Source organism: Dromiciops gliroides, chromosome 4, assembly GCF_019393635.1.
Source record: "Dromiciops gliroides isolate mDroGli1 chromosome 4, mDroGli1.pri, whole genome shotgun sequence".
Classification (NCBI taxonomy): domain Eukaryota; kingdom Metazoa; phylum Chordata; class Mammalia; order Microbiotheria; family Microbiotheriidae; genus Dromiciops; species Dromiciops gliroides.
Window position 1 is genome coordinate 33,613,105 of NC_057864.1, and position 68,684 is coordinate 33,681,788.

Below are 68,684 nucleotides of genomic sequence, written 5' to 3' on the forward strand. Positions count from 1 at the left end.
CCTTTGACTCTAGAGAAAACCTAATGGGGATAGTCTGATCCAGTGAGTGATTTTTTTAAGCATAGGAAGACATGGGATCTTTTGTAGGGGACATTTCAGTAAATAGGGGGAAATTGAAGGCTGGAGAAAGGGTGTGATAGTGGGATAATCTGCACCTCCCAGAGGAACATGGGCAGGCCCAACCCCCAACCCTCAGAGATTCTCCCCATGAGAAATGGTATCCTTCCCAGAGATTGTCTCTACCCTTCAAAAATTATCTTTCTCCCATTAGAGATCATCTTTCCCCTTAGACATACTCTTTCCTTCCTTAGAAATTGCATCCCGCCCCCTCTCAGAAAATCATCTCTTGGTCCTCAGCGATTCTCTCTCTTCCCCCAGCAGATGTTGTCTCCTCCCTTGGACATCATTCATTCTCAAATCTGCCAGCCCTGGGCCAGAGGCCTCTCCAAGGCAGGTCCCCCTTTCTCTCCAGGAGCTTCTTCCTGCCTCAGACCCCATAATCCCTCCCCCACACCGTCTTGTCCCAGAGGACAAGTGCCCAGAGTCCCTATTCAGTTTTGTCTTTCCTCAAGGTCTTCCTCAGGACTGACCTCCCCATGACCTTCTCAGAGTCTATCTTAGGTAGCCCCCAGCTTCCCTGCCCGGACCCCTTCCCTGTGCCCAGCTGTGCCAACCTACCCATCCTGCCTTTGACATCATTGACAGGCTCTGGCCAGCCCTGGGCTGGAACCTACTCCTCAGGGACCTTGCCTACCCCCAGCCCATGAGCCAGGCCCTGTTGTGCCAGCTGGCTCATCCTGCCTGCGACCATAGCCACTAAGCTACTCTGTCAGCCCAGGGCCCTTATGCCCAGCTGTAGCATCCTGCCTGTCTTGCCTTTGACCAATTTGTCCTGCCTCTGAAGCCCAAAGCAGGAGGAAGGGCCCATTCCCTCTCTTCTCCTGCGTGCCCAGCTGGCCCACGTGCTCAGCCTGGCGATGTGCTAGGCAGACAGTCTGAAGGCAGACCGATAGACTGGGGGGGGGGGGATGTGCAAGCTGGACACAGGACCCTTTGTTGCCGGTCCCAGCGGGCTGCTTGGTATGACACTGAGCTGCTTACCACTCACGCCCCTGAGAGCTGTGGAGGATGGCGGCCTCGGGGGACCCAGAGGAATCTGTCAGGCCTGACTGGGGTGTCCCGGGCTGGATTGGGGCAAAGCAGACTAGGCTGAGGGACTGGCCCCGATTCGTGCATGGCCTAGCCTCCTCCTGCCCCTCATTTCGCTTCTTTCCTCCTGGGAGCCGGCAGACAGCAGGCACGGGGGTCAGGGTAGGCCTGGCAAGGAGGGCTGGCACTGACTCCACACTGACTGCACCTCCTCTCCTCTTTCCACAGAATGGTGCTGTCCCCAGTGAGGTGGCCAAGCGAGACAAGAACCTCAAACGGGGCAACTGGGCAACCAGATTGAGTTTGTGCTGACCAGTGTGGGCTATGCTGTGGGGGCTGGGCAACGTCTGGAGATTCCCTTATCTGTGCTACCGCAACGGGGAGGTACCCAGTGGGCACTGCTTCCTTGGGCCCAGGCCTTTCCGCATCTCCTCCCTGGGCTAGGGACCACCCAGTCAGAGTGCAAGCTCCTTCCCCACGGCCTGGCACAGATGCCCCTCTGCCTGGGGCACAGACCGCCCCCAGCTCCTGGCACAGACCCTCTCTGGGAGGGGGGAAGTGGAGAGGAGTGCATCCATCTCCTTCTGGGCACACAGACTGTGTCTGGCTCTCAAGGTTGCTCCAATATCCCCACCCCCGATACACCCCCACCTGCTTGGGTCCTCATTCCGTGAGGGCAGAGGGGGCTGTGGCCTGCTCGGGGAAGCTGGGTGGAGGCAGGGAGGCCATGGCCTCTTCCCTGGGACTCTGGGATGAGGGCGGTCAGGGGCCATGGCCTCCCTCCCTGAGCCTGGCCTCTCTCCCCACCACCTTCCAGGTGCTTTCATGTTCCCCTACTTCATCATGCTGGTGTTCTGCGGCATCCCGCTCTTCTTCATGGAGCTGTCCTTTGGTCAGTTTGCCAGTCAGGGCTGCCTGGAGTCTGGAGGATAAGCCCTATGTTCAAAGGTGAGGAGTGGGGGCGGTGCTTGTGTGCCTGCCTTTCTGTCCCTGGGGCTGCCACCTCCCCGTCTGGGCCACGCCTTCCTTGGCTTGCCCTGACACGGGCCCCCCTTTCCCCTTCCTCCTGCCTCCGCCATGAAGCCTCTCATCTGCCCCGCCCCGCAGGTGTGGGCTACGGCATGATGGTGGTGTCCACCTACATCGGCATCTACTACAACGTGGTCATCTGCATCGCCTTCTACTACTTCTTCTCCTCCATGGCCCCTGTGCTGCCCTGGGCATTCTGCAACAACCCCTGGAACACACTTGACTGCGCTGGGGTCCTCGACGCCAACTTCACCAATAGCTCGGACCTAGCCCGTGGGCCCTTCAACCTCTCCCAGCTGCTCAACCACACCCTGAAGAGGACCAGCCCCAGCGAGGAGTACTGGCGGTGAGTCCGTCCTGCAGGGATCTGCTGGGAGCCAGCGGCCTCAGTCTCAGGGCAGGCAAAAGGGACAGGGAAGGGGATGGGTAAGTGAGGGCAAAGTGACTGATGTGAGGAGCTGAGCAGACAGAGCCTTTGGGAAGCCATGGGGAAGGCCACTGGAGAGGCCTCGAGGGAGGAGCACTGGACCTGGGCTCTGAGCTAGTGACCAAACCTCCCTGAACCTCAGTTTTCTCATCTTTGAAATGGGGTGATAATCATGCTCCTGGGAAGAGCTCACCAAGCTGACAAAGCTCAGAGTCCCACCCGAGGCTGAAGGGCAAGTAGCTTTGATGATTGCTATGATGGGGGCAGAAAAGTCCAGCCTTCCTTTAGGAGGCTGGCAGTAGCAGAGCCCACATTGAGGCCTAACTGCAGCATGGACACGGGGTGGAGAGAGACTGAGTCAGACCCAACCGGGCAAGGAGGGGAAGGGAGGCATGTTTCAAGTGGCATTCTTTGTAAATGCCTCCTTGTTTTGTGCTCCCAGTGAGTGGGAGAAGCTAAATTGGAGGCTGGGGGGTGCGCAGGTGGTGCTGTGGAGGGTCACCGGCCTTGCTCCAGGCCCTCCCATATGCACTAAGAGGCTCGGGAATTTTGTTCACAGATCTTCCCCATTAATCCTCAGCTGAAAAATCTCCTACGAAGTAGAGCTCAAACCCATTTACCTTCCCTGATACTCTCTGATCCCAGGGAGGGGGCATTTGGCTTTATACTGTTCTTGTGAAAGAATCAGGCATTACAATTCCTTGTATTTGTGTCTCATGCCCTTATCTCTTCACCCAAGCTCCATGTGGGCAGGGATTTAGCGCTATATGAACTGTATCTCCCTCAATGCCTAGCACAGGGTTTAGCACACCAGTGCTTAATGAAGGTTTGATGGAGGGACAGATGGATAGAGGAACGGACAGGTGGATGGATGGATGGATGGATGGATGGATGGATGGATGGATGGATGGATAGGTGGGTAGATGGATAGGTGAATGGATGGATGGATAGATGGAGAGTCAGAAAGACAGATGGATGCATGCATGCGTGAATAAATAGACAGACAGACAGATGGGTGGATAGATGCATAGATGGATGGATGGATGGATGGATGGATGGATGGATGGATGGATGGATGGATGGATGGATGGATGGATGGGTAGGTGGGTGGATGGATAGATAGGTGAATGGATGGATGGATAGATGGAGAGACAGAAAGACAGATGGATGCATGCATGCGTGAATAAATAGATGTACAGACAGACAGATGGGTGGATAGATGCATAGATGGGACAGATGGATGGATGGATGGGTGGATGGATGGATGGATGGATGGATGGATGGATGGATGGATGGATGGATGGATGGATGGATGGATAGATGGATAGACGGATAGATGGATGGATGAATAGATGGATCTTCAGGTCTTGAAAAGGACCCTTTGGCTTCTCTGGGTAACAGCAACAATAACAATGATAGCTAGTATTGATGTAGTTCTTACTATCTGCCTGTACTGTGTTAGGTGCTTTTATAATTATTTTCTCCTTTGCTCCTCATGGCAATTCTGGGAAGTAGATGCTATCATTATTCCTGTTTTACAAATAAGGAAACAGAAGCAAAAAGAAGTTAAGTGACTTGCCCAGGGTCACACTAGTAACTGTCTAAAGCCATATTTTGAACTCAGGTCTTCCTGACTCTAGGTCCAACACTCTGTCTACTGGGCCACGGACCCTAGTCTATACAAAGCCACTTGTTCTGTACCAGGCCCCACACTTCTGAGCTGAGGAGAAAAAGATCACAGACTCACAGAATAAGGCACAGGTCTCAGCCTCAAGGAGGAGGTGGTACCTAGCAGGGAAAAAGACCAAGGTGGCCGGGGCCCTGGGAGGCAATGAGATCCGGAGTTAGGGAAACTGTGGGAGGTATCTTAGGTAGGAGGCAATTAGTCACGGAAGCTACAAGGCCTAGGAAAGAGATGAGGGCATTAATTGGCTCGGTGGAGGCAGAAATGGAGTGGAAGGGCCAGATAGGAGAGATACTTCCAGGGAAGAATTGGAAGGACCTTGGAAGTGATGGGAAGAAGGACAGAGTTGGTCAGAAAGCCCAGTCAGTGCCCCTTGCAATGTGGTGGGGCTCCAGGGCAGCCAGGGAGAGGCGAGAGAGAAGGGAGACCAGCAGAGATGGAATGGTGTGTGCTTCTCACCTCCCCCACATTACCAGCTGCATACGCACAGTACAGGACTTCTTAAAGTCACCAGGAGTACACTTGGGGTGACATGGGAGTTGCTCATCAGGCTTACAGAGCACCTGGAGAGAGTTTGGGGGGCTGTCCTCGTCGAGGCCAGCACTGAAGCCAGAGGAAGTCCGAGGCCTCCTTGAACCACGACCTTCCCAGAGCCTGGGCCTCACTCCCTTCTCTAATCTGGGGATTGAACTGAGGCCAAGCTCTCCCCACCAGAGCAGGCCCAGCTTGGGTGGCTCTGAGCACCGAGCAGAAAGGCCCCAGGCTGCTCCCTCTGAGAAGCACAACTGATGCTCCCTCTCACTCCCCAGCAGTGGCAGCTGGCCAGCTATTTGTGGTGGGTTCCCAACCCATGCAGCAGGATGGAGTGGGCAGAGCCTTCCTGGGTGGGGAGGGCAGGAATAAGTCACATAGTGTCCTCTCTCCCCCCTTCTCCTCCCCTTCCCCCCACCCATCATCAGGCAAGTGAAATACAGGGAACTTGAACATCATGAGAAGTGCCCAAGGTGTCCCAGACAGGTGGGCGGCCTATGCCTTAGAAGGGAGGGTCACAAGAACTGGCATCCTGACATCTTTAAGGTTTGCAAAGGATTTTGCACAGCCATCATCTCCCTTGTGACGCCTCCCACCCCCCTTTTCTCAGAGGACACACAGGTTGAGAAGAAAAGTGACTTGCCCAAGGTCATGCGCCTAGTGAGTGGTAGATCCTACTCCCAGCCCCACAGACTTATGGCAAAAAGGGTGTAGAATCTCAGGGCTGGACTGGGCATGCCCCATTTTCCAGATGAGGGCATGAGGCCTGGTCACCCAGAGCTATGCGTTGTGCTTTGCCTGAGGGGCTGGGGAGGTGGTTGAGAGGAGTCTCCAGTCTGGCTTCAGGAGCTCCCCCGCCTTTGTTGTCTCTGGGCCCCCTTTGTACTACTATGTTGAGGAGAAAGAGCTGCTCCTGGGCAGAGTTCCCCAGGCCCGGCTCTAAGGGTAGGGGTGGTCAGGAGCCCAGGCCAGGCTCCTGTGTCCAGGACCAAACACGCCCTTTCAGTTTTATTGGGGGGAAAGGGGACTTGCTTGCTCTACCTAGGATGAATGTCTGCATAGCAGACAGAGCAGAAGGTGCCAATTCAGACGTCCAAGCCCTGGTTTCAAAAGACGACTCTAAGGAAGCCCAGGGCCCAAGGTCACACTGCTAACAGTGGCAGAGTGGGCAGTGAACTTTGGCTCTTGAGAGAGATGAGACCAAACAGACCTGTGGGGCACCAGCCTGCAGCTTAACTTGTCAGGACAGGGGGACGTGGAAGGGAAATGTCCTGGAGAGAAATCCATCCAGCCAAGCCTGTGGGGCACATGACTCCTTGGGCTACTGACCAGGGCCTAGTGTCCAGCCTGGTCAGGTCCAGCTGCCCATGGCAGAGTGACCTTCTGATGCCCCCTGCTGGGCAAGAAAGGCAAATGACATGAAGAAAGAAGGGAGGGAGGGAAGGAAGGAAGGAAGGAAGGAAGGAAGGAAGGAAGGAAGGAAGGAAGGAAGGAAGGAAGGAAGGAAGGAAGGAAGGAAGGAAGGAAGGATGAATGAATGCCCAGGGAAGCCAGAGAAACTCTAGATTCTTTCTGCCAAAGCCCTCGGTAATGGCTCTGAGGACAACTGTCCTTCCAGTAACCCTGAGCCTTTTCCAAGGAGGCAGCAGGTGGTGCATTGATGGTCTAAGCTCAAATCCCAGCCTCAGACACTTACCAACTCTGTGACCTTGGACCTCAGTTTCCCCTTCTGGAAAGCAGGAATGATAACCAGAGCACCGATCTCCCATGGCTGTTGTGAGACTCTAATGAGATGATATTTGTGAAGGGTTTTACCAACCTTGAGCTTTGAACCTACGTCCTGCCCTTTGATTCTACAGGTTGAGGCCAGTGTGGCTTGACCTCAGCTCCCATTCAGTTTTCTGTCAGTCGAGCCTCTCTCTTTCTGTGTGTATCATCCCATATGTGTTTCTGTGGCTTTTCACTATCATTTAACTTTTGTGTTATTTATCTGCCCTTTTGTGTTATTTATCTGCCCTTAGCTTAGATTCTAAGCTCCTTCAGGGTAGGAATCTTCCCCAGTGCCAAGTTCAGTTCCCTGTGTGCAGGAAGCCACAATGCATGTTTGTTGGATTCAGTGAAAGGGCAACATCCAGGGTGAGAGAGAGGTTTGTTCTTCTGTTCTCAGCCTCAGTTAGTTCATATCTGGGTCAAGATCAATATAAAAAAAGAAACTCCTGGCAATTATAGCCTTCCCAAAATGGTGTTAGGATGCCTTGTGAAGTAGTGAGTTTCTCATCCCTGAAGTGCCGAAGCAGAGACTGAATGCCCACCTATGGTGGAAGGGATTCATGTATCAGATGGTCGATTGGATTCGATGACCAGTCAAGTGCCTGAGACTCTGATTCTGTAGTATGTGTGTACCCTGTGGCCCAGGGCCCTCAAAGCTCTGGATTCTTTCAGACTGGGTTTGGTTTTAGGAGCTGATCCCACCAGGCCATTTTCTTTCTTTTTTTTTTTTTAATTTTTTTTTTGTAGTGAGGCAATTGGGGTTTAAGTGACTTGCCCAGGGTCACACAGCTAGTAAGTGTTAAGTGTCTGAGGCCAGATTTGAACTCAGGTACTCCTGACTCCAGGGCCAGTGCTCTATCCACTGCGCCACCTAGCTGCCCCTGGCCATTTTCTTTCTATGCCCTCAATGTTCTACTTGGAGTTTACTTCGGTAAATCTCCAAATATATCAATTTCTAGGTTTGCACCTTTGTGGGTAAAAGGGGGGGCCCTCATTTCCCTCACAGTTACTCATGGTAACAAAAGCATATGGGTAGAGGACAGCCTTTCTTTCACCTATCAGAAAATGTAGACTTGCAGGTAAAGAAAGGACTCACAGGAGCCCATAATAGATACAGAATACACTCATAGTAGCTCCTCTCAGAAGGAAATGAACTTGGAAATGCCACTGGAGCAATCATTGGCATTTAGCCATTCAATAAAGTATTTTTACAGTGTGCCAGGCATTGTGCTGTGTGGGCAAATATAAATACAAAGAAGGAAATATTTCAGCAAGTGGCCACCCAGACACTTGAGTACTCTGTATGTGTGTGTGTATGTGTGTGTGTGTGTGTGTGTGTGTGCGTGTGTGTGTGTGTGTGTGTGTGTGTGTGTGTGTGTGTGTGTGTGTAAATTGGGATTAAGTGATTTGTCCAGGGTCACACAGCTAGTAAGTGTCAAGTGTCCAAGGGTGGATTTGAACTCAGGTCCTCCTGAATCCAGGTCCGGTGCTTTATCCACTGCGCCACCTAGTATTTTTTTTTTTTAATTTTGGACTGGGCAATGAGAGTTAAATGACTTGCCGAGGGTCACACAGCTAGTAAGTGTCAAATGTCTGAGGCCAGATTTGAACTCAGGTATTCCTGACTCCAGGGCCGGTGTTCTATCCACTGTGCCACCTAGCTGCCCCGAAATAAGCCATTCTTGCAAGAGTTTATAAGCTAGTGAAATTTAGGCATTCTTATGAAATCTACTCTCTCACATAAGGCCCTACACACACTCATGTATGTCCTTATGGTTTGAACTATCCCTGGTGGACAAACATGCTAGGGGGCTATTGGACAAGCAAACTCCCTTCCTATCAGATGTGCCCTCTCTGTGAATTAACTCGCTATAATGATAGATGATTTGCAAGCTTAAATTGGCCCTTTTTGCAACACCCCTCACCCCGCCCCAGTGCCCTCACTTTGGTTCTGTCCTTTAGGGCCCAGCAGAACAAGCCTAAATCCATCCAATCATGATAGCTCTTCAGATACATAGATGAAAGCCATCATGTCCCCCATAAGCCCTCCTTTTCCAGGCTATGAAACATAGTTCCTTCGGCCAGTCCTTAATGAAGGCTTAAATGCTATCTAGACTTGCCAAATTTAGAACTAATGTAAAGCCAGGAGGGATAGCCAGCACAGTCAATGATGAAGTCAAGATTCAAAATTATTTCAACTGAATAAGATTAAGTTGAATGTAGAGTTGTTGCTTTTGATTAAAAAAATAGACTGCATGACTATTGACTAGAGAATTGTGGCATGAGCAAGAGCTTGTGGGACAAAGATCTGAAGTTCCTAGTGGACTGCATGCTCATTGTAAGACCACATCCAACAAAGAATATGGTGTGAGGGTGAGCTTCATGAAGAGGGGTCAACTGTGCTAAGGACTGAGGATGAAATGACATGAAAGATTCTAAGAGATCTCAGAGGTAAGGAGGGGATATATTCTGGGTGTCAGGGACAGCCACTGCAAAGGCACCAAACGGGAGATGGAGTTTGTGTGTTTCCCTCCCTTTTAACCTGCCCCTCCCTATGTCTGGTAGTTTCCCTGTTGAGTCTGATATATTTCTACACTAAACATGTGTGTCTGTGTCTGTGTGTTCAGCCTTCCTTGTCTGTTTCAGATAAGAGCGAGCTTCCTCTGATGCCCACTCCCCTCCCCCTTCCCCTCCATACACTTCTCTGAACCAGTCCTTTATCTAACTAACTCAGTGCCCTTTGAAGGCATTAAGGTTCTAAAGGGACACTTGTTACTTCTCTTGCTCCCGGAATGTCCTCAAATAATAAGAATTTACCCTTCTTAGTTTTCTGGACTTTTGTGTTGATATTCTGAATATCCTACTCAGCTTTTGGTGTTTCATCAGATATTTGAAAGTCTTAATTCCATTTAAGGTCAATTTTTCCCCCTGTAGGATTTAGCACGGCAATTATTCTTGATTGTAAGCCTATATCTTTTGCCTTTTGGAATATTGGTATTCCAAGAACTCCTTTCACTTTTGGTAGAAGCCTCCAGGTCTCATGTAATCCTAATTGTTATTCCTTGGAACTTGAACTGTTTTCTTTCTGGATGTTTGAAGTATTTTTTTTCTTTGACATGGGACCTTTGGAGTCTGGGGCTATGATATCCCCTGGGACTTTTCTGGGGAGAGGGGGGGGTTCTTTGCAGTAAGTGATCAGTAGATTCTTTTTTATCTTGACTTTGTTCTCTAGTTCTAATAGTTCCAGAGAGTTTGCTTACATAATCTTTGAAATATAGGGTTCAGGCTTTGTTTTAATCATGGATTTCCAGGGATTCTAATGATTCTTAAATTCTCTCTTCTTGACTTGGGTTTGTCAGATAAGCTGTTTTTATAGTAGCTATCTTACATTTTCTTCGTAATTTTTAAAGTCTTCTGACTTTTATTCTAATATGTTTGCTGGGTCTTGAAGTCAATGATTTCTATTTGTCCTATTCTACTTTACAAGGGAATCTGTTCCTTGGTCCATTTTTCTTTTTATTGTTGTTTTGTTGTAACTTTTATTTGATTTTATTTTGAGGTCCAAATTATCTCCCTCCCTCTAGCCTTTCCCCCACTCATTGAGGAGGCAAGCAATATGATATTGGATAAGCTTTACCGCGTTCTCTTCTACATTACGTTCTCCTTTCAAGTCTTTCTTCCAGACTTTATCTTTTGCGTCATTTCTTCTAGTTCATGTATTTCTTGTAGAAAATCCATTTTTTCCTGTAATCTCTGCTTACAGTTCTTTTCTTTTTTTTTTTCTTTTTTTTTTTTAGGCAATGGGGGTTAAGTGACTTGCCAGGGTCAAACAGCTAGTAAGTGTCAAGTGTCCGAGGCCGGATTTGAACTCAGGTCCTCTGCTTACAGTTCTTATTGAGTTAAATTTGCAATTTTTGGTATTGGTTGCTGTTTATTTATTCATTTCTCCAGCGTTAGTTTCTGAATTGGGGCTTTTTGCCAGGGCCAGTCTTTGCTTACTGCTGTACTTTTGGGTATAGTGGTAGACCCTGTTTCTTCTTTGCCCTGGGTTCTTTCACCGAGTTCCACCTGTTGGAGTTCAGCATCTCTGGATCTTTGAAGTTCAGAGCACCGCTCTGTCATCAAAGGAAAAAGTGTGAGGGATCTCAGAGCCCCTAAGAATTGGATTGTCCTAATATAGGTGTATGTGTGTTTATGTTGTGTATATATATCTATATATAAAGATATATAGATATATATACAGAGAGAATGAGAGAGAGAGAGAGAGCACACACCACTGGGGTTAAATGGCACTATCCTATCTGCACTGTGCTGGAGTTGATTCCAGTCCTGGTGCTTTCTCATAGGAGCCTTCTGTTCTTACCACCTCAGACATAGAGCCTCATAGGCAGTTCATGTCCTGTCTCTGGTCCATTAATCCTCTCTTGCATTAAAAGCGAGTTACCAGTGATATCACCTCATCTGTCCATGGGAGAAAGTGATCACATGCTTAGAGAAATCTAACAAAAAGGCATGTGAGTTAGGAAATCCATGTGTCTGAGATGACTCATGATTCTGGATGGTAAACCTCAATGTCTTTAGAGAGCAGTCTTCATCATGCATTAATTTCTGGGCAAAAGTCACTTCTCTGCTATCTGCTCCCTGATAGTTTATCCCTTCCTTTGGAGCCCTCATCCTGGGCTCCCTGGGTCTGCTTCGGTCTGCAGCTTGACTTTCAGCTGTCAACACTAATTCTCCCTTGGATCCATAGTCAGCTCTCTTCTCTGCTGCCAGAAGTCTTACCCTTCAATGCTGCTTCCTACCTGGATTGCTTCCTTTCTGTGTTGATATGTCTTAAGAGTCTGTATCGGTCTTCTGCTGCCCGACTCAAAATGGGTGATTCTCCAAGTACTTTGATGAGTGTGGCTCCTACTAGATGGGTCTCTAGCAGCACCTTTTCAGAAAGCTAGGGGGATGGCAGGTGAGAAGAAGAAAAGTCTCTCTCCTCCCCCCAGCTGCCATTCTGAAGAGAGGACACAACTCGAAAAGCCTGCTCTCAACCTCAATTGCTTGAACTCTCAAAACGGTTTCCTTGTCCCCTGTCTAGAGCTTGCAGATTTAACTTTTTTTTTTGGTGAGGTCAATTGGGGTTAAGTGACTTGCCCAGGGCGCCAGCTAGTAAGTGTAAGTGGCTGAGGCGTGGATTTGAACTTCAGGTCCTCCTGAATCTAGGGCGCGGGGCTCTATCCGCTGTGCCACCTAGCTGTCCCTCAGACTTGACTTTCAAAGTTGACCAGAGGCATAGCCAATCTTCACTCCATCAATAGCAGTTGCCCCTTACCATGCAAAGAATTTTCCCCTAGGCACGTAAGATAAGTAAGCAGGGCATGACACACTTCTTCACGTTTTGTTTAACAACCTCAGCATCTGCCTTTTACTTTCTGTAATAGCTGGAGGTTTGTCAGGGGTCCAATTTCAGTCTTTTCCCTACACACGTGTGCATAGGAATAAAGCAGAAAAGATTAGACCAAGTACTTCTCTATCAAGACGTTGGGCCATTCCCCCATTTCCTGGTCAGATCTTTGGTGTGACTGGCAAGGGAGGGAGAAATTCTGATCTACACATATCTAAGGCTTGAGGGAAAGATTGTGGAGAAGTGTTGTGTTTGACTCTTTGTGGCCCCATTTGGGATTTTCTTGGCTCCCTGTCTTGGTTCATGAGTTTAAACAAGAGAAAGCAGGAGATATGATCAGGATTTATTTCCACACCCATTGTAACATTCAAGGATAGCTTCTCCCAATTTCTCCAGATGCCCCGCAGAATAGGATTCCTAGTGGATTTCAGCCTCAGCATCTCTGGATTTTTCCTCTCCTGGGTCCTGGCCACCACCTCTATGAAAGGGTCTAAAATTCACCCAGGTGTGCCTCTTGCTCTTGTGGCAGCAACTGATAAGGTTTGCTGGTTGTGATGTCATCTACACGGTCACTATCTCATCCACAGACTCTTTGGTCTGACTCCCGAGGAGCCTAAGTTCAGAAAGGCAGAGGAAGTAAGAACAGGAAACAAAAAAAGGGGGAGGGTAAAGGATAGATAATGCCCTTTTCCCAGTCTGCATTCATATGAGAATAAAATGAACAACTCATCCCTTTGTTGCCACCCCCACTTAGCCAAGTACAGTCTGGAATGACTTGTTTTTGATGAACAGATCCGAGTTTTTGGTGATCATTGCTTCCTTTTATCTAAAGGCTCACAGATCATCCCTTTAATATGATTTCTAGGATTTTGGTAGGAAGTGGAATTCAGGTCCATTGGGTGATAAGTTTTGAGAAATCCCCATTTTGCCCATAAGACAGTTTCCTTCAGTCCTTTTCTCATTTTGCTCTTTTCAAAGATCCTGAGCAAGAACTCAATAATCACTTCTGATAGTTCCTTTAGCACTTTGAGATGTAGTCTGGTTGGGACCTGGTAAACTAAGCTCATTGAGGAAATCTATAAGCTCTTAATACATTGGGTTTCAACTTCTTGATCTTTTTTATTCTGTCTTTCCTAATCCAAGGATCATTGTTCCCCATTAAGAAAACAGAAGCAAGTAAGAGTTGGGCTGCTAGGTGGCACCATATTGGACAGAGTGCCAGGTCTGGAGTCAGGAAGACTCCTCTTCCTGAGTTCAAATCTGACTTCAGACACTTACTAGCTGTGTGACCCTGGTCACTTAACCCTCTTTGCCTCATTTTCTCATTTGTCAAGGGATCTGGAAAAGATGATGGAAAACTACTCCACTATCTTTGCCAAGAAAATTCCAAATGGGTCATGAAGAGTCAGACCCAACTGGCCAACAACAAAAGTTCCGCCTTGTCTCATCTATTCATAGAATATTGTCATTCTGCCTGCCCTGAGCAGCATCCAGCATAGCAGAGGTCCTGGGGGGATGTTCATTGCACTAACTTGTTTGGGGAGGTGACAAGCTTCTCCTGGTCATTGTTTCCCCCTGTCGCTGCCAGGCTCGCCCTCTGCCCCAGAGAGTGTTGAAGCCCAAGGAGAATTGTGGTCCAGAGCAGCACCTGGGGGGATTCCTTCTGAGTAGTCAGGGGTTTGGGGACACCCTCAGGGACACTTTCTCTTCCTCATCCTAGGCGCTACGTGCTGAAGCTGTCCGATGACATTGGCAACTTTGGGGGAGGTGCGGCTGACCCTTGCTTGGGTGCCTTGGAGTCTCATGGGTGGTTGTCTTCCTCTGCCTCATCCGTGGTGTCAAGTCCTCAGGGAAAGCAAGGTATACTCGCCCCTTCCCCTCCCCTCCTGGGATTTAGACGTCTCCCCTAACCAGGGAATGCCAGAGTGGGTGGGGGTAAGGGTGAGGACGGGTCAGAGCAATGAAATGTGGGGCCGTGATGAGATAGAGCTCGAGGAAACAAGGGGACATGGGAAGGGTTTGGTCTTTGAGAAGATTTCTTTAGTAGGAGATGGGATCTGAGCCAACACCTCCCCTGCTGCCTCCCCAGGTGGTCTACTTTACAGCCACATTCCCTACGTGGGGCTGACCATCCTATTTGTTCGGGGGGTCACCTTGGAAGGCGCCTTCACAGGTATTATGTACTACCTGACACCACAATGGGACAAGATCCTGGAGGCCAAGGTGAGTGTCTCTTTGGAGGTGGGGGTGGGAGGTGGGGGTGGGAGGTGGGGGAAGGAGTTGTCCTCTGCCTTGCCTGCCCCAGCTGACCACTGGCCCTCCTCCTTAACCTTCCCAGGTGTGGGGAGATGCTGCCTCCCAGATCTTCTACTCCCTGGGCTGCGCTTGGGGGGGTCTCATTACCATGGCTTCCTACAACAAGTTCCACAACAACTGCTACAGGTGAAACAAAGACCTTGTTCCCTTCCCCCAATGAGTGTCCTTCCCTCCCTCCCCCCCCCACCACCAAGGCCCCTGGGTGCCGCTCCCAGCTCCACCTCTGGTTCTCGAATCTCACCTGTACTTATCTAGTAAACAATTAAGCCAGAGACAACCCCCACCCCAGATCCCCAGAAGTCAGAGTCCAGACCTGCAAAGGATAAAGGAATGAAAGGGGAGGGAGGCAGGTGGAAAGGCCTGGGAGAACTGAGGGTGGTTCGCCCATAGGCTCAGGGAGGAGCGGGGTAAGACTGCGTCTGGACCCCTAGACTCCAAGGCTGAGCTTGGATCTTCTTGCCCTCCCAGGGGATAGTATCATTATCAGCATCACGAACTGCGCCACCAGCGTCTATGCCGGGCTTTGTCATCTTCTCCATCCTCGGTTTCATGGCAAACCACTTGGGTGTGGGACGTGTCCCGAGTGGCTGACCATGGCCCAGGTTTGGCCGTTGTGGCCTACCAGAAGCCCTCACCCTGCTTCCCATCTCACCCCTCTGGTCTCTGCTGTTCTTCTTCATGATTTCCTGCTGGGACATGGGCACTCAGGTATGAGGGAGTAGAATGTGATGGAAAGGGGCTGGGCACTCAGGTACCAAGGTCAGCTCCCAGACTGCTGGTCGTCAGCTTCTAATGGGCTTCTCAAACTGGATGTCTCATAGACATTTTTTTCACTATCTTTATTTTATTTTATTTTACATATAAGGTATGTTTATTTTTTTCCATTACATGTAAAGATAGTTCTCAACTTTTGTTTATACAAGCTGTCCAATTTCAGATTTTCTCCCTCCCTCCCCTCCCTCCCCCCTCCCCTAGACAGCAGGTAATCTGATATAGGTTATATCTATATATCTATAGTCGATATAGATATCGATATAGATATCGATATAGATATAGATATAGATATAGATATACACATATATATATACACATAATAACATTATCCTATTTCTGCATTAGTCCTGTTATAAGAGAAAAAATCAGAGCAATGATGAAAAACCTCAAAATAGAAAAAAAAAACAACAGCACCCAAAACAAAAGAAATAGTATGGGTCAATCAGCATCCATACTCCACTGCTCTGTTTTTTTTTTCTTGGAGTTGGAGATCCGCTTCTATCACGAGTTCCCTGGAACTCTTCGGTACCATTGCATTGGTGAGAAGAATATAGTCCCATCACAGTAGATCAACTCTCAATGTTGATGATATTGTGTACAATGTTCTTCTGGTTCTGCTCATCTCACTCATCTCAGCTCACATAAGACCCGCCAGTTTTCTGAACTCCTCCTGCTCATCATTTCCTACAGCTCAATAGTATTCCATTGTGTTCATATACCACAACTTGTCCAGCCATTCCCCAATGGATGGGCTACCCCCCTCAACTTCCAATTCCTTGCTACCACGGAAAGAGCAGCTATAAATATTTTTGTACATATGGGTCCCTTTCCCCTTTCCATGATTTCTTTGGGGAAAAAGACCTAAAAGTGGTATTGCTGGGTCAAAGGGTATGCACAGCTTTATCGCCCTTTGGGCATAATTCCAAATTGCTCTCCAGAATGGTTGGATCAGTTCACAGCTCCACCAACAATGAATTAGTGTTCCAATTTTCCCACAGCTTCTCCAACATTTATTATTTTCCTTTTTTGTCATTTTAGCCAATCTGATAGGTGTCAGATGGTACCTCAGAGTTGTTTTAATTTGCATCTCTCTAATCATTAGAGATTTAGAGCATTTTTTCATATGGGAATAGATAGCTTTGGTTTCTTCATCAGAAAACTGCCTGTTCATATCCTTTGACCATTTCTCAATTGGGGAATGACTTGGATTCTTATAAATTTGATTTAGTTCCCTATATATTTTAGAGATGAGGCCTTTATCAGAAGTACTGGCCTCAAAAATTGTTTCCCAGCTTTCTGCCTCCCTTCTAATTTTGGATGCATTGCTTCTGTTTGTACAAAAATGTTTTAATTTAATATAATCAAAATCATCAATTTTGGCATTTGTATAATATACTCTATCTCTTGTTTGGTCAAAAACTGTTTTCCTTTCCAAAGATCTGATAGGTAGACTATTCCGTTCTCTCCTAATTTACCTATGGTATCACCGCTTATGTCTAAATCGTGTATCCATTTTGACCTTATTTTAGGATAAGGGGTCAGATGTTGGTTTAATGCCTAATTTCTGCCATACTATCTTCCAGTTGCCCAGCAGTTTTTGGTCAAATACTGAGTGTCCTATCCAAAGCTGGAGTCTTTTGGGTTTATCAAACACTACATTACTAGTGTCATTTACTACTGCATTTCCTGAGCCTAGCCTATTCCATTGATCTACCAGTCTAATTTTGTAGCCAGTACCAGATAGTTTTGAATACTGCTGCTTTATAGTAAAGCTCCAGGTTTGGTACCACTAACCCACCTTCCTGTGAATTTTGTTTCATTATTTCCCTGGATATTCTTGATTTTTTTGTTTTCCAGATGAATTTTGGTTATTATTTTTTCTAGCTCTATAAGAATAATTTTTAGATAGTCTGATTGGTATGGCACTGAATAAGTAAATTAATTTAGGCGAGCATTGTCATTTTTACTATATTAGCTCTGCCTAGCCATGAGCAATTGATATCTTTCCAATTATTTAGATCTGATTTGATTGGTGTGAAGAGTGTTTGGTAGGTTGTGGTTCATAGAGTTCCTGGGTTTGTCTTGATAAGTGGACTCCCAAGTATTTTATATTATCTACCGTTACTTTAAATGGAATTTCTCTTTCTATCTCTTGCTGCAGGGACTTTGGGTTGGTCCATGTATAGAAATGCTGAATGATTTATGTGGATTTATGTTTATATCCTGCTACTTTGCTAAAGTGTTAATTGTTTCAGTAATTTTTGAACTTGATCTCGAGGGATTCCTTAAGTATACCATCATATCATCTGCAAAGAGTGATAGTTTTTGTTTCCTCCTTGCCTATTCTAATTCCTTTAATTCCTTTCTCTTCTCTGATTGCTAAGCTAACATTTCTAGGACAATATTAAATAATAGGGGTGATAATGGACATCCCTGTTTCACACGCCCTGATCTTATTGGGGAAGGCCTCTATTTATCTCCATTGCATATAATACTTGCTGATGGCTTTAGGTAGATACTGTTTATTATTTTAAGGAAAGCTCCCCGTATTCCTAAAGTCTCCAGTGTTTTTTATTAGGAATGGTGGTTGTTTTGGTCAAAAGGCTTTCTCTGCATCTATGAGATAATCATATGATTTTGGTTGGTGTTTCTTATTGATGTGGTTGAGTATGTTAATAGTTTTCCTAATGTTGAACCAGCCCTGCATTCCTGGTATAAATCCCACCTGGTCATAGTGTATATCCTGGTGATCACTGTGCTGTATCTCCTTGCTAATATCTTATTTAAGATTTTAGCATCAATATTCAGTAGGGAAATTGGTCTATAATTTTCTTTCTCTGTTTTTGCTTTGCTGGTTTTGGTAGCACCACCATATTTGTGTCATAAACGAATTTGGTAGAACTCCTTCTTCACCTATTTTTCCAAATAATTTGTATAATATTGGAATGAATTGTTCTTTAAATGTTTGGTAAAATTCACCCCATAAACCCATCTGCCTTGGGGATTTTGTCTTAGGGAGTTCATTAATGGCGTGTTCAATTTCTTTTTCTAATATCTCATAGACATTTTAAACTCAACAGATCCAACACTGAACTCATTATTTCTCTCGTCTCTCTCGTCTCTCTCGTCTCTCTCGCTCTCTCTCTCTCTCTACGCTCTCTCTCTCTCTCACACACACACACACACACACACACACATTCCCCACTTCCAAACAGCCCTCTTACTCTTAAAGTACCACCATCCTCCCACCTGGGTGTCATCTTCCAACCCTCACTCTCACCCCCCCCCCCATAACCAATCTGGTGCCAAGGCCTGTCATTTCTACCTTTGCAGTATATCTCCAATATGCCCCCTTCTCTCCTCTCACACTAACATGCCCCTGGTGCAGACCCTCATCACCTGACACCTGCACTATTGTAATAGCCGCTGCTGGGTCTTCTGCCCCAAGGCTCTCCCCAATCTAGTGTATTTCTCCCCCCACCCCAGTTGTCAACTTGATTTTCCTAAAATGTAGGTCTGACCATGTCACCCCTTTCCTCAGTAAATTCCAGTGGCTCCCTAGTACTTTCAGGATCAGGTTTAAAATCCTCCAACTTTTAGAGCCCTCCCTAACCTGGCCACTTCCTACCTCTTCAGTCTTCTTGCATCTTGCTCCCCCCACCATCACTCTATAAGCCAGTGAGACTGGTCCTCCAATAAAACCCTCCATCTCCTGACCTGTAGGCATGTTTCCTGGCTGCCCACCATACCTGGAAGTCTCTCCCTCCTCATCTCTGTTCCAGCTTCTTTCATATCTCAGCTAAAATTCCACTTTCTACAAGAAACGTTTCTTATTCCCCTTCATTTTAGTGCCTTCCCTCAGAGGGTTAGCTAGTTGGCACAGAGATGGAGCACTGTACCTAGGGGCAGAAAGATCTGGGTTCAAATCCTGCCTCAGCCACTAGTTGTATGATTCCGGTGCCTTCCCTCAGAGTTCCTCCAGTTTCTCCTCTCCACGTCTTCTTTGTCCGCAGTCATTGGCATGTTGTCTCCCCATTTGACTGTGAGCTCCTTGTGGGCAGGGACTGTCCTTTGCCTTTTTTTTGTATCCTCAGCACTTAGCACAGGTGCCTGGTACATAGTAGGCACTTAATAAATGTTGTTGACTGACCGGTTGGATGTTATGTCCCTTCAGTTCTGCCTTCTGGAGACCTCTAGTGACTGCGGTTGTGGATGAAGTGGGGGACGAATGGATCTTGAAGAAGAAAACCTACTCACTCTGGCTGTGGCCATTGCTGGATTCTTGCTAGGGGTCCCCTGACCAGCCAGGTGGGCACACAGGCAGCAGGGGCTGAAGAGGGTGGTGCCCTCTGGTAGCTCCTATGACTTCTGCCCTGCAGGCATGTGCTCAGGCATCAGGGCCAGGTGGGGTACACATGGAATGCCCCCTGGTGGCTCACGGGCTTCCCATGTCCTGGTGCAGCAAGGCAGCAGAAGGGGAAGGGGTTAGTGATGGATAGTGTCCTCTGGCGGTCACACGGCTTCTGCCCACCAGGCGGGCATCTACTGGCTCCTACTGATGGACAACTATGCTGCCAGCTTCCCTTGTCGTGAGTTCCTGCATCATGTGTGGTGGACCATCATGTACATCTACGGTAAGTTGCCCAGGCTGCCCTGAGGCCACCCCCCCCACCTGCGAACCCTCCCAGAGACTCTCTCCCCCTCTGCGGAGGTGGGCCTGACCTCTGATGATGTCTCTCCCCAGGACACCAGAACTACTTCCAGGACATCCAGATGATGCTGGCTTCCCACCCCCTCTCTTCTTCCAGATGTGCTGGCGCTTTGTCTCCCCGGCCATCATCTTCGTAAGTGGCCCTTGGGGGTCCTACCCTTCGCCCCAACCCTCCCCCAGGCCCCCGCCAAGCCTCTGGAAGGCCTCAACAGCTGGCCAACAAGCAATGGTTAGTGTAGCTCCCAGGGTTAGGGACATGAGGAATTTCCCGGATATAGGGAGGGTCTTGACCTAACCAGAGGGAAAAGGCTGGTCTTCAGTTTGGACAAACGAGTCAGACAAATAAAGGTTACAGAGGCAGCTGCGGGGGTGGGCATCCAGCCTCTACTTGAAGCCCCCAGGGAGGGTTACCCCACCACCTCTCAGGGCAGCCGATCCACTCTAGGACAGCTCTTAGCACTGGGGAAGTTTGTCCGCATTCTGACTCTCTGCACCTTCCCCTCACTGCTCCTGTTTTTTCCCCCTGGGCCAGGCAGACCAAGGCTGACCAAGGCTGACCCCTCCTCCTCATGATAACCTTTCAAATACCTGACCACAGCTCTTGGTCAACCTTGAACCTTCTGTTCTCTGGACTGGATATCCCCAGTCCCGTTCACCTTCTCTCAGATGGCTTGGATGTAAGCCTTTCATCATCCTGGTTGTCCTTCTAAAAATGAGGCAACCCAGGACTGAACACAGTAGCCCAGATGGGTGTTTCACTGGGACACCCAAGATGACAGCAGCTTTCTGGGCTGTCATATCCTGCTGCTGACTCAGTGGGGGGACCTTGACAACTAAAACCCCCAGCTCTTTTTCAGGCTGACTGCTACCTAACCGTCCCACCCTCACCTTGAATTGATGAAAAAGAACCCAAAGGTTTACGTTCATCCCAATACATTTCATTTGGTGTGATTCAGTCCAAACGGTCTTGCCACCAAGGTCTTTGGTGATCAATGATGTGTTAGCTGTCCCTCCCCTCTTTGGGTCTTCTTCAAGGTTATGAGCAACCTCCTCACCAGTGCCTTTATCCTGGTCATTGATGACAACATCAACAGCACAGGACCAAGTAGATCCTTGAAGGTGCTCCCCCATAGAACTTGTGACAAGTTAACATGCAATTATTATAGCCACCTACTCTTCTGAGTTTGTCCATTCAGCTAGTTCTGAATTCTCCTATTCATACTATTACATCCTTCCTTCTATTCCATAAGAACACCAGAGAGAGGGGCAGCTAGGTGGTACAGATGGATAAAGCACCAGCCCTGCAGTCAGGAGGACCTGAGTTCAAATCTGGCCTCAGACACTTGACACTTACTAGCTGTGTGACCCTGGGCAAGTCACTTAACCCCAATTGCCTCACCAATAATAATAATAATAATAATAATAATAAGCTATTGAGGCTTCCCAGGAATCCAAGTCAAGCTCCCTGACCTCTAGTTACAGATTTAATTCTCTCCCCTTCTTTGAAAACTGGGACCGTGTTTTGCCCTTCTCCTGTCCTCTGGCACCCCTCTCATTTTCAAAGCTCTTTCAGATGTTGCTGACAATGGCTCAGCCATCCCCTCTCCGGACTAGAGGAAGGATGTTATTCACCTGGGCCAGGGAGTTGGAATTCATCTAGGGCAGCCACTCCATGTCAGTCATTTTTTGTTCCCCCCCCTTTCTGGTCCAGTGATCATCCTCCTTGGCAGAGAGACAGAGGCAGTGTCAGAGCCTCTAGGCCTGGCCCCCTCATTGTTATTGCAGAAGTCTTCCAGCCTGGGTTCCATGAGAGCCCAAGGAGAAACTCACTCACCATGAGGTCAGCGAGACCAGAGGTCAAAAAGTGAGTCACCAAACTAAAAAGAAAATAATTTCTCAGCGCACTAAGGTAGACTGCTTGGGCTGGGGGGCAGCTTCAGCTTCTTAGGGTACAGACTGGGTGATTATAACCTTTTAGACTTGGTTACAGAGCCAATGAGAGGCATTCCTCAGCAGAAAGGGATTGTGAAAGCAAGACCAGGAGTCACAGGAGCTGAATAAGATCAGGGGGGATATTCCTGTAGGGAAATGAATTTCTCTAGAGTTAGGTCATCTCTAAGATAGCAGAGGCTGCCTCCAAGATAGAATCAGTCTGGCTGATTATCATTGGTGAGCAAGAGGGTGAAGTACAGCCCGAAAGTCTCTCATTGACACCATCCCATCACTCGGTGTTTCTGGCCTTGAAATTTCTTTATGTAGGGAAATGTTTCTGCAAAGCATCAACATTGCTTCTATTTCAGCTACAGTGGATCCTTACCCACATCCAACCATGACCCCCATCCCCCTCATGTGGGGTCCTGGATTTCTTCACACGAGAATCTTCTTTAGGAATATTTCATTGTCTCTCCTGTCCCCTCCTGGCCTGGAGGATGAAGAGTTCTTTGAACAAGACTTCCCTCCTCTTCTGGGAGACAAGCCGAATTTTTTTGTCTTCCTCCCTCAGAAATGAATATTTTTCACACTCAATGAAAGACACTGGAAATTTCTTCCACTGCCCACCCTACTGGAAATGAAATCCCCAGTGCTGGCTTTTTGGATAGTTTGTGGGTGCTTATCACTTCCTTCTTGTCACCTGGGTTAGCTTGTTTTTACAAATCACAGGCTTGTGGTTTATCTTCGGAGCTCCTGGAGAGGAAACTCTCTCTTTCTCTTAAATCCTTAAAGGGGTACATCATGGAGTTTCTTGGTCATGGATGCCCGAAGCAGGAGACGCCCCGCTAGAGCAGACTGGCTCTCAGCTGATGCCTCTTAATACCTCTTTGGTACCCACTTAACACCTTGACAGCTAGCCCTTCCTCCCTTTCCCTTCTCTCACTAAACTGTTACATCGTCTGACCAAATGGTTTTATTTAACCCTTAACTTTAACACTTACTTTGCCTCCCCATTTTCTCAGGGCAACCATTTTCATCTGTTTCTTCCTCTGTCCCTTCCCTTCTTTGACTCCTTCTCTGCCTTCCAGATTCATTCTTAATTCCCCAGTCCTCCACATCAGCTTTAGAATCCCTCCTCCACCTCCATCTGCCTTCTCCTTCTGGTTTTTGTTTGTTTGTTTTAGTGAGGCAATTGGGGTTAAGTGACTTGCCCAGGGTCACACAGCTAGTAAGTGTTATGTGTCTGAGGCTGGATTTGAACTCAGGTACTCCTGACTCCAGGGCCAGTGCTCTATCCACTGTGCCACCTAGCTGCCCCTGCCTTCTCCTTCTGAAGCAGTATATTGTGGTGAACTCTAGATAGTAACAGACCGATGAAATGGTTGTATTTATACAACAGAACTCAAGGGGCTGGGACTCCCTCAATGTCTGCACTTATTTCACTGGGGCACATTGCACCCCATGCACTGAGCTCATCATTCTTGTCCATCCTTTGTCCAGGACGACATCTGTAGCAAATCAGCCCAGTCACCAGGAGTCCTCCTTCCTTGAGGTCTCTTAACATCCCACAGTTCCAGTGCTGGCCTCAGCTGTCACCTCCTCACCATTACCTCCTGACCAGCCCATCCACTTATGCATTTTCTGGGTGGCATCTTTTATACCCTTTCTCGTGGGCAAGTCATTCCTGGAGGTTTCCCTCCAAGGTGCCCACACCTTTGGTTCTTCAGTGATTACAATGGCCTATGGTCCCCTGCCATGTGGCATCACCAGGAAAAAACTGCTATGAAAACAATGACGTTTAGTTCCAGGGAGTGGTGTGGCTTTACTGAAGGGGCTGCCTACTTCCCCAAATACAATTCAGCCCCGTCTCTGTCTCCTGTTAAATTCTGGACCCAGTTCTTGGTCTGTCTTCTGACCACGACGTGTGTACTGATGGGCTGCCCAGACAATAATGTATTCTCCCCTGGGCACTGCGCTGAATACTAGCCCCAGGTATTCCTGGTCGTGCTTGGCTTCCCTGTGGGGATTAGTAGGGGTCTCTTTTGAGGAGTGACCAATCTCATTGAGGAGAGCTATGTCATCTACCTGGGAGCCTCGAGGGGATTGTACAGTCTGGAGAGAGCCTCTCTTCAGCACGGATCTCCAGTAGGTATGGAATCATAGACCCTCGGAGCACCGAGGGCCAGGGAGCCAGTGGTTCAGTCTAAATGAGAATTCCCTTAACATGGGCAGCTAGGTGGCGCAGTGGATAGAGCACCGGCCCTGGAGTCAGGAGGACCTGAGTTCAAATCTGGCCTCAGACACTTGACACTTACTGGCTGTGTGACCCTGGGCAAGTCACTTAACCCCAAATACCTCACAAAAAAAGAGAATTCCCTTAACAGCACACTCAAAAGCAGCCTCTGTGGAGGGGGACCCCCCGCCTTCCTCTTTTAGATACTTCCTTATTAGGGGAACTCCTCATACTAAGTGTAAAGTGAAAGGTTTTGAACCCACCCCAGCCCTGGGTCCTGGTTCTGCCCTTGGAAGCCAAGCAGCACAGAGTTCCTTCTCAGGACAGCCCTTCCAGATCACTGGTGGCCACCCTCTCCCCAAATCTTCTTTCCTTCCCACAAAATGCCCCCATCTCCTTTGGCCATATTAGGCATGAAGTCCCTTTCCCATCTCCTACCTCTGGATATTCTCCAGCAGACCAGTGCCAAGGTGCTCATATAGTGAGCATAATATTCCATAGTCATCTAGCAGGATTGTTACCTTCCTAAGACACTGGGCAGCAGTACAATGGATAGAGGGCTAGCTGGAGTGATGAAGAACTGAGTTCAAATATCACTTTAGGGGCAGCTGGGTGGCGCAGTGGATAAAGCACTGGCCTTGGATTCAGGAGGACCTGAGTTCAAATCTAGTCTCAGACACTTGACACTAGCTGTGTGACCCTGGGCAAGTCACTTAACCCTCATTGCCCTGCAAAAAAAACAAAACAAAACAACAAAAACAAATCCCATTTTAGCCACACTAGCTGAGTGATCCTGAGCAAGTCATTTAATTTCTCTAAGACTCAGTTCCCTCATCTGTAAAATGGGCATGATGATAAAAGCACCTACCTTCCAGGGTTGTTGAGAGGATCGGCTGGGATAACATATGTAATGAAGTGTTTTCCAAACCTGAAAGTGACATGTTAGTTATTATTCTTGGCCTAAAACTGCATTAACTTCTGGGATGCCATGTAAAACAGCTGACTCATATTGAGCTCGCAGTCCACTAAAGCCCCCAGATACCTTTCAGACAAGCCATTGTCTAGGCACAGCACCTTCATTTTGTCCTGGCAAGTTTAAGTGTTTGTAGCTAGGAGTAAAACTTTACATTGATTCCTATTCACTTTCATCTCATGAGATCCAGCCTGCCCAAATCCTTTTGGAACCTGACTTTGTGATCTGGTGTCTTAACTCTCCCTCCCAGATGCAGGCATCAACTTCCAATTGTATGTGCATGCCACCCAGAACTTATTCTAAATCACTGATAAAAATGTGAAACCACATATGGCCCAGCACAGATGCCTGGGGCACTCCACCAGAGACCTCCCTCTGAGCTGATAGCTAAGCATTAGTGACTCCTCTTCTGAGTTCAGCTACTCCAGAAATTACACATCTCTCTGACTGTTCTGTCCCCTAGTCTACATCCCTCTACTTTCCCACAAGAATAACATTAGATACTTTATTAATTTTCTAAGATTTAGGTAAACTGTATTTGTAGTATTGCTTTAATGTGCCAGGGTAGTGACCCTGTCAAAAAAAGGCAGCGGGGTGGGGGGAGAGATGAGCCTACCAGGACCTGTTCTTGATTAAGTCGATCTGGCTCCTTGTAATTAGTTTCCTTTTCTGAATGCTCATTGACTATCCCTTTGATAATACGCTCTAGAATCTAGCCAAGAACCAAAATCGAGTTCGTTGATCTATAGTTTGAAGACTACAGGTTCTTCCCTTTTTAAAAAAATTAGGTCCAGGGGCAGCTAGGTGGCGCAGTGGATTAAGCACTGGCCCTGGATTCAGGAGTACCTGAGTTCAAATCCGGCCTTAGACACTTGACACTTACTAGCTGTGTGACCCTGGGCAAGTCACTTAACCCCCATTGCCCCGCAAAAAAAAAAGAAAAAAAAATTAGGTCCTATGGAACTCTTTCCATTGTGCACAAGCTTACATCAGAGATCTCTATAGTGGCATGGGGATCATAACTTCTAGCTTTTATTCCAATAGTCCAGAACTGTGGAACAGTCATTTCTGTTTGTTGTTCCCAAGGGATCCTGTCTCTCAGGTGGTGCTTCTGTTGTAGCCTCTCTTCTGTGTTATCTCATTTGAGATCCAGTGTGGTGTTATATATTCAGCATTTCTCATGTGGTGTCTCTCATGTGGTTTCTCTAATGTGGAGTCTCTGGTGTGCTGACTTTTTTGTGTGGTGTCTCTGAGATGGTATCTGTGGTGTGTGATCTTTTATGTGGTGTCTACTGAGTGGTGTCTTCTGGGTGTCATCTCCAGTTTGGTGTCTCCTATTATTTTTCATATAGTAATAAATAATGATAATAATAATAATAGTTTACATGTATATAGCACTTTAAGTTTTGCAAGGGGCATTACAAATATTATCTCATTTAATCTTCATAACAACCCTGCGAGGTAAGTGAGATCTTCCTGACTCTAAGACCGGCACTTTAGGCTCTGTGCCACACATGTAAGCACAGTGGTGTCTCTCATGTGACATCTCTAGTTTGTCTCTTGTATGGTATTTCTGGTGTGCTGTCTTGCATCTAGTGTCTCTTTGGTGGCATCTCTGGTATGGTGCCTCATGTGGTATGTGTGCTGTCTATTGTGGTATCTCATGTGCCTCATGGTATCTCTCTGATTTGGCATCTCCTGAGGTATCTATGGTGTGCCATCCCTCATGGGGTGTTTCTGGTGTGCTGTCTCTTGCATGGGTTCTCTCCTGCCTGTCTCTTGAATAGTTGGCACTTGCCATTCTCAGTGGCCTCTTGAAGGAACTATCCCATCAGTGCCATTTGTGGGTGAAGGGGGTGGGGGGGTTTCTGATTGCTCAGCATTGTTCTTCTTTCAGAGATCCTGAAAATCAGTTTTTCGATACTTTCAAAGCTGAATCACCTCCGGGAGGAATTTTGTCTGAATGTGCTTCTTCTTAAGGTCATTCTGCTTCCTCAGAAAGCACACCAAAGGCATCAGAGTCCAACTGTGGTGGTACTGACACTGATGACTAGGTCATCCACCTTGTCTTTGCTGTAGCCTCCTCTCTCAATTTTCCTCCCACTTGTCTGACCACCGCTTCTCATTCTCCTTTGCTCAATCATTGTCCATCCTCCAGCCCCACAGTTTGGGTTTGGCTCTTGGGGTACTGCCTTCTATACGTTTTCTTAGTGGTCTTATCAGCTCCATGGATTCAGTACTGCTTCTGCATAGAGGATCCAACTCCAGTTGATTGCCCAAACTCAGGCTCTACTGTGTCAACAATTTGTTGGACAGCTCCTCTTAGATACCTTATAGGCAGCTGGGGGCACAGTGGATAGAAGACTGGACCTAGTGAAAGGAAGACCTGAGTCCAAATCCTGCCTAAGATGCTTCCTAGCTATGTGACTCTGAGCAAGTCTCTTCACCTCTGCCTGCCTCAGTTTCCTCATCTCTAAATTGGGTATAATAATGACACCTCATGGGATTATTGTGATGATAAAATATCTCTAAAACATTTTTAAATCATAAAAGTATTTTATTATTTTCTGGTTATGCGTAAAGATAGTTTTCAACATTTGCTTTCATAAGATTTTTAGTTCCAAATTTTTCACCTTCCCTCCCTTCCCTTCCCCCTCCCCAAGACAGAAAGTAATCTGATATAGGTTATATATGTACCATCACATTAAACATATTTCTGCATTAGCCATGTTGTGAAAGAAGAATCAGAACAAAAGGAAATGGGGGCAGCTAGGTGGCTCAATGGATAAAGCACCAGCCCTGGATTCAGGAAAAACCTGAGTTCAGATCTGGCCTCAGAAACTTGACACTTACTAGCTGTGTGACCCTGGGAAAGTCACTTAACCCTCATTGCCCCACCAAAAAAAAAATAACAAAAGGGAATAACCCCAATGGGGGCGGCTAGGTGGCACAGTGGCTAAAGCACTGGCCCTGGATTCAGGAGGACCTGAGTTCAAATCCAGCCTCAGACACTTGACACTTACTAGCTGTGTGACCCTGGGCAAGTCACTTAACCCTCATTGCCCCACCAAAAAAAAAAAGGAACAAAAGGGAATGACCCCAATGGGGGCAGCTAGGTGGCACAGTGGCTAAAGCACTGGCCCTGGATTCAGGAGGACCTGAGTTCAAATCCAGCTTCAGACACTTGACATTTACTAGCTATGTAACCCTGGGCAAGTCACTTAACCCTCATTGCCCCACCAAAAGACAAAACCAAAACAAAACAAAAATCCTATTGACTAATATGGTAATGTTTTACATAATTTCACACATATGACCTATACCGATTCCTTGCATCCTTGGGTAGGGGAGAGGGTAGGGAGAGAGGGAATGAGAGAGGGATAGAATTTGGAACTCAAAACTTTAAATAAATAAATATTAAAAGGGAATAATCCCCAAAAGTAAAAACACACAAAAAAGTAGGAAATTGTATGGTTCAATCTGTATCCAGATTCCACAGTTCTTTTTTCTGGTTGTGGAGAACATTTTTCATCATGAGTCCTTTGGAATTGTCTTAGATCATTGTGTTGCTAAGAAGAGCTAAGTCTATCACAGTTGATTATCACACAATGTTGCTGTTACTGTGTACAATGTTCTCCTGGTTCTGCTCACTTCACTCAGCATCAGTCCACTTAAGTCTTTCCAGGTCTTTCTGAAATCTGCCTGCTCATCATTTCTTACAGCACAATAGCATTCCATTATATTCATATACCACAACTATTCCCCAATTGATGGGCATTCCCTCAATTTCCAATTCTTTGCCACCACAAAGAGAGCTGCTATAAATATTTTTGTACATGCAGGTCCTTTTCCCTTTTTTATGATCTCTTTGGGATACAGACCTAGTAGTTGTATCACTGGGTCAAAGGTTATGCACAGTTTTATAACCCTTTGGACATAGTTCCAAACTGCTTTCCAGAATGGTTGGATCAGTTCACAGCTCCACCAACAATGCATTAGTGTTCCAATTTTTCCACAGCTTCTCCAACATTTATTATTTTCCTTTTTTGTCATATTAGCCAATCTGATAGGTATGAGGTGGTACCTCAGAGTTGTTTTAATGTGCATTTCTCTAATCAATGGTGATTTAAAGAATTTTTTCATGTGGCAATAGATAGCTTTGATTTCTTCATCTGAAAACTGCCTGTTCATATCCTTTGACCATTTCTCAATTGGGGAATGACTTGCATTCTTATAAATTTGATTTAGTTCCTGATATATTTTTTAAATTAGGCTTTTATCAGAAACACTGGCTATAAAAATTGTTTCTCTAAAAACATTTTGTAAACCTTAACAAGCTATATATTATCATTGTTCAGTCATTTTCAGTTATGTCCAATTCTTTGCGACCCCATTTGGAGTTTTCTTGGCATAGATACTAGAATGGTTTTGCCATTTCTGTCTCCAGTTCATTTTAAAGATGAGGAACTGAGGCACACAGGGTGAAGTGACTTGCCCAGGGCCACACAGCTAGTAAGTTTCTGAGGCCAGATTTGAACTCAGAATTATGAGTCTCCCTGACTTCAGGCCTGGTACTCTATCCACTGTGTCACCTAGCTGCCCAAAGAGCTATGTAAATGTTACTTATCATCATCATCATCACTGACATCTCAAAATGAACATCCAGAACAGAGTATATTTATCCTCCCAGAATCCCAGAATCCTCCCTGCTTCTGGTGAACTCCTCCCTCCTCTTGGCCTCCCTATTTATATCAAAGGTACCACCATCTTCCCAGTAACTCAAGTTTGGTAAACAGAACCATCCTTGACCTTTCCTTCCCCCTCATCCCCATATCTAAAAGTTGTCAGGTCCATCTCTACAACACCTCTTGAATTGGGCCCCTTCACTGCACATATATGGCCACCGTGCTAATTCAGGATGTTGTTACCTATTGACTGGACAGCTTTAATAGCTTGGATTCCTGGGCAGTCTCCTAATCGGTCTCCTTGCCTCCAGTCTCTCCCCGACACAGCTGTCCAAAGAATCACCCTAAGACACAGCTCTGACTATGTCGTTCCTTTGTTCAAGAATCTTCAAAGGTTTCTTTTTTTTTTCTTTTTTTGAAATCTACAAGTTCAATTACAGCCTTGTCTGCCTAGCATTTAAGGCTCCCAGATCTGATTCATTTTTATGAACTCAACAGTCCAGCCTGCTTGGACTACTGGATCCTCTGAGTTTGACATTCTATGTCCCCACCTTATACATCTGAACTAGCCATTCCCTAGCTTGTAATATCTCTTAAAATGTCTTCCTTTAAGACTGAGCTCAGATGTTGCCTTCTCTGTGCAACCTGTTCTTATCCCTTGCTCCAACCCCAGTTGGTATGGTTCTCTTCCTCCTCAAGTTACCTTGCATTCTCTTTACATTTGTGCATTGTATATCCTCAGTAGAATGTAAGCTCCTTGAGGGAAGGGGCTATCTCATTTTGGTCTTTGTATTCAGAAGGTTAAGAAATATTTGTTGCATCAAACTGAAAGTAGAACCCTATCAAAATGCTGACAGATAGGTGGCATTTTTTTTTCGGTTGTTCTCCTTCCAGTTTCATGGTCTTAGGATGGTCTCATGTCAAGTTTTCTAGAAACCTGTTGCTCCTACCACTGCTCTTTGTGGGGCAGTGCTGTGCATGATCTTGTCTCAACCTTCTATATGACTTCCTACAAATGGGCCAATAATCTAAACCTCTTTTCTTCTGTCACTGCTTGTTGAGTAGGTCAAGTTTTGCTGGTTGAGGCAGGTTCTGGACTGCTTTTCTGGGGTGATTTTTGTTGTGGAGATTCCCTTTCATTGCTTACACCTCTATAGGAAGTCACATAATCCCAATTAGTCTTTCCTTCCCCCTTCTCCCCATCCCCACCATTTCCCATTTTTTTGTTTCCAGTAGTATGTCTGAATAGGATGCTAGGGACCATAGATCTAAAGCTGTCAAGAATCTCAGAGGTCATCTAGTTTGGCTCCCTCATTTTACAGGTGAAGAAACTGAGGCCCAAGGAGCTTAAGTGACTCTCCCATAGTCACATAGTTAGTAAGCATCAAAGGTGGGATTTAAGGTCTTTTTTTTTTTTTTTTTAGTGAGGCAATTGGGGTTAAGTGACTTGCCCAGGGTCACACAGCTAGTTAAGTGTTAAGTGTCTGAGGCTGGATTTGAACTCAGGTACTCCTGACTCCAAGGCCAGTGCTCTATCCACTGCGCCACCTAGCTGCCCCGATTTAAGGTCTTCTTAATTCCAGGATCAGTGCTCTTTCCACTATTGGAGCTATCATAATGACCCATCATGTCACTTCTCATCTTAGTCTTTTCTTCTGGATTTTAACCATTGTTTTCAGGAAGGGGGGCAATGGGAGGCTGATATTCTAACTGTTCAGAGAATTAAGTCCCACAACAGTGTCTAGGCACTTCCTGTCTGTGAAAACAGCCCGTTTCATTCTCAGAGGTGTTTTCTGGTTCTCTTCATGTCCAAGATTTTCTGATTCTCCTCTTGAAAAAAAATACCCATGGAGCAGCTAGGTGGCACAGTGGTTAAACCATTGGCCCTGGATTCAGAAGGACCTGAATTCAAATCCAGCCTCAGACACTTGACACTTACTAGCTGTGTGACCCTGGACAAGTTACTTAATCTTCATTGCCCTGCAAAAAAAGAAAGGAAGGAAGGAAGGAAGGAAGAAATAAAGAAAGAAAGAAAGGAAGGAAGGAAGGAAGGAAGGAAGGAAGAAAGAAAGAAAGAAAGAAAGAAAGAAAGAAAGAAAGAAAGAAAGAAAGAAAGAAAGAAAGAAAGAAAGAAAGAAAGAAAGAAAGAAGGAAAGAAAGAAAGAAAGAAAGAAAGAAAGAAAGAAAGAAAGAAAGAAAGAAAGAAAGAAGGAAGGAAGGAAAGAAGTTCCCATAACACAAAGGCAAGAGGTTCCTTAGTGACCATTCTACAAGCCTTTGACTTTCTTCCTTATAACACTGTTTTGTATTCTTCCAATACACTTTCTACCATTGTTTCCTATGTCTACCTTGGAATTGCAAGCATGGAGTACCCGTGTATATGCTGTCTTGATCCAGTGGATCTGGCTGAGTTTTAAGAACTTGTCTGTGATATCTTCAGCTCTCCACTTGGCACACTGCTTGCTTCTGCTTACCGTAAGCACTGTAAGCCAGGAGGCTAAGCAGCCCTAAAATGACAGTTCATGCTGACTCTGGGTACACAAAGTGACTCCTCTGACCTCTTTACATGCCTCAACAAGGAGAGTCTATGAGCTGGACTTCCACTGAACTTTGACTTCCTTCTGGCTTCTAGTATCTCTTCTAGCAAGAATAACAGCAGTGATACAGTTTGTTTCTCCCAGACAGAGCCCAGCTGCCTGGTTGTTGAGGGAGAGTCTCACCTGAAGAGCACCAGAATCCATCAGAGCCATTCTCCCCACCCCAGCCCCTCTCCTCCTTGCTGCAGATGCAAGGGCAACTGAATTCACCACTCACAGCCTGTCTGCTGGGAGGAGCTACTCCTAGTCCTCAGAAAGCAGACCCCATCTGTTGCTGGGGCCAGACTTGAATTCCTTCTGGCCTCACAGAATCTGAGTTGCTCTATACTAGCACAAGAACCAAGAACCTAGGCCACAATGAGGCATCAGTGTAGGATTCTGTGGGAAAAAACTTCTAGAACTTTCACTTATATGATATGAAATATTTATAAATAACTAAACTCTCAGAAAAGACCTTGAAAATGCAGCTTGTCTGAACCAAAAGATCCACGATTCCCACCATCAGCTTTGTGCCCTGCCCCATTGGTTTTTAAATTTTGTTTTTATTTTTTAAATCATAAAAGTATTTTATTATTTTCCAGTTACATGTAAAGATAGTTTTCAACATTTGTTTTCATAAGATTTCTAGTTCCACATTTTTCTCCCTCCCTTCCCTCCCCAAGACAGAAAGCAATCTGATATAGGTTATATATGTACCATCACATTAAACATATTTCTGCATTAGTCATGTTGTGAAAGAAGAATCAGAACAAAAGGGAAAAACCTCAAAAAAGAAAAAACACAGGAGGCAGCTAGGTGGCGCAGTGGATAAGGCACCAACCTTGGATTCAGGAGGACCTGAGTTCAAATCTGGCCTCAGACACTTGACACTTACTAGCTGTATGACCCTGGGCAAGTCATTTAACCCCCATAGTTCCACAAAAAAAAATTAAAAGAAAGAAAAAACACACAAAAAAGTAGGAATGGTATGATTCAATCTACATCCAGATTCCACAGTTCTTTTTTCTGGTTGTGGAGAACATTTTTCATCATGAGCCCTTTGGAATCGTCTTAGATCATTGTATTGCTGAGAAGAGCTAAGTCTTTCACAGTTGATCACCACATAATGTTGCTGTTACTGTGTACAATGTTGTCCTGGTTCTGCTTACTTCACTCAGCATCAGTCCATTTAAGTCTTTCCAGGTCTTTCTGAAATCTGCTTGCTCATCATTTCTTATAGCACAATAGTATTCCATTACATTCATATACCACAACTTGTTCAGCCATTCCCCAATTGATGGGCATTCCCTCAATTTCTAATTCTTTGCCAACACAAAGAGCAGCTAGAAATATTTTTGTACATGTGAATCTTTTTCCCTTTTTTATGATCTCTTTGGGATACAGACCTAGTAGTGGTATTGCTGGGCCAAAGGGTACTGCCCCATTGTTTTTGTCCATTGCCCCCAAATCTACAGCTGCCACAGAATAGTGGAGGGACCTCGGCAACTTGCCATCCATCTCTGCTCTGACACACCTGACAAGTCTGCTCAAAGACCCGAAAGGAGAAGGAACCCATCACCTTGATAATCCCTCAGTGAGTTGACATTGATGAAGCACCTACTGTGTGCCAGTCCACTTTTGGAAAGTTGTTTTCTTGACATCATTCCAACAGTTTCTCCTGCTTCTGCCCCCTGGGTCCAGACATGACATAAGCCTTCCGTGTACCTGAAGACATCCGAGTGTTCTCTTTTCCAGTTCCTTCAACTGATTCTTTTATGCTCCTTCCATGGACTCAAGGTTTTCTTCCTCATCCTAGCTGCTCTTCTCTGGACAGTCTCCTTCTTAGACTGTGGCACCCAGACCTGAATGCAATACTTCAGATGAGGAGCCACCACCTCTATTTCTGGAAGCTATGCCCCTCCCGAGATCACTGTAGATGCTTTGACCATCATATCATACTGCTAATTGATTGAGCTTGCAGTCGACTGAAACTTCCAGATCTTCATCAGAATTTCCATATAACCATTAACTGTCCTAATGAAGTTGATTTCTTTTTGTACCCAAGTGTAAAATTTTACATTTATCTCCACTGAATTTCATCTCATTGGATTCAGCCCAATGTTGTAACCTATCAAAATTCTCTTGGGTCCTGATGTTAGCCATTCCTCCTGACAGTGTCATTCACACATTAGAAAGACATTCCATCTATGCCCTTATCCAAGTCACTGATAAAAATGTTAAACAGCAAAGAGACAAGCACAGATCCCTGGGGCACTCCACAAGAGACCTCCTGCCATGTTAACCTGGAACCATGAACAGCTGTCTTGGAGTCTGGCCATCCAGCCAGTTTTGATTTCAAATACTTTTATTGTCATCTAATTCACATCATCTCCACAAGAATAGGACAAGAAATTTTACCAAACTCTTTGCTAAAATCTAAGTAAACTCTATCCATAGCATTGTAATCCCCTACTGGTTTAGTAATGCTGTCAAAAAAAGAAATGGTGAGGGTCAGGAAGACCTGTCCATCCTTGAGGGAACCAGGCTGGTTCTTTGTGACTGATCGCTGCTTCCCTTTCTAGTTTCCATCAACCATCTCTTTAATCATCTCTTTCCCAGGAACTAATGTCACTGATCTCTAGGTGGCATCCTGTCCTTTCACATATCTAAGCAGGGCACAGTCAGGTAGCTAGGTGGTGAAGTGGATAGAGCACCAGTCCTGGAGTCAGGAAGACCTGCATTCAAATTGGGCCATAGACACTTACTAGTTGTTTGACCCTGGGCAAGTCATTTAATCTCTGTTGGCCTCAGTTTCCTCATTGGTAAAATGGGGATAATAATAGCACCTAGCTCCCACGGCTGTCAAATAACATAACAATTGTAAAGTGCTTAGCACAGTGCCTGGCACATCGCACATGCTTTAAATACTATCAATAGCATCTTCCTTCTCCTCTTCCTCATCCTCATTATCATTATCTTTGTATGGAATAGCTACTCTGGTGCCGATTGTTCCATTCACAATATTCCCTAGAGGTCTTCACAGAATTACAGGATCTCAGGACACTGGAGGCCCCTGAGTTCTTCTGAACCAGGTTATCCTTGGTTTTTTTCACATTTGTTTCATTTTCAGTCACCCTGAAGCTCTTATTCCCACAGAGGTGGAACCTCACTTTCTCAGCCAGCAGGGGTGTAGCTGGAGTAGTTCTTGAGCATGCCACCAGGGGGGCACCCACCAAGCTCAGCACCTGCCATATAGTAAACACTTAATCCCTCCTGGTTGCTTGATTGGCTGGGCTGCACCAGCTCATGAGTGGGCCAATGAGAATGGACCAGCACAGCCAGTCATTCCAGACTTTGGATGCTCTCTGCTTCCCAGGTTCCCATCTCAAGGGTGGGGTGCTCCAGCCCTAAGTCCTTCATGACTCACTGCCTCCCACCTGCAGGATCCCAAGGGCCTCACTTCCTTCTTCAACAAATCAATCACTGAATAGCCCAATGCAATGGAACACACCAACTCCAGAAAAAAAAAAAAAAAAACAAGCAGATCTCTAGTTCTCCCAGCTTCTTTTACATCAATCCTCCTCGTTCTCATGAGGAAAGAGAGACAACACACTGGAAGACATTTGCAGGAATGAACTTCCAAGTGTCCCAGATATCACAGTCCCTTGGGGCTGGCCAGAGCAGTTCTCCCTGTCTCCTGGCATGGAAAAGGTCCATCCCTACCTCTTGGCTGGCAGCTAGCTTTGAGTCCCAGTAGTGAATTCAATATTCCCATGGGCTGACCTGGATTTCTGCCCACTGGGTCAGGTGCCTGTGTCTTCCCCTGAAGTCTTAGGTGAGCAATAATTCTCAAAGAGCACCTGCTGCCAGGGTAAAGTCCAGAACAGCTTGGGGGATGCAGAGATCTACATTTGCCTCCTCAAAAAGTCTTGGCAGAGCATATACTGAGACGGTAACTCTTCCCTCCCTGCCCCTTCCATGTGGTTGACATCTGGCTGCCTCATCTCTTTGATTTTTGTCACTTTAAGATATGGACAAATTGATGGAGGAAGCTGCCAGCTGCTGCAAACAGGGAAGGGGAAATGGCTTCACCTGTATGCCAACCTTCCTAAATTCCACGATGGGGCCCAGGCCAGTTTGTTGGGTTGTTGTAGGGGTTTGTGACCATTATAAGTGGAACAAAAGTCAGGATCCCAAAAGATCTTTATGGACTAGAATGATCAGCCTACTCTAATGAGGTAACATGTGCTAGGGAAGCCATGGGTACAGGAGAGTGGGGCATGCGTGGCCAGACAAGTTTGGGTGAAGAAGGCCTATGCACTTAAGGGGCTAGAGGCTCCACATAAGCCTCATTTGATGGGACATTTCAAAAAGCTCAGGTGGCCCTGGGTCTCTCATAGAGAAGCATAAGGAGACAGCTGCCCCACCATCCTCGACCTGGGTCTGAGCCCATCGGGAAGGCTGGGGTCACTTCTGGACGCTGACAAGATAGAGAGCCTCCAGAGCAGGGCAGCCAGGTGGCCAAAGGCTGAGAGTCCTTGCTCTAGACAATCCATCAAAGGAACTGGAGATATTTCCCTTAGAAAGGAGAAGACCCAGGGGGAAGCCACCTTCAGGTGTGAAGAGCCATTGTGTAAAGGAGGGACTTGTCCCAGGAGGCCGCATCGCAGAACCTCTGAAGTCATCTGACCCCGACCTCCTACACGATCATGCAGCCTCTTCCTGAGCCAGACACTTGGGGAGCTGAAAGGCCTTGAGTGCCCTTGAACCCTCCTCCCTCGCAGAGGCATCCCTACCCGGCTCCCCCTGCCCCACAGGCGCAGCATCTACCAACCTGAAACCCTCCCGAGGAAGGAGAGCTCACAGCCTCCCAAAGCAAACCTCTTCACTCTAGGACAGCTCTGGGTGGAAGGAAGTTTTTGCCGACATCGACCCTAAATCTGCCTCTACAACACCCCGCCCCCAACCACCTGCCCACCCATTTAATCCAGATTCTGCTTTCTAGAACCAAGCAGAACTGGTCACTTCTCATGTTCCCCCTCCCCCCACCCTGAGTTTCTACCCCTTAAGGCCAAATGTCTCTAGTTCTTCAACTAAGTCTCCATTTGGCATGAACCTGAGGTACATGTGACCATTCCAGAGGCAGATTGTGGCTCAGTGTAAGAAAAAACTTCTTAACAGTGAAAACTGTCTTGGGGGCAGCTAGGTGTCCCAGTGGTTAAAGCACTGGCCCTGGATTCAGGAGGACCTGAGTTCAAATCCGGCCTCAGACGCTTGACATTTACTAGCTGTGTGGCCCTGGGCAAGTCACTTAACACTTCATTGCCCTGAAAAAACAAAAAAAAAAACGGTCTCAAGGTGGAATAAGATGCCTCAAAAGGTAGTGAGCTCCCCATTCTTGGAGGTCTTCAAGGCAAGGCTGGATTTGACAGGGAAGTTGGAAAGAGGAACCTTAGTCTAGTTCACAGGTTGGACTCAGCGGTATCTGAGATGCCTTTCAATTCTGGTCAGGATTTTGTGGAGGATTCCTGCTCACCGTTGTTGCTATCTGGCTGACAACAGTCCCCATTTGCACTGCTTCCAGCTTCCGGCAGATGACATCCTATTAGTGGGACAGTCCCCTCGATAGACATGGCCTCTCAGTCCTGGCTCACACCTGGCTCCAAGCCTCTTCCTCCCCTCCGCACACATGCGTGTGCACACACACCTGCCCAGGGCAGGTCCCTTGGGTCACTGTCTGGCCTAGGGCAAATGAAACCTTGACTGGATCCATGGGAAGTCCCAGAGCAGGAAGGAGGGGGTCCCGTGAGAACCTGGCAGAGCCTTCTGGGTCCTCATGCCCCACTTCCTCCTTGTCCCATTCTGCAGTTCATCCTCATCTTCACCGTGATCCAGTATCGGCCGATCACGTACAACCAGTACCAGTATCCGGGCTGGGCAGTGGCCATTGGCTTCCTCATGGCCCTCTCCTCTGTCATCTGCATTCCCCTCTATGCCCTCTTCCAGCTCTGCCGCGTGGATGGGGACACTTTTCTACAGGTAAGCCGGGGACAATCGGGCTGGATGGGGAACAGGGAGAAGGGAGCAAGGACACTCTCCTGACGCCCTCTCCCCACTCCCTTTGCCCACCCTCTCTCATTCAGCGTTTGAAAAATGCCACGACACCAAGCAGGGACTGGGGTCCGGCCCTCCCTGAGCACCGGACGGGTCGCTATGCCCCTGCCACAGGCGTCTCCCCCGAGGACGGGCTGGAGGTTCAGCCCCTGCACCCAGACAAGGCCCACAACTTGCTCCGGGGCAGCAATGGGTCTGCCCACCCCCAGGACTCCCGGATATAAGCGCTGCTGCAGGGGACTGGCCCCATCCAAACCCTTCCCTGCCAACCCTCCAGAGACTGCCCCAGGCAGGAGCAGTGAGCACCCTGCCCGCTGCCACCACCGCTAACCCCTGTGCCCTTTGAGCGTCTCATCCTGTGTCTCCCCCTGCCCCTCCCCCCAGTGTTTACATTACAGTCCCTTTCATGTGCCAGGACCGGGAGGGGGCAGAGGTCAGGAGCCAGCTCTCTCCCTCCACCCTAAATCTGTCCACACACCAAGGGATGTGGGGCCTAGGCTGAAAATGTCTGGCGAAGAAAGTGGGGAAGAAGGGGGGGGGTGCCCCTGAGGAGGCTGGGATACTGAGAATCGTGCTGCTCTTGGAGCAATTGTCCTATCACCCGGGACCCTGGGCTCTGGGCAAGCTCTTGGCCTAGGAGAGTTGGGAAGGACCTCAGAGGCCACTGAGCGCTACCTGGAGACCAGGACCAGGCCTGGAGTGAGAGGGCCATCAAGACCCAAACAAGGGGCCTGTCTGCCCACATGGGACCAGCCCTCTATGCCTTCTGCTGTTCTTTTGCCCCCACTAGAAAGTGGAGGTGCCCAGCCTGGGCTCTGAGGGTCAGGGGGTGCCACCTTCCTGTGCCCAGCACGCAGCTGGCTGCCACCCTGGGTCTCAGATGATGCCAGGCTAGGCCTGGCACACACCCTTCCCAAGGATGCCAAACTCCGTCCCTGAAGATGAAATGTGATGTCCCAAGCTGGTTTGGGCTCTCGACCTGCTGTGTTAGGGTAGAGAGCTGGAGGGAGGAAGGTTGGGGGGGGACACCCCGCGTGACTGCAGGAGGCTGCCTCACTCTGGCCCTGCTGGCCCATCTCCAGGTAGTAGGAGCCCAGCAGTGAGTGTTACCCGTGCATCCGGCCGCTGCCCCTTTAGCATTAGTGCCCTTGTGTGGTATGCGGGGGCACATCTGTGGGCTCCTCTGTGTCCAAACTCTGTGTATTTGTGGTTGTTCCCCCATCCCCCAGGCCCAGTGTGTCTTCCAGGCTTGTCCCATCCTCCTTTGGGCCTTTCTGGGAACTCTCCCTTTCACTGCTCCCCACCCCATGCCCTGGTCCAGAGCCCTTTGGGGTATGGGCTGTGGAAGGCCCAGCCCCAGGGGTGCACAGGAAAGTGTCAAGTGATGGTGCCAAAGGGCATGTCTGGGGCTGGGGGGGGGCAAGTGCCACTGCCCCGCCCACCCAGCCAGCCCCGCCCACCTGTCTTCCTTGGCCTGCACACTGGCCCTGTCCTCGATCCCTCCGCTGTGTGTGTCTCCTCTAATTCCCTAAGGCCACGTGGCCAGGGCCCAGTCCTGGCCCAGCCTGGCCGGTGCACTGCTAGGGTTTAATGAAATTTGTATTCCTGACTTCGGCTGCTGTTGTTCTTCCCGCTCAGTGGTCTGGGGTGGGGTGGGCAGGCGTCTCTGGGTCCACTCCACAGCCCCGGGCCCTCGGGAGGCTCTGGAGCAGACTGGGGTGGGTACAGTGGAGACACAGACACGGACACACGCACTTGCTTGAGCGGGGGCAGGCTTTATTCCCCAGCCTGGCTCCCGGCTCCTAGGCCATGGCCTCAGGAGGGGGTCCCCGCGTGAGGCCCTGCACTGGTCAATGGCCCGTCGTGGGGACGGCACTGGAGGCGGCGGCCCCAGCGGCTGTGGTGGTAGGAGGTGCCCGAGGCCCGGGGCTGAGGAGGCACAGGGGAGTGTGAAGTGGGAGGAAGGGCTGGCAGCAGGCGGCGGCTCTGGGACTCCTGCAGCTGCCGCCCAGGAAGGGGCAGGTCCTGGCCCTTGCAGGGGAGCATCCTCCTCCTGTGAGACAAGAGGTCAGCTGCACCCCCCCAGCCCCTACCCGGCTGCCCTTCCCAAGGGTCCAGCCCAAACCTGTACCTGCCCAGCCCTTGCCAGCCAGCATCTTGGCTCTTGTTCCCCTGCAAGCTGTGACAAGGGCCCAGGGGTGTTGGGGGCCCCAGCAGCTCCTGCTCCATGGCCTTCTTCTGCTCTTTGAGTTCTGGGAACGAGAGCATCGAGGCTGGCTCTGGGTGCTGTGGCAGCCAGGGGCCTCCCTTGTTCCCCCACCTTGTGTGCGGCTCATGCAGGGGCCCTAAATCCCCACCTGCCAGGGTGGGCTCCAGCATCATCAGAGAGGATTCTGCTGCCGAGCTGTGCACGTCCTCCAGGCGGCACTATAGGGACCCACAAAGTCCGCACTCAGAGCCCTGCTGGGGTACCCTACCCGTACCCAGCTGGCCCACCCTAGCCTGGCGAATCAGGGCTCCGGAGTTCAGGGAAGGCAGGGACAGAGACGCCTGTAGGAGGGAGGGGAGGTGGTGTCTCCAGGGCCAGCAGAGAGCAGGCCACAGCTAGGGCTCCTAGCTCCACAGGGGAGGGGGCAGTAGATGATGGCGAGCTGGGGGTGCAGATGGCAATGGATCTGGTGCACACCAAGGCCCTCTGTGGGCCAAATCCAGGGGCAGGGCCGGAGCCCTGAGCTGTGGAGGGGTGAGGAGCTCACCTGCAGGGCTTGGATCTCTCTCTCCAGAGCATGGCATTCCTCCTTCAGGAGGGTCCTGGGGCATGGCCAGAAGGGTCAGGGGTCACGGACCTCAGCCCAAGGACTGTGCCTCCCCTGACAGCTGCCCTTGACCCCCAGGCCCAGCTCTCTGCTTCTAACCCTGCTCTCTCGGGCAGCTTCCAGGGCCACTGCCCACGTCCACAACTAAGCTCCTTCTTATGCTCCTGATGACTGCTCCTTGTCAGGCCCCCAGGTCTCCTGGGTTCTAAAGTTCAGTGCCATCCCGACTCCTCCCCCTCCCTCATTCTATGAACCTCATCCTTCTTGCCTCTATGGCTCTCCTGCCCCACCCCCGCCCCATCCCCTTCCCCTACACAGCCCCCACCCCCAACTACTGTAGCAGCTTCCCTCCTGGGCTCCCAGATCTCTAGACTGTCCCTTCTCCAAACCATCCTCCACTTGGCTGCCAAAGTGATTTCCCTAAAATCCGGGTCTGGCCACGTTATTTCCCTGCTCAATGATACCATTGGTCTGGTACCATCCGTGGCTCCCTCCTGACTCTAGGATCAAATATAACCTCCTTATTCTGGCATTCAAAGCTTTCCCCAGCCCTGGCCCAGGACACCTGTGTTCCTGCCCTTCTCTCAGATGCTCATTTGCTCCCCCCCCCCCTCCCACACACACACCTGCTTTTGCTCACCTGGTTTCACCCTCACCTGATCTCCCTGGAAACCTAGGGCCTTCACTGACTGGCTACTCCAGCCTAAACTGACTGACCTTGACCTTATCCTTTCTAGGCCTTCCCTGGGCCAGAGATCCCCTCCCCCGTTCTCCTCCCATCTCCCCTGCTGGACTCTTGGGCCCTTACCGAAGGCGCTGGATGACCTGGTCAATGTTGGTCACGTTGAGGCAATCCTTGATTGCACTGAGGTCCTGGCTGCTTCTTCTCAGTCAAGAGAGAGGCTCCTGGACTCAGGGAGGTCTGCCATCCACCCATGTACCCGCCCACCCATCCATCCATCCATCCATCCATGCATGCATGCATTCACCCACCCACCCATGAATCTATCCATCCATCCACCCACCCACCCACCCATCCATTCATCCATCCATCCATCCATCCATCCATCCATCTATCCATCCATGCATTCACCCATGCACCCACCCATGAATCTATCCATCCATCCATCCATCCATCCATCCATCCATCCATCCATCCATCCACCCACCCACCCATCCATCCATCCATCATCCATCCACCCACCCACCCACCCATCCATCCATCTATCCATCCATCCATCCATCCATCCATCCATCCATCCATCCATCCATCCATCCACCCACCCATCCACCCATCCATCCATCCATCCATCCATCCATGCATTCACCCATGCACCCACCCATGAATCTATCCATCCATCCATCCATCCACCCACCCACCCATCCATCCATCCACCCACCCACCCATCCATCCATCCATCCATCCATCCATCCATCCATCCATCCATCCATCCACCCACCCACCCATCTATCATCCATCCATCCATCCATCCATCCATCCATCCATCCATCCATCCACCCACCCATCCATCCATCCATCCATCCATCCATCCATCCACCCACCCACCCATCCATCCATCTATCCATCCATCCATCCATCCATCCACCCATGCATTCACCCATGCACCCACCCATGAATCTATCCATCCATCCATCCATCCATCCATCCATCCATCCATCCATCCATCCATCCATCCATCCATCCATCCATCCATCCATCCATCCACCTACCCACCCACCCACCCATCCACCCATCCACCCATCCATCCATCCATCCATCCATGCATTCACCCATGCACCCACCCATGAATCTATCCATTCATCCATCCATCCATCCATCCACCCACCCACCCATCCACCCATCCATCCATCCATCCATCCATCCATGCATTCACCCATGCACCCACCCATGAATCTATCCATCCATCCACCCACCCACTCATGCATCATTTCCCCCACCTCTCCAATCCCAATTAACACGCCCAAGAAGCCTACCCAAGGGAGACCCACGAGGGGTAGGGGACAGAGATGATCTTACCTGAGGTCGGGGGATCCCGGCAGCCTGTCCTCCTGCTTGTCCTCTATACTGTCCCTGGGGTCTCCAAGGGCAAAGCGAAGCACTTTGGGGTTGTAGCGAGCCCATGCCTTGGCCGTGTCCCTGGAGGGGTGCACCTGAGGGCTGGAGGCCTCAGCCCCAAAGAGCTCGGGGGCCAGAGGGAGGAAAGAGAAGGGGAGGGGACTCCAGATGGGAAGGGGCTCAGATGGGGGGGAGGGGGCTGTCCCTGGGCTCTGGGGGAGTGTTGGTAGGGTCCATAGGATAACCTCTGTAGGTGTGCCCACTCTGACCCCTGGAATCTCCGGGGTTCAGAGCCTGGCGGCAGCAGGGGAACCCCAGGAGAACCCCCCAGGGTCGGGCGCGGAATCCAGCCCCCTACCTGCCCTCCAGCGCCGCCTTGTGGTGAAGACCACACAGCAGCTGCCTCAGCTCCCTCCGCACCAGGTCCCGCATCGGCGGGGGCGGGGCCAGAAGCGAGAAGGGGGTTGGTCGGGGGGCGGGGCCAGGACCGTGGACCGCCTTTCGCTCCTCCTCTAGGAGGGCTTCCAGGATCTCCACCTATCAGGTACAGAGGAAAGGGAAGGCTCTTGGGGTGGGGCTGGGAAGGCCAGAGGACCCCGCCCCTCGCTGTGACCCCGCCCCCCTCACCTCAGCTCGAAGCTCCAGGCTCAGGTCCACAGCGGCTTCACCCAGGATCCTCTTCACCTCGGCCAGCTCAGGGGGCTGAACATGCTCCTCCACCAGCCCCCACAAGGATGGGGGGACCTGGGACATGTTGGGGCCCCGCCCCCTGCCCCGCCCTGACGGGAAGGCGGCTCCTTAAGGGGCGGAGCCTGAGGGGCGGGGGCAGGCTCACCTCTCCAGCCTATGCCCCCCACCCCCACATTTCACCCCGCTCCCCCCCACTTTCACTCCCCGTCTAAGGGCTCAGAGAGAGGGGAGGGGTCTGGGGGGAGGTAAGAGCGATTCATCGAGTCTGTCAGAGGCCCCGCCCCCATCCTGGGCCCTCCCCGAAGAATAAGCCCCGCCCCATACCCACAGCCCTCACCTGCGCGTCAAACCCCGCCCCCATCTTTAGGCCCCGCCCCTCCACACACGTCACAGGTCACGAGGCAGAGCCCTTAGAGAGACCCCACACACGCCCCCCTCTCCTCAGCCCCACGATGCCTCCCTTTCACTGCTGTGGGTCAGTGGGTCGCGGGTCTGACTCACCGGGCTGGGGCCCGACGTCAGGGGAGCGGGCGCCTCGCGGATATGAGCCCGCCCCCTGCGTTCCAGTCACGCCGTAACCATGGCCATGGCCACGACGGCAGCGCGCTCATGGAAGCCCCGCCCCCATGGGTTTATTGTCCCGCCCCCTTAAAGGGGCTGCGCCGCGGTCTGGAAGAGGCACATGCTGGCTCCGTTAGAATCTCTGCTCCCAAGTCTACCTAGCCTTCCCGGAGCTCTGGGCCCTCACAAGAGAGGCCGCCAGTCCCCACAGAAGCGGGTACAGATGGAAGGCCAAAGAAATCCAGGGTAGTCTGTGGGAGTTACCCGAGCAGCCCGGACATCAGGATGAAGAGCCTTGAAGGAACGGAATGGAAAACCTTCCCATGCAAAGGCATGGAGGTGGGTAATGGAGTTCCGTGAGTGAGGGGCAGCATGAAGGCCACAGTCACTGGAGCGCATGGAGGGACTTAGAAAGGTAGGAAGTGATGAGGTTAGGAAAGCCAAAGGATCTATGGCTGACCCTGGTGGTGAGAGGTAGCCACTGGAGTTGATTGAGTTGACATGGTCAGACTGCACTTTGGCAGCGGGATAGAGAAAGACCAGAAGCAGGCAAATCAGTCTGGAGGCTGTTGTTACAACCAGGGTTGAGATGACAGGGGCCTGAACCAGGGGACTGGCAGAGTCAGAGGAGAGGAGGGGGCATTTATAGGGAATATGGTGGAGGTAGAAAAGGCAAGATTTGGGAACTCATTCATTATGTGAGGTGAGAGTGAGCAAAGAGTGTCAGTAGGAAGGAAGGTGGTGCCCCTCAAGTAAAATGACTAAGCTTGGAGTACAGCCAAGTGTATGGGTGAAAAATGAGTTCTAGTTTGGACATTTTCAGTTTGTGATGCCTTTGGGACATCCAGTGTGAAATACTCAAGAGACAGCTGGAGATGGGAGGAAAGAAGGGAGGGAGGGAGGGAGGAAGGAGGGAGGGAGGGAGGAAGGAAAGAAGTCTTTATTAAGCTTCTACTATGTGCAGGCAAAGTGAGGTAGGTACTATTCTTAGCCCCATTTTACAGTTGAGAAAACAGAGGCAAAGATGAAGTGATGGGGGTCCTGCATCCAGTGGGACCAGATTTTAACTGAGATCTTCCAGATTCCAGCCTCAGCTTTCTTTCTTTTTTGTTTGTTTTTTTAGTGAGGCAATTGGGGTTAAGTGACTTGCCCAGGGTCACACAGCTAGTGTTAAGTGTCTGAGGTCGGATTTGAACTCAGATCCTCCTGACTCCAGGGCCAGTGCTCTAACCACTGCGCCATCTAGCTGCCCCCTTAGCTTTCTTTCTACAGAACCACCAAGCTGCCTCTAGGCCAGCAGAGGTGAGAGCTAGTTACATAGGTTTTAGAATCTTTTGAGCTAACGAGATCACTAAATGGCATAGTCTATAGGCAGAAAAGAGCCGATGGCAGGGCACCCACAGCCAGCTAGCATGACTTCGATAAAGAGCCAGGACACTGATGGTGACCAGTGCTTTATGTTTTAAATATCGGTTAATGAGTACCCAGGAGCTTTTTGTATCTTAGGTACATCTTTTGTGATGGAAGAAATAGAACTGTCCTGAATACCTAACACATAGGAAATTGGCTGTTCAGTTTCTCAGAGAGCAGCTGTTCTTTGGAGAAGTACCTAAGCTGGAGCTCTATTCCAGAGGGGGAATCAGAGGGCTGCTCCCCCATGAATATCGGCTTTGTGTGAATCCAGAACAGGAATTCCTTTTGTGGGAGGGGGACGCTCAATTTACACAAAGTAAGAATAAAAGTCTAGAGACCCTACCCCAAAAAGGGAAATATGGCTTCATAATTTACACATTGGGAATACTCACATGAAGATAATATCCTAAAGCAAGGTGGAAAGCATTTGGGTGTCAATGAAGAAAAAGACATGACTTTTTTTTTTTTTTAACCAGAGGATACTACAGACCACCAGGACAGAAAGAGGAAATGGATGACAAGTTGGGGGCTTCAGTTATCCTGACAGTTCAGCAGATCAGCTAAGGGGACTTAACTCTCTTTTCAGAAGCTGGAGGATCCACTACAGTAAATTCTGTTCTGGATGTAGCCTCACAAAGTGGCTAGGCATTCGTTTGGGGGGGGGGGGAGGGCGGAGTGATGGGAATCCTCGGAGGAAATGACCTACCCACTGTTAAGAGTCTGTGACAGTGGAAAGCCCAATGCAGTGGACACACCCTAGATTCTGGGAGAGAGGATTTCAAAGGATGGGTAGATCGGAGGCTGTGGACTAAAATTCAACAGGCTGACCCACAAAGGATGTGATGTTCTCAGAAATGAAACTTGAAGCTAATTTGTTGCCCTGGGCCATTCTCAGCCCAGCCTATGCACCACGAGGGTCTCTCAGCCTCCTTCTCTTCTTCAGGGCTGAGCATTTACCCTCCTTAATCAGTGACTCACCTGTGCTCATGCCACGTCCACTGAGAGATTCCTCCTGGGGGGCAGGCAGGCAGGGCCAGTCTCATTTTAGTCTTGTACCAACCGTCCCTACACGGACTCAGGAGCCTCAGTTTCATGGATAAGGGGGCCCCTCCTGTCATGCTGATCATGAGGTTCTTCCCCACTGTCTCTGACACAGTTGCTGTGGCCCAAACTCATCTCCCGTCACCCCCTGATGAGTTTCCCGGACACATCCTCAGGCCACCTCTGCCTCAATGCTCCCTAAGCTGAGCAGCACCTGGCCTAGCCCACGTGCCTCATGGTCTTCAGGATCACACATTGTTTCAGAATTAATGAGGGCTGCTGGGCTTTTCTGCCAGAGATTCTGAGCCTGCAGGGGACTTAAGCCCAAGGGACTATTGAACCAGGGTCCCCTTGATGGTGCCATTCCCCCTATGTGGGTCCCCCCCACCCAGAAGCCCTAAGACCTTCAGGGAGGGGGAGGCTTGGCACATAGCTGGAATTCCAAAGAATGAATGAAAGCTCTTGCCAGGCCCTGAGGGTGCTGAAGTCTCAGGCCCTCCCTTCACCCTCCTTCTGGGATGATGGATCCATAGGGGTGCCCCTTGGTCAAAGCTGGAATGGTTTCATGACTGCTTCCCCTCCTTCCAGGAGGAACACACGAGGCTTCCTTCTGTGTGTGCGCATGTATCTATTGGGGGGGGGGGGTCTCTCTGGGTTCTCACTGCCCCACCCCCCATCCCCTTGTAGCAATGAGGACCCACGTTCTCCTGCTCCCCGCCCCCCCCCCTGTGAAAAGGCACGTGGAGGCCACAGTGTGAAAGCAACTTAGGCTCAGCCCCAATTCTCTTCAGGTTTTTTACTAAAGCACTCAAACCAATCCCATGTGATATACAAAGATTCCCCAAGCAGGGGAGGGAGGGTCCCCTACCCTATCAGGGGCCTAGCTTTTGTCATCAGTTGCCCTGCCTAGCCCCTGACCCATGCAAGTCCGCCACCCCAGATGGACACAACAGCCCAGCTCTCCCAGGGCCCTGAGCCCAAGTCTGGGGGCCCCAAAGCTGGCAGCGAGAGCCTGAGCCTGGGCTCATCCCTTTCTCGACTCTACCTCCTTCTGCTCCCACAAACCCTTTGGCAAGGGCAGGGAGAGCCCTCCATCTCCAGAGGGCCAGGGGGGAGTGATGCTGGCTCCTCCCCTCTCAAGGAATTGGGGATTTAAATGGGGAAACTGAGGCACAGAGAGGTGAAGTAGGGACACAAGATCTCAGAGCTGGGAAGGGACCTCAAAGATCATACAGTCCAACCCCCTCATTTTACAGATGAGGAAACTGAGGCCCAGAACGGCTAAGGGACTTGCCTAAGGCCAGCCAGGCAGTGGTGGGGCTGGGGCCACAAGGGGTCCCCTGACAGTGAGGCAGAGGAAGGTGGGAGACTCCCATTGCCCCCCTGATGGTGCTGAGTCACCTCTGCCTCCCCCAGACTCAGTGTCCCCAGGAAACACCTCCTTTGATAGAACCTGAGGTGCTGGGGGGAGGGCAGAGCCTGGCTGGAGGAGCGGGCCCCTCCCCCTCCCTGGGGCACCAGCTGGAGCCCATAGTGGGGAGGAAGCCCAGGTCCCTGAGCCAGCAGGTCAGAAAACAGGAAAATGCCTTCTGACTCAGACACACAGACAAACAGACCAAGCAATGTATGCTAAGCCCCGAGGCGAGCAGTCGAGTCCTGCAGCAGGAGGGGCATGAGGGCGCTCTGTGGGCCCTGCCTGGCCCAGCCCCCCCCCGGAAGGGTGGCCTCATGCCCATGGCCAGTGGGGCAGCTCCCCAGCAGTTAGTCACAGGCCAGCAGGCACCCCTGCCCTCCGCAGATACCCCGAGTTCCCGGGCAACGGCCGTCATCCTCGAGCTGGCCGTGGCGGTGCCCGGCCGATGTCCACGGTGATGTTGGTGAAGAGCGGCTGCCTGGACACCTCAAGCACTCGGTAATGCACAGAGCCAATGCCGTCCCGCTTCATGGTCAGCTTCGTGTTCTGGATCTTGGTGAACCTGGGAGGAGGGTTCAGGGTCAGCCTCAGGGTCTAAGCAGGGGAGGGACTTGGGGCACAGGGCTAGGGAGGAGAGCAGGGACAGGGAGGAGGGAAGACTCAGGGAGCCAGGACAGGGGAGGCCTCAGGGAGGAGGGGCAAGGAGGGCAGGGGAGGACTCAGGGGGCCAAGGCAGGGAGGAGGGAAGGGGAAGATTCAGCAGGGACAGGGAGGGGGCAGAGGAGGACTCGGCAGGGAGGAGGAGCAGGGGAGGACTTAGGATCCTAAAGAGGACAAAGGGAAAGGGCCAGGGCAGATGCCAAGCACTCTACATCAGAGACCATCAACACATCATGCCTATGCACAGGCACACCCCTAAACCCAGCAGTAAAACCCAGTGGAAGGAATGTGGCGTTTGGAGGCAGGAGCTGGGGCTGACACCCAACTCTGCTGCTCACTGCCTGGGTGACCTTGGGCAAAGGGCTTTACCTCCGAGGTGCCAGTTTCCTCTACTGTAAGGTGTGCAGTCTGAACCCTAGGATCCTCTGAGACGCCAAGTGAGCAAGAATGCCATCAGTGGAGAGGGAGGACCAGGATTGCCAGAGACACTTCAAGGGGGCAACATGAAAACACCAGCCTTCAGTGATCTGCCCACACACGAACATGGGACAGGAAAAGAGGTCTGGCATCTGGGGGTCTGAACAATGGCAGACCTGACTATCTGGGGCTCCAGACCACTGCTGGATGAGGAAACCAGAGAGATCAAGGGAGCCACTGCATGAAGACAAGGAAAGAGCCCTGTCATTACTCCCCACACAGGCTTCTTTCCATTCACAGTCAACTACGAGTGTAGAAAGCGATGGGGACCCTTCATTGACTCCCCTACCTTAGGAGGTTTCTCGTGCCTTGTGTATGGGAAGATGGGAGATGATTTACTGGGAAATGATGTCAGAACAAGAAGCACTGGTAAAAAGGGAGAAATTATGGGAGGAAATCCAGACGCCAAAGTGGAATAAATACAATGGAGAGCATTGGGTGAAGATCAGAGGAACAAGAGAATAGGAATTTACTCTAGCCTACTCTGACAGAAGAAAATCAATGGCAAATTTGGGAAACGGATGACAAGGTAATACCCTGTTACCGTCGATGAGTTCAAGTCACCAAGCATAGATTTAATTGATGCAGTGATTCTGTATGAAAAAAGGAAACCAAAACACAAGGAGGCAAGTTTGGCCTGGGAGGGAAAGCTCAGAAGCTGGCTGTCTTTCAGCTAGGAATATTTCATACATCCAGAGTATATGGGAAACCTTGAAAGACAATAAAGATAAGCTTGTTCAACAGCCTCGATTATTTGCCCTCTCATCCCATAGGCGATTGCCCCATCAAGGGTGTCATCCTCCTTGGTGCTGGAGCATGAAGCCTTGGGGTCTAAAATCTCCCCAGAGGCAGCCTGGCTATCCCCACAGGATGAGCCACATGTCTTGTCCAGATGGCGTGGCCTCAGAAGTTGTCTGCCAGTCCGTGTTTCCTGGATGCACAATACAGAGGGGCAGCACACAAGTAGGGCTGAATGACCCTTGGGAAAGGGAGTGCATCCTTGGTGCCTCCAGGCTTTATCCTCAAAAAGGGCCACTTTCTCTCAGCAGAGTTCTGGGGATACCACAGGGCTGTGGAGTTGTGGAAAGCGAAATGACTTCTAAGCACCAGAGCTGTCCCAGATGGATGGCCTCAGGAAGTGGGGAGCTCCCCATTCTAGAGATCTTAAAGCAAGAGTTGGGCATCCTAGGATGGAGGCCCCCCACTTTGATTTCACCACCCCACCCCCACTGTTTCTGGTCTGTACTTTTCAGACCAAGGCTTCCCATCATATGCTTATGGTCAAGATAAAGGGGCTTAGGTGAGAGTAATTGGAGGGCAATTCAGAGTTGGGTGAATGACCAGATCCAAAGAGGAGTCTTGGGGAAATGTTAGCTTGAAAGAGGGTGTCTTGTGGAATACCCCAGAACTCTGTCCTTGGCCCTACACTGGTTCAGTCTATGTGTCAGTGACACGTAAGAAAGGACATATGGCATAATTACCAGATTCATAGATGAGACACAGCTGAGAAAAATAGTTAACACACTGACAGAAGAGGAACCTGAGAAGACCTAGAACGAATCAGGATAAAGTCACACACTTGGCTACAAAAAAGACAGCTTCGGGGCTATAAGAGTGCTCTTCAGGTCAGAGTCACCAGTCAGTATGTCAGAAATACTTTCTACAAGAAAAGAACTGGGATGTTTTAACGTGGTGAGTGCCATATAAGGTGTTGTTATTTTTAATGTTAATAGAAAAAAATCATTACTGATGTTGGAGATATTCCTAAATCAGCTGTCTGAGTACAGCTTAGCACAAAGACCAAAAGTGGTATAAAACATGAAGAATAAGAATGAGACAAAGATATGATCAACAACCTGACTGATTAAAATAAGCTGCTGAAAAATTAACAGAGGAATGGATATTGACACAGATTAAAACCATTTCCTAAAGAAGCTGAACTAACACCAAGAAGCGGCAGAGGGAAAAATGTTTCAAGAGTCTGGCAAGAGACCCAGCTAAGCAAAACCATCCCAAGGGCATTTAAGGATAAAAGTGGAAGGAAGACAGATAACAGAAGGCAGAAGATGGAGAGGACCACAGACCTCAAGTCCCTAACACTGGCAAACACATTTGCCTCCATAGGCATCTTGAGATTTGCTGAAATAATAATACCTCACATTCAAGAGCAAATTGATTTACATTTGTCATCTCACTCACAACAGCCCTATTTTACAGATGAGGAAACTCAGACATGGAAAGGTTAAATGACTTGCCCAGGGTTAGATAGGCAGTAAGTGTTTGAGACAAGATTCAAACTCAGGTCTTCCTAAGTACAGGTCCAGCAGACCACCTAGCTGGTTTGGAGCCAAGATTCCTCCATCAAAAGGAAAAAGACTGGCATAAAGTGGGCAGGGGGAACACACCATGAGAAGATGTGGGGACCACAAAAAGAACATTTGAATGAAGATCAATTGGGGCAGAAAGAGAAGGAAATGGGGTCATTTTAGGGAAGAATATTCACCCCATCTTAAAATCTGTAGGAGAGGAGAGGAACACCAAGCACATCTGGCTCATCAGGCTGCCTAGATTTAGCAGAGTAGATTTCAAGGGACTCCAAAGGCCCAGGGACTGAAATTACCCAAGGGAAGTCAGATGAGGAGGGGTAAGAAATTTTCAAGAATGAAATTCTGTGGAAACAAAGTAATAACATAACAATAGCTAGCATTTACATAGCACGGTAAGGTTTGCAGAGTACTTTATACATGCTATCTCATTTGATCCTCATAACACTGTAAGGTAGGTGCTATTATCCTCATTTTGCAAATAAGAAACAGGCTGAGAGATCAAGTAACTTTCCCAGGGTCACACTGCTAAAATGCGTCTGAGACTAGATTTGAACTCAGGCCTCCCCAATTCTCAAGTCCTGTGCTCGATGCACTGTACTATCTAACTGCCTCCAACTCTAAAAAAGAGGAAAAAATGGGAGTTTGCTGAAGAGACAGATGAGGACACATAGGGAACTCACCAACCAACTTACATTTTAAAGGGTTAAGTACAGTAGATGGAAGCAAGAAGGTAAAGGTCACATGAGATGAACAAGATGAACCTCTAAGAAGAGTGTGAGAAGCCGTAAAATCAGGCTGAGCTGAGGCTGGTGAGGGACATTCAGAGAAGGGGCAAGACCACTGCTCCACATGAAACATGCAGGAGCAACCGCTCGGCTCTCATTTTGATTTCATTTTCTCTAGCAAGGAGAACAAATTTCACACTCAGAAGTAATAGAATAAATGTGGGAAACAGGGAGTTGCTACCCAAGATATGTCGCAAGACAACAGGAAAGTACCAGCTGCTCTGAGACACTCTCAGGTCACCTGGCCAAGATGAATAAACTACATCTTCAGGCCCTAAGAAACAAAACAAACTGGCGGATGGGGTGGCTGGGCCACTGTGGGTGATGTCTAGAAGATCCAGTTTTTAAAAGGCAGGTGGGGCAGGGGAGAAGAGAATAGAATCCTCAGACTATAGGCCAGGGAACTTGACATTAACTCCAGGCAGAAGTCTAGAACCTATTATTAAAGAGACAGTTGGGGAACCATGAGTATAAAAAGCAGTGATCGCCAAAAGGACCATGGCTTCAAGATCAAGTTGTGCCAGATGAGCCTCATGCCCTTCTCTCCAGCAGGGCTAACAGGCTGGTCGCCAAGGAGAATGTGAGCAATATTACAGATTAGAGACATTACAGCCTATTCGACTGTAAGCTCCTTGAGGACGAGGGACTGTCTTTTGCCTCTTTTTGAATCCCCAGCGCTTGATTGGTTGAGATATATTTACCTAGATTTGGGCTGATGATGGATTTCATGCCATTCTTGTGGGAAAGCTGATGGGCTGCCCAGTAATGCAATTAGAGAGATTCTCAACTGGACGAATGGCCAAAGGGGAAGAGTAGCCACATGCGGTGTTATGTCCATTTGGCACGGAGGCCCCAGTGGAGCAGCCCCAGAGATGCCTGGTTGGGGCTGTGCTTTGGGACCTTTTTATCGATGACTATGACAAAGCCATAGCTGGCCTGCTTCTCAAATCTGCGATTGACACCAGGCTTTATGCTGAATGAAAGAGCCAGGACACAAAGGGGCCAGGCAGGCCAGAGCATGGGGCTGAATCTAATCAAAAGAAACTGAATAGGGATCAGTGTAAAGTTGGGGTTCAAGAAATGGAACTCAAAGGTATAACGTGGGGAAGCCATGGTGGGCAAGCATCTTGTCTCATTAAGACCTGAGGGTTTTTCTGGTCAGCAAGCGCACTATGAGTCTGAAGTGTGCAGCACACCAAGAGCCAGGGCTTCTGGGAACAAGAAGTGACAGATCCTGTGGCCAGGCCCTGCTCCAGGGTCAGCTGGAGGCTTGTGCTCAGGGCTGAAAGGACTGATGAGCTGGAAAGCACCCAAAGGAGGGGAGAGGGCCTGGAGTTGGTGAGAAAGGAGGAGCAGCCGAAGAACCAGAGATTCTTCTGGGGCTGGAAAGGCCTTGGCCTCAGAAGGCTGAACCAGGAGCAATAGGAGAAAGTGGGAGGAAGCTGGAGAGAAGTCAATCTAGGCCCGATGCTGGGAAGGACCTCCTGTCCCTCAATTCTGCTCCCCATCCTTGCAGGAATGCAAATAGAGGCTCAATGATCACTTGTCAGAGATGTCCTAGAAGAGCTTGTTTTTCAGGTACGGATTGGACAAACTTGGCTGCTGAGGTCCTGTCTGGATCTCGAATTCTGTGCCTCTGTAAAGGAGAAATGGCATTGAGGAAGGAGACTGCCGCTGGGTTAGCCCAAGGCCACACAGAAGTGGCCTAGGTCCCAGAGGCCTCAAGGGATCTGGTTTCAATGTATCTGAAAGGGAAGAGGATCCCAGTGCCCTGAAAACTGAGGTCTCATCAGTACCAGAAATGGGCCATCAGGTGGGTCTAGAGGCCCATCTTCAGGCAGCCTACTATACATGTCCTTAATGAAGATAGGAGAAGGACTCAGCAAGGGTCTCTCTCCCAAGCAACAGGCATGGATCCTAGCAGTCACCCAATTGACCAAAGGTCACAGAGAAACAAGATCCTGTTGTGCTTCTTCCTCGGGTTCAGTCTAGCAGAGCTTGGCCTTGAGAATCCTGCTCCTGGTAGGAGTCTCCCTCATTAAAATGACACCCTGCTCCTGAAAAGACAGAATAGGATAACCTGGGCCCTCAATTCCACTTCCAGATCTCAAGCAGGACACAGCACAGGGCAGTGTAGGCTTGCTGGAGGCTGGGCCCCTTCAGGAAGGAGGGCAGTCCAAAAAGAGGAGGGCTGTTGACCAATGACACAGGGGAGCAGAAGCAAGAAGCAAACACTACAGACCCTCCCAATGGAGAGCCAGCATCATTCCAGAGTCAGGAAAAAATCATGAAGAGGAAGGAGCCTGGTCCAGATCTTCCATCAGGCCATGGGATGGATGGCCCACATTGCTCTTCCATCGGGCCACGGAGCCCTTCCACCAGGCCACAGAGCTGGGCCAGATCCTGCAAAGGGACAGGAGGTGGCTGGCAGTGTGTAGCTGCCTTGGAAAGACGGATGTCCTCTGAATGACTAACTTTGTAGCATCGACATTCAGCTGGCCATGGGATGAGGTGGAGAGTCATGAAATGCTGCAGCCTCAAAAGCCAAGTGAAGGACCACGCCAAGGGTGAGGGAAAGGATGAAAGCCGCAGTGTCCCAGATGAGAAACTGGAGTCAAGATCCATAGGCTGGTCATGTAGCAAGGGTGAGACCTGATGGGTACTTCAGAAGCCCCCAGCCTCTGGCTGGGCCAGGAGTCAGCAGAATAGGCAGGCAGGCCTGGGCTGCAATCTGCATTGCTGGAGGACACAGATACTGAGGAGGGCCTTGATCCCAGAGGGCACGACCAGGAGCAGGGAAGGGACGTCAGGAAAGCTGCCCCGAAGTGGAGCGAGCTTCTCTGGGAGATGGTGGGCTCCTCATCTCTCCAACTCTTTAAGCAGAGACTGGCTGGCCACTAGCCAGGGTGGAATGGTGTGGCTCCTTTTCGGGTGGGGATTGGACATGATGGCCACTAGATTAGAATTCTGAGCTGTCATGGTTCATGGTTCCAGGGCAATGGCAAGAGGGTGTGGCCCACCACCATTTTTTACAATTGACCTGGAAGGAAGTCTAAGTGAAGGCTAGGTGACTCCTTGTTTGGGAGGCTGCCCAGGGAATTTTTTTCTAAGAATGTGGCAGAATATGACTCTGAGAGTCTAAGATGAGAACCCTTAGGGTCAGGGAAGAGTGGGATTGGATGGATAGAGACAGTGTGGCAAAGTAGAAAGAGGAAACCTGTGAACTCAGAAGACTTGGGTTCAAATCCTGCTACCCATTACCTAGTGACTTTGGGCAAATCACTTGCCCAGGCCTCAGTTTCCTCCTTCCAGCTCTTGCTCTATGAGCCTATGCCCAGGAAGGCAGAATCAGGAAGAACAGGGAAAGGTCAGTGAGAGTGGGGAAGGGGCCACCTCAGAAGGTGCTTTATAACCTTTAATGTTTCATATCCTCAACACCTTATCCAAATCCAAGCTATTGCCAAAGTCTGTCCATTTCTACCTTTGTAGCACCTCTCCAATACTCCCTCTTCTCCCTGACCCAGCCCCTGCCCTCGCACAGGGCCCCATCACCTCACACCGAGACTACTGCAATAGACCGGGTCCAGCCTCCACTCAGCTGTTAAAGTGATTTTCCTAAAGCACAGGTTGAACCGTGTTCCCTAACCCCACCCACCCACACCCAATACCTGCTCAACAAACTCCAATGGCTCCCTATTACCTCTAGGACCAAATTCAACACCTCTTGTTTGGCCTTCCAGGCCCCCCTGACCTTTCCGGCCTTTTTGTACTTTGTACTTCCAGTCCAGGCACACTGCCTTCCTCATTCTTTGGGCATGACCTCCCGTCTCCCATCTCTGGGCCTTTGCACTGGCCAGCCCCCATGCCTAGGATGCCCTCCTTCTCGCTCTACCTCTGTGGCACCACTGAATTCCTTCCATCTCAGCCCAATTACTCTGCACCTACTCGGTTCTGTGCTTTAGTGGCTGTGCTCCTAGCGTTCTCCCTGCCTTCAGAAAGCAGGGATTGTTTCGCTTGCCTTTGGGTTCCCTGTGCCCAGCTACCTCATCACCACCTCTGGTGCTACTCTCTTCCTAGTGCCCCGTTAGCTCCTGCTCCAAAGCTCACACACAGAAGCCAGTCACTGCCCTGAGTCCCAGCTCCCAAGCTCAAGGCCACCCTCACCTCTCCCTCCGAATCTGTCTCCACCCTAACTCTCCATGACCCATTCCTCCAACCAAGCCAGACTCTTCCCTGATTGCTTGCTTAGAGCCTCTCTCTCCCTAGCCTGCACTTTCCCCCTCTCCCTTGTGTCCTGACCCTCCTCAGGGGCTCCCTCACAGTGCCCTTGGCCCCCAGGCATCCCCACCCCTCCTCAGTGGTGGGTCTCCCATTGCTCTGTATCCTGTGCCCCTCCCCTACAGGAGTGCAGAGCTCAGGTCACTCAGCACAAGTCACACATCAGTTCTACACCCAGCCCCAGCCCCAGCCGCTAGCAGACCACCTTCTCTTCCTTTCTTCCCTCTCTCTCCAGTCTAGCAGCAAAGCCTGATGAGTCCTTCCCGATCTCCGGGACTGCTTCTAAAGCCACTGGTCCCAGCCCCTGCTTCCAGTCATCCTAAAGCCCAGCTCTGATAAGCTCACACTCAAGCTCAAGAGCCAACCTGTCTTTCCAGCCTCCTCTCCCACCACACCCTTCTCCAGCTCAACTCCCAGGGGCCTGCTAACCTGCTGTGTACCAGGCTCAGGCTCATGGTGGGCTCCCCCACTTGTCTTAAGACTACCCTTCTGCTAGGCTTCACCTCCTCCAGGGAGCCTTCCCTGACTTCTCTTTAGGCCCAGGACCTCCCCTTTCAGGAGTGAATGGATTTGAAGTGTCTCTACCTAAGGCAGAAGCCTCAGCTTCTCCACAGAGCCAGAAGCTCAACTTCTTGCTGGGTGTGCCTGGTACTGGGGGACTCCCTGCACATTCCTCACAGTGCCAGGAGAGGGATGGGCACAGGTGTTCAGGAAACACTGAATCTAATCTCTAAACATAGACTTAAATTGTAAAAATGGTTTTCTTAAGAACTGCTGAGGTTTTTATTCTTAACTGTGCCTCAGGCTGCCTGAAGGCATGGAGGGGAGATACCATATGAGGATGGGGAGGGGTGAGGGTCAGGGGCCACCTGGGGGGGTCAGGGGTCACCTCTGGGGGTTGGGCTCATTATGCTTGTCCCGATCATGCTTGATCATTCGGTATCTGCCGATGCGGATGTCTGGGCGGGAGACCTTCATCCCTGAGAGGGAAATCCTAGGGGAGATGGAAGGGGGTGGGACTTAGGCTGAGTAAAGATCTCTGAGCCAAGGGCAATGATGCAGGCTCAGTTAACCCCTTAGCTGCCCAGGCCCCTGCCCTTGCCCCTACGGATGCCCCCCATCCCTCTCACCCCCACTTAGTCTAGCTGAGCCCTGAGCCGACACGCCGAGCCCGCCCCTCCTATCTCCCCCCCCCCCCCCCCGGCCTAGCTGACTCGAGGCCAGTCCCGACCCTCCCCATTTCACCTTCTCGGCGCCGCCCAGGCCCCAGCCTCACCGGTTGAAGATGTCATCGTCTTCTCCCCCCCAGCCCCAGTACTCATTGGGGAAGCCATTGATCTTCAGGAACTGGGCCTTGCTCAGACCTGATACACCCCCAAAGTAACCGGCATAGGGCAGTCTACAGAGAGCCAAGAGCAAATGGGCTAAGTCTAGCAGCATGGGTCCAAAGGCTCCGCCCACCCCCATCCTGAGACAACCCTGAGCTGCAGGGGCAATGGCAGGGAGGGGGCCGGGCCCCCCAGCCCCAAGTATCCACCCCTAGCCCCCGGGGAAGCGGAAGGGCTTGCTCACCGGAAGCCAAACTTGTCCATGGCGATGGCAAAGTGGCGGGGCTGCTCCCCACAGCGGTAGAGGTTACGGTCATCCATGGGCACCAGGTCCACGTCGCTGAAGATGAAGCAGTCATAGGCAGGGTCTTCTTTCAGTGCCTCTAAAAAGCCAACATTGAGGAGCTTGGCCCGGTTAAATGTGTCCTCGCCATGCTGGGGGAGGAGGGAATACATGGTGGTCACTGGGCTGCCCCCAACAGACACGCCCCAGGCCCAGGAGCTACGGGCCAGGCCCCATCCTCTGATGACTGCACATCTCTAAGGGCAAGAAGGAGGAGCTCCCGAAAGGAGAGAGAGCATTTTCCAAGGTAAGGAGACAGTTCACTGGGCACCTCCTGGAGGACTGCTGGGAAGGGCGGCCCAAAGGGGCCACCACTGCCACTGAGCCTGGCACTCTGAGATCAGGAAGAGCAGAACAACAGTGTGGTCTGCCCCGGGCGTCACTGGCATCAGGTACAGGCCCCCAAACCCAGCCACCGGCCTCCAAATTGGGGGGTGGGGGTGGGGGTGGGGGGTGGGGGTTGGGGGGTGGGGAGGGCCAAAGGACCACAGATTAGAAATCCTACTCTGTACCCAAGAGCAGCATTTTCTGGCTCACAGGGAAGAATTGGCAATACCCAACTTGCCCTGTACTTGAAAAGAAGCAGGAAAGCCAGTTGTCCAGGTGAGCAAGCAGCTTGTGAAGACCTCCGTGGGGGTGTGTGTGTGGGTATGTGAGGGTGAGCAGGTGTGATCGGGTGTGCCTTGATGAGCCTGGGGGGTCTGTTCCTCAATGGCCCAGTAGCCCAGGCTGGGCTCCAGCTTGAGCTCTTCAAGGCTCTGGGAGGGCTGAACTGTCCACCTGACCTGCTCCCCAGCCCCCACTTTCCCTGGCCGCCAGCTGGCCATGCACACCTGGCTGATGACGTAGATGCCGTACCGCAGCCGCTGCCGCCGGAGAATGGGATGCAGGTAGTGCAGCCAGTATCGAAGATGGTGCTCTCGGTGGCGGAAGGGGATGATGATGGCCACAGTTTGCCGAGGGGTACAGTCAGGGGGGGCATAGCGGCCCCCCCCCTGCACACCAGGGTTCTCCCGCTGGACCCGATCCATTGGCATGGGTGAGCTAAACTCAATCAGCAGCCGGCCCACTGGGGGAAGGGAGGGGGCTCTCGTAAGGGAAGCCGCCAGGGGACTCAAGCCCCAATGACCTCCCCCCCCTGCACACACAGAGCTGGCCCCCCATGCCCTGCAAGGGGCCTCACCTAACCCAGGTGGCATGTCAGGGCACGGGGGCAGGGGCAGCGTGGTGACCGAGTGGTTGGCATCTGGCCGGGGGCTAGGAGCCTCCGAGCTGGGGGCTGTGCCGTTGGGCCGGGAGCAGTTGGTGCCGATGCCTGTGGCAGCAGCAGGGTGCGGCGAGTGAGCGGCAGTTCGGCGGCCGTGGGCACTGAATCGACTGAAGAAGTCGAGGTGCTGGGCATAGACGTCAAAGTAGAGGATGACGGCGATGAGGAAGTGCAACAGACAGAGAAGCAGCACGGCCTTGCAGATCCGCTCCAGGGTCCCCCCCAGCAGCCTGCTCATCTTCTGGCTGCTCGGCTCGGCCTGGGCATTGGTCCTGCCGGCCCTGCCAATAAACAGCCAGCTGGCTCCACCCTGGCAGCGGGCAGCCCCAGCTGGGACCCCAACACCTGCGCCGGCCGGGGAGACCCACCTGCTGATGGTCTGGGGGAGCAGGGAAGGCCATCTCCCCAGTGCCTGAATCTCAGCCCCCAAGAAGGGCAGCAGGCTTGGCTAGACCAGTCCCTTCCCAAACTCCCCAAAGCACAAAGCTGGGAGTGAAGGGGAAGACCCTGGAGCCAGCAAGGCGAGGCCAGACACAGTTTACAGCCCCCCTTCTCTCATGGCCGGGCTGGAGTTCTTGGCCTGCTGGGAAGGATCTGGGACCCCACCCTGAGAAGCTGAGACAGACAGAAGCTGTCAGGCACCCCTGGTTCTGAGCAAGATGCCAGGCAGGGCCGTAGGGACTGCAGACAGTGGGCACGCCCAGGGCCCTCCTCAGGAAGGAAGGAGGATGAGGCAGTGAGGCCTGGCTGGCACTGGGGGCCACAGGTGGCAGTGTGCAGCAGCAGCAGCTGTCCCCTCATGCGCCGGGCAGGGTGACCATCACCTTCTGTGGGGCACAGAAGCAGCAGCACCTGCCCAGATCCAGAGGCTCAGGCCCCATCCAGCCCAGCCAGCCCAACTGCTTCCAAACAAGGCCCCAATTCAAGCACATGGCAGCTGAGTTCAGATCACAACAAACTCTAAGCTCCCAGGCAGGAGGTGCTGGAGGCAGGGATGGGGAAAGAGAGGCTCTGGACCATGAAGGAAGAGGAGGAATGAAGGGAGGGAAGGAAAAGGAAGCAGGGAAGTCTGAAGGTAAGGGGAGGAAGAAGAAAGAAAGAAGGAACTGATGACAAGTTAACAAGGGGAAAACTAAGTGAGGCCTGAGGGAACCCTGGGAGAGTCAGGGACAAAGAGAAGGCCAAGGCAGGTAGAGGATGCTGGGGAAAGGATGGGGGAGGCTGAAGGTCCCCTTGGCTGTGGGCCCCAATGGGGGAGGGGGATTCCCCAATTGCTACATCTTTGCGGGTCAGGAGGGGTCGGTAGATGGGGGGAGGGGGGCTTCAGCCCTCAGAGTCTAGGGTAAGGCCAGTGGGTCTCACAGGCTAGGGGGGTGTGGGCTGAAGTGGAGAAAACAAGAGGAGGTGGCTTGGCACTCAGGACCCCGCAGGGCAGTAGGAGTGGGGGCTAGGGAAGATGGGCTGGGTGCTCAGGGCCGGGCTGGGTCAGAGTGGGGTAGGCTGGGCATTCAAGTCATGGCTGGGCTGTACAATTGAAAGGATGAGGGGGTGGGCTCGGCGCTCAGGGACCCACTGGGCTGTATTGGGGGGTGGGGTGAAGGGGGTGGGCTCGGCGCTCAGGACCCCGTTGGGCTGTGTCAGAGGGGGTGGGCTCGGCGCTCAGGGCCCCACTGGGTTGTACGGGTTGGGGGCGAAGGCGGGGTGGGCTCGGCGCTCAGGGCCCCACTGGGCTGTACAGGTGGGGGGGGGGGGTTAAAGAAGGTGGGGGTGGGCGCGGCGCTCAGGGCCCCCCCCCCCGCATCCTCACCGGCTGCGCTCGGCGCTCAGGGCCCCGCGGGGCTGGGCTCGGGCTCGGGGCCGGGGCCGGGCCGGGCCGCGGCCGCTCCGTCCCCCATGGCCCCGGAGCCCGCTTAGCGCCTCCCCGGAGGCCCGATGCCGAGTCCGCTCTCGCTCCCGCCTCCTCCTCCGCCTCCTCCGCCGCGGGGCATGGTGCGGCCCGCCCGGGGCCGCCGGAGCCGGAGCCGCCGAGACGGAGCCTCGCAGGGGAAGCAGGGAGCGGCGCCGCGCGCCCCCGCGTCCGCGCCCCCGCGCGCGCGCGCTCCGCCCTGCCCCGCCCCGCCCGTCCGCGCGCCCCGGAGCCCCAGGCCGCAGGCGCAGAAGCGGCGGAGGGAGGGGCCTGGAGGAGAAGGGGGTGGGGCCTGGGAGGAAAAAAGACTTGTGCTCAGACTACCCCCAGCAGTCTCGCGGGGCGGGGCCTACGAAACCTATCGTATCTGGGGTTAAACCCCAGCGAGGACGTGGAGAGGGCGGGGCCTGGGCAGAGGGGCGGGGCCCATCCATATAAAATCCACCGCGGGTCACTTAGAGGGGTGGAGCCTGAGGAAGAGGGGCGGGCCCATTCATATAAAATCCACAGCGGGCTACTTCGGGGGCGGGGCCTGAGGAAGAGGGGCAGGCCCAAGTAAAACCTACAGCCGGCTACCTCGGGGGCGGGACTGAACGAAAAACAGGGAGCGGTCTGAGGGGGCGAAGCCTGCAGAAGGCCGCGGAACCAGCCTGGACCCCCGGGAAGCACCCCAAGGAGGCGGGGCCCCACGGAAACGGCGAACCCTCCTAGGCAGGGGGTCAGACAGCTCGGCCTCCCAAAGTGGTGGCCTGGAAACCTGGGGGAGCCGCGAGAGGATGGGGCCAGATCAGGACACAAAGTGGTCTGGGCTAGGCAGTGGGGCCGGGGTCAGCTCAGTGGCTGGGCAGCTGGGGTTGGAGGGTTCCCTGGGAGCAGGGCCAGGGGCTGCCTAGAGGGCACTTAAGGTGGACAAGGCATACCACGGCACAAGGGCAGCAAGAATCCCCCCCCCCCATCCTGGGTGACCAGCCTCAGGTCTGGTCACACCCAGGTGTGCAAAGCACCTGAACAAAAGGGGCAAGGATCCCCAAAGCCAGCCCCCCTGAAAGGAATTGGGCCTCTACCCCTTCTCTGGGGTATGCTCACTATCCCAGACAGGTGAAGCCAGATACAGATTGCCCCTCCCCTCTGTGAAAGGATGAACAGGAAAGCAATGGCTGGGGTGACCCAGGACACAGACCTTTATTTCAAACACTGGTGAGGTGGGGGGTGGGGCAGGGGGCAGGACAGGTGGGCAAAGGACATGCCCTCCCAACTCACAGGCCATGGCCTGCCCCTCTGAGGGACTCCAGAAGGGGCAGATGGAAGTGAGGGCCAGAGGGACACAGTACAGACACCATGGGGGGCGGTTCCCCTGGCTGGGGCAGCCAGGCCCCCCCCAGGAAAACCAATAAATTAAGAGTAGGGCACAGCAGGGCAGGGCCCTCCCACTGCTTCAGGCCTAGTCTCCCATTTTTACTTTAGAAGTCTGCAAAGAAAACACAGGAGGCAGACAGACAAAGAAAGGACACACAAAGAAACAAAGAAACCAGGAGTAAGCAGGGGAGTTCCAGGGAGTACCCCTGCCCCTCTCCCTAGCCCCAGGAGGGCCCCCAGGCTCCAGCCTCATACCTGAAGGATGGCCACAATGACCCCAAAGAGGCCAATGGCACTGCCAAAGATCTCTACAATGAGGATCTTGACGAAGAGGCTGGCATTCTGGGCATCAGCCAAGGCAGCTCCACTGCCCACAATACCCACGCACACACCACAGAAGAGGTTGGACAGGCCCACGGTGAGGCCAGCACCAAACATGGAATAGCCTAGGGACAGGGGAGGGGGATACTGAAGAAGGGCCCATATCTGGCCTATCCTGACTCATGCCAACCAGAGCCACAGAGTCCCACCTACCTGCATGGTAGTTACGGCTTCCAATGGTTTTGGGGGTAGTACCAGTGAAGGGCTGCAAAACACACACGCTTCTAGTGAGTACAAATACCCCAAGCCTGGGAGACAGCCCCCCCGCCCCCCTACATCGCTCCCTTACAACAGTCGCCCCCTACCTCTGCCATGTTGCTGATGACAATGGCCATGATGATACCATAGATGGCCACAGCCTCGCAGAAGATGATGCTGGAGAGTTGGAATCATAGGATAGGGGCTCAGAGTTTGGCCCACCCCCTCCAGGAAGCCTCCCCTGACACACCCAACCTGTCCCATTCACCCCCTTTCCTTCCCAATCTGAGAGAGAGGTGGATTCTATTCCATCTTCTTCCCAGGAAACAGGGAACAGGCACTGAGCTGTCTTGGCCCCAGGCTAGCCTAGCTGCCTGACCACTGGGCAGACAAATGCTTCCAGTGGCCATCCTAAACTCACCTCACCAAGTTCTTGGTCTTGATCCTGGGGGCCTTGACCCCTCCACCAAGGATGGATGAGCCCGTGATGTAGATGCCCCTGGGGGTAGGTGTGAGAAAGTGAGCCAAGGCCCACCCCCAAGGTGGCTCCAGCACCCCCATCCCTTCCCCTAGTCAGTCATGAGGGAGCACCCAGTCCCTATCCTCAAGGCCCTAGTATCCCTGTCCCTCCCCCAACAGCTTAACCTCAAGCATTTCTCCCTCTCCTCCAGTGCACATAGACTCACCAGGCTGCTCCCACCACGGAGAGGGAGATGGCTAGCCCTATCCCTAGATTGGACCACATGTGGGGTGATGTCTCTGTGAGGAACCTGGTGGGGAGAAAAGTAAAGCCTCAAGAAGAGGGGTCAGTAACTGTTCTGGGTCTGGCCCACTAACCAAAGGCTTACCACTCTGCCATCCCCCAGCTCTGACCATGCATCCTCAAAGGGGGTGCTGGGGAGGGTGGGTCATGACTCACCATGCCACATCAAAGCGGAAGCCCAAGTCAAATATTGTATAGCAGATCCCTAGGAAAAAAAGAGAGAGCAGGGACTAGGAGCTGCCCCACCCCCACCTGCATCCATAAACCTCAGAGCTTTGGGGCATAGGGCTGTGCTGCCTCAGGGTACAAGGAGAAAGAAAAGAGAGGGGGAATTTGACCAATGCAAGGGGACAGAATGCAGCCTCCTAGGGATTCCTCCCGTTTCTCCACTAAGGCTTTTTCTGAGTCCCCCCCCCAACTTTAGACCCAGGACTATCATCCCAGGATCTAAGGGAACCCCACACACCACCATGCAAGTCTGCATCCTCTCCATAAAGATGAGATCAGGGGCTGACCAGAGGCTGCCCAGGGACAGAGGGAGACCAAGATATCACCGGCTATGCTGGGCCTATCACTGTTTTGCTTCAATAGTTTTTTCAGTTGTGTCCGATTCTTCATGACCTATTTGGGGATTTCTCGGCAAAGATCCTGGAGTGGTTCAGCCATTTCCTTCTCCAGCTCACTTGACAGATGAAAAAACTGAGGCAAACCTAGGTAAGTGACTTGCCCAGGCTCATCTTCAGGACTCCAGGCCCAGGGCTCTATCCTGGGCCTGCTTGGGGATGATTGGGCAGTCTATAGAGGCTATGGGAAGGGTCTGAACTCTTGGAGCTGCTTTGGCACCTGCGGCCCATAGTCTGAGATTCCCAGCCCACCTGGGCCGTCCTTATCCCTAGGTGATCCCAGTGATCCAAATCCCAAGGAGGGTCAGAGTGACCCTTGAAAAGGCAGCCCCTAAAGCCACTGTGGGCCAGGCAGTTCTCCCTGGAGCCTAGGTGCCCCCCATTCAGTCCCCACTTTTCTCCTTAGTTCGGATAGGGGAGGGCTCCTGGGGGTGAGAAGGGCAGAGTGGCTGAGGCCGGCCCTAGCAGTCCCAACCTGACCTGCCCTGGGGCCTGTTTACCCAACAAACTAGAAGGGCAGAGCCACGGCCCTAGGTGGCTCAGGGCAGATCAGACTAGCCCAGCCCTGGGGACGAGGTCAGCAAAGGGGAAGTAGTGTCGAGGGCCAGTCTTCCGGGACCCTGGGTAGGCCCAGGAGCCCTCTCGCTCTCTCCTCAGAGAAGGCCCAGGCGGCTTCATAGAAGGGTGGGTGGGGGCCAGGGGTGCACGGTTACGGGGCGTGGGGGAAAGATGGAGGGGGGGGCGACGGACAAGGTGAGGGTGGGCAAGGGCACGGGGAGCGCGGACGTGATTTCACGCAAGGGCACAGACACGATCACCGGGGTGGGGGGCCTCCCGCGAGCACGGACACAATCGGGGACACGGACACGCCCGGGAGGGGGACCGCGGGCACTGACACGCTCTAGGGAAGGGTCGCAGGCACGGACACGCGCACGGAAGGGTGACGGGGGCCGCAGGCACACGCGGGGCGCACGGACACGGTGCGGAGGGCGCGGCCCCGAGGTCGAGTCTCAAGGGGCCGGCTCCCTCGCCCCTCACCCGAGGGCAAGGCCCGGCTCTCACCTACGACAATCACGCAGCTCCAGAAGGCCACGGACAGGCCGGAATAAAGCAGTGCGAGTCCCGTCATGGCCGCGACGGCGCCGGGGTCCGAGGCTGGAACCGGAGCCGGGGGTCGGGGGCCCGGGATCGGGGAGGGGGGGGGTCTCGGTCGCCGGCCGGGCCCGAGCGCACTGAGCTCTGCCGCCTCCGCCCGCCCGTCCCCGCGCCGGGTCACCTGACGTCACTGCTCTGCCATGTGACCGCAGGTTCCACCCTCCCCCCGTGTGCCCACGTGATCCTGTGGCGGCGGGCCCTGCGAGGGCTCCTGGGAGTTGTAGTCGGTCGAGCGGCCCTGCTGGGTCTCCAGAGGAGAAATGAGCTGGTGTAACATACCACCGACGCCGCCACCATTCACACCCCACAGCGCACCACCTCGCTGCTTGCCAGGGCAAGGGAGGTTCAGGTGCACTCGGATCTTTTAAAACAAAAAGAGGCGTAGATTGGAAATCTGCTCTTTAACACTACTGGTATGAACTTGGACTTCAGCTTCAAAGACATACAGACTATCTACAGAATGACCGTGAGGTGGGTGGGAAAGAAGGAGCCGAGGAATTAGGGGAGGGGAACCAGAAAAGATGTCAGGGCCTGGAGGGGATGCTTGAGCTGAATCAGAAAGGAAAGAGGAGCTCCAAGAGATGGGGAAGCAGAGCAGGCGTGGGCTCCAAAAATGGGGCAGGTGGGCGGCTATGAAGGCAGAGTTGGAGAGTTGAAGAATAAAGATAAACAGAAGAGTTCATATTTTATCCTCGAGGCCATAGGGAGTCCTCGTGTAGGCAGTGGCGTGGTCAGCTTTGCGCTTTCAGAATAGCCTTCTAGCCTCTGTGTTGGATGACAGTGGCAAGAAAGGGAAACAAACCAAGAGCTATTGCAATAATTCAGGGGAGAGGATCTCCCTTGGGGGGGGGGGGGTCCCTGTGGAAGTGGAGAGAAGGGGACCTGCATGATAGATATGATGTTGCCAAGATTGAAGCAGCAACATTTGGCAGCTGATTGGAGGGGTGGGTGAACCCAGGAATTTCAAGATCACACTGATCCTATGAATAATAAAATAACGAATGAGTGCTGGAGTACATTAAAATAAATTCTATACAAGATGCAAATTCCACACTCGATAGAACAGATGTGTTCAAATTGATAGGTGAGAGAAAAAATGTTAATAAAAGTGAAATAAGGGGCAGCTAGGTGGTGCAGTGGATAAAACACTGGTCCTGGATTCAGGAGTACCTGGGTTCAAATCCGGCCTCAGACACTTGACACTTACTAGCTGTGTGACCCTGGGCAAGTCACTTAACCCCCATTGCCCCACAAAAAAAAAAGTAAAATAAAAAACTAAGAATAGACATTTAAAAATAGGAGGGGGAAAAAGTTTTATTCCTCAGAGAGAAAAGCACTGAACCCCAAAGATGTACTTTGGTTGTTTTTTTGTGGAGGGGGGGGCAATGAGGGTTAAATGACTTGCCCAAGGTCACACAGCTAGTAAGTATCAAGTGTCTGAGGTCGGATTTGAACTCAGGTCCTCCTGAATCCAGGGCTGGTGCTTTATCCACTGTACCACCTAGCTGCCCCCCCCCGGGTTTTTTTTTAATTAATAAACATTTTCATTTATAGTTTTGAGTTCCAAATTTTATCCCTCCTTTCTTCCCTCCCCTTCCCCCCCTCCCTGAGGTGGTAAGCAATCAAATATAGGTTTTACATATGCAATTATGTAAAACATTACCATATTAGTCATTTTGTATAAGAAAACTTGAATAAAAGAAAAAAATGAAAGAAAGTGAAAAATAGCATGCTTCAGTCTGTGTTCAATCAATATCAGCTCTTTCTTTGGAGGTGGATAGTGTGCTTCATCATTAGTCCTTTGGAATTGTCTTGGATCACTGTATTACTGAGAATAGTGAAGTCATTCACGGTTCTTCATCAAACAATATTGCTGTCTCTGTGCACAACATTCTCTTGGTTCTGCTTACTTCACTATACATCAGTTCATACAAGTCTTTCCAGGCATTTCTGAAATCATGCTGTTTGTCATTTCTTATAGCCCAATCATATTCTGTCACCATCATATACCACAGCTTGTTTAGTCATTCCCCAATTGATGGGCATTCCTTTGATGTCCAATTCTTAGCCACCACCCAAAGATGTACTTTATAACACTGTTTCAAGAGCTTTCTCCTCAGCTGTCCTGCCCCTGCCCATCATCAGGCAGGCTATCCATCTGTGCTCCAAAAATCAAACAAACATTGGTGAGCTGGAGCAGCTAGGTGGCACAGTGGTTAGAGCACCCGCCCTGGAGTCAGGAGGACCTGAGTTCAAATCCGGCCTCAGACACTTAACATTTATTAGCTGTGTGACCCTAGGCAAGTCAATTAACCCCAATTGCCTCACCAAAAACAAAACAAAACACGTTGGTGAACTGCACTGTCAGAACAAGTAACGTCACTCAGAAAAGGATTTTTAAAAATAGTCTGAGAACTCTGGACAAGTGTGGGCCAGTCCTAAGGGGAATTTGGTACACCGGTTTGGTTTTCTATCCCCTTCATCATATTTTATAGCCAAATAGTATTACATCACATTTAGAAACTATAA

General features: G+C 50.9%; 4 protein-coding genes across 7 annotated transcripts; 1 reads left to right on the forward strand and 3 right to left on the reverse strand.

The window, feature by feature from the left end:
• The first annotated feature begins 2,256 nt into the window (after positions 1–2,256).
• SLC6A9 (solute carrier family 6 member 9) lies at positions 2,257–39,903 on the forward strand. Its single transcript, XM_043962783.1, is given in 19 exon segments — positions 2,257–2,524; positions 13,703–13,742; positions 13,745–13,837; positions 14,072–14,090; positions 14,093–14,205; positions 14,321–14,423; positions 14,767–14,816; positions 14,818–14,868; positions 14,870–14,915; positions 14,918–15,006; positions 19,247–19,264; positions 19,266–19,323; positions 19,326–19,361; positions 19,364–19,380; positions 19,607–19,706; positions 19,817–19,849; positions 19,852–19,916; positions 38,051–38,221; positions 38,326–39,903. Coding segments are annotated over 19 exon segments (1,551 nt in total). The 5' UTR covers positions 2,257–2,270; the 3' UTR covers positions 38,521–39,903.
• A 173-nt stretch (positions 39,904–40,076) lies between these two features.
• On the reverse strand, positions 40,077–44,462 carry CCDC24 (coiled-coil domain containing 24). 3 transcript variants are annotated; one of them, XM_044005193.1, is made up of 9 exons: positions 44,381–44,462; positions 43,817–43,968; positions 43,548–43,726; positions 43,151–43,270; positions 41,921–41,995; positions 41,053–41,107; positions 40,654–40,723; positions 40,428–40,548; positions 40,077–40,349 (listed from the first exon to the last, which is right to left on the reverse strand). In XM_044005193.1, exons 2-9 carry the CDS (start codon positions 43,940–43,942, stop codon positions 40,112–40,114), a joined length of 984 nt encoding a protein of 327 aa, XP_043861128.1. In that variant the 5' UTR covers positions 43,943–43,968; positions 44,381–44,462; the 3' UTR covers positions 40,077–40,111. The 3 variants fall into 3 exon arrangements, with proteins under 3 accessions (XP_043861128.1, XP_043861129.1, XP_043861131.1); XM_044005194.1 differs by lacking the exons at positions 40,654–40,723; positions 44,381–44,462 and having other exon boundaries at positions 43,817–44,033; XM_044005196.1 differs by lacking the exons at positions 40,428–40,548; positions 44,381–44,462 and having other exon boundaries at positions 43,817–44,033.
• Positions 44,463–47,670: 3,208 nt separating this feature from the next.
• On the reverse strand, positions 47,671–61,841 carry B4GALT2 (beta-1,4-galactosyltransferase 2). 2 transcript variants are annotated; one of them, XM_044005561.1, is made up of 8 exons: positions 61,581–61,841; positions 59,690–60,054; positions 59,340–59,575; positions 58,408–58,598; positions 58,112–58,234; positions 57,725–57,829; positions 49,338–49,456; positions 48,751–48,870 (listed from the first exon to the last, which is right to left on the reverse strand). In XM_044005561.1, the coding sequence occupies exons 2-7, from the start codon at positions 60,009–60,011 to the stop codon at positions 49,384–49,386; spliced, it is 1,050 nt and encodes a 349-aa protein (XP_043861496.1). In that variant the 5' UTR covers positions 60,012–60,054; positions 61,581–61,841; the 3' UTR covers positions 48,751–48,870; positions 49,338–49,383. The 2 variants fall into 2 exon arrangements, with proteins under 2 accessions (XP_043861495.1, XP_043861496.1); XM_044005560.1 differs by lacking the exon at positions 49,338–49,456 and having other exon boundaries at positions 47,671–48,870; positions 61,581–61,838.
• A 996-nt stretch (positions 61,842–62,837) lies between these two features.
• Positions 62,838–66,276, reverse strand: ATP6V0B (ATPase H+ transporting V0 subunit b). Its single transcript, XM_043964802.1, has 8 exons — positions 66,063–66,276; positions 64,534–64,582; positions 64,301–64,384; positions 64,036–64,113; positions 63,722–63,791; positions 63,570–63,621; positions 63,291–63,481; positions 62,838–63,147 (listed from the first exon to the last, which is right to left on the reverse strand). The coding sequence occupies exons 1-8, from the start codon at positions 66,127–66,129 to the stop codon at positions 63,121–63,123; spliced, it is 618 nt and encodes a 205-aa protein (XP_043820737.1). The 5' UTR covers positions 66,130–66,276; the 3' UTR covers positions 62,838–63,120.
• Between the last annotated feature and the right edge of the window lie 2,408 nt (positions 66,277–68,684).

What these genes read in the sequence shown, in the direction of transcription:
- CCDC24 (XM_044005193.1), bottom strand. Translation starts at nt 43,942, where the DNA reads ATGTCCCAGGTCCCCCCATCCTTGTGGGGGCTGGTGGAGGAGCATGTT. An exon ending in GCCTGGAGCTTCGAGCTGAG is followed by an intron (nt 43,727 to 43,816) that starts GTGAGGGGGGCG and finishes TGTACCTGATAG; the next exon opens with GTGGAGATCCTGGAAGCCCT. An exon ending in AAGGCGGCGCTGGAGGGCAG is followed by an intron (nt 43,271 to 43,547) that starts GTAGGGGGCTGG and finishes GCACCCCTCCAG; the next exon opens with GGACACGGCCAAGGCATGGG.
- B4GALT2 (XM_044005560.1), bottom strand. Translation starts at nt 60,011, where the DNA reads ATGAGCAGGCTGCTGGGGGGGACCCTGGAGCGGATCTGCAAGGCCGTG. An exon ending in TGACATGCCACCTGGGTTAG is followed by an intron (nt 59,576 to 59,689) that starts GTGAGGCCCCTT and finishes CCCTTCCCCCAG; the next exon opens with TGGGCCGGCTGCTGATTGAG. An exon ending in GACGATGACATCTTCAACCG is followed by an intron (nt 57,830 to 58,111) that starts GTGAGGCTGGGG and finishes CATCTCCCCTAG; the next exon opens with GATTTCCCTCTCAGGGATGA.
- ATP6V0B (XM_043964802.1), bottom strand. Translation starts at nt 66,129, where the DNA reads ATGACGGGACTCGCACTGCTTTATTCCGGCCTGTCCGTGGCCTTCTGG. An exon ending in AAGCCGTAACTACCATGCAG is followed by an intron (nt 63,482 to 63,569) that starts GTAGGTGGGACT and finishes CCCTGTCCCTAG; the next exon opens with GCTATTCCATGTTTGGTGCT. An exon ending in TCATTGTGGCCATCCTTCAG is followed by an intron (nt 63,148 to 63,290) that starts GTATGAGGCTGG and finishes TTTTCTTTGCAG; the next exon opens with ACTTCTAAAGTAAAAATGGG.